Here is a 72,089-nt window from a genome sequence, read left to right on the forward strand (position 1 = left end):
CAGGACCATGTCTATATTTTTAAAATGCTCAAATAACTTTGTTTCAGTTGTATTTAATATTTTGTTTTTTAGATATTCTCTCATTCTCTCTCATAAGTCTGTATACACACACCCACATTATGCTTATCTAATCAAGAAGAGATTAACTATATTGGGAGAACAAAATAGTCAATAATTTATTAGCCTGAATTTTAAAAATCTTCACACTTTGGGAAAACTTTCTGTCAAATAACTTTTCAAGTGCTTGCTTACTTAACGGTTCTCTAGAAAGTAAAGTGACATGTTTCCAATATATTTTCTAAGAAACAAGAAATTACGGATATGAACTCAAATAATCATCCTAATTTTCTAATGTGTATAAACCATAATCTGCTTCATAAGTACATTTCTCTATAGCTTCAAAATATTTATGTGCTATAAGACAATAAAGTAAATTTTTTTATTTTCTAAATACTTATAAATAAGTACATTATGAGCATATCAAACTTTTCTACATAATTAATTTTAATTATTCAGTGCATATTTTAATGACTGGACTCATTATCACTGGAATGTTTCACAAAATGAATAAAGATAGGAAGGGCTTAGAAAATAGCTAATTCTTATATTTTCATATTTCATTTATATAAAAAAAAATGGGCATATACAGATAACATTTATGCCCAGGTTGACATAAAAACAGACAGGTTTTATATGTCTAGCCTTTACTGATTTTATTTTACCATCAACTCTTAAAAATTCAACTGTCTATAAACCCAAAAGATTATGTTATGTTTACATGCAAAATAAATTCAAGTTGCCTTTCAAAATAAGAATTTGACTATATATAAGAATTTTAAAATATTAAATTCTAAAATAGCTGTTTCTTTTTAATGACATTTATTCAGAGTCATGATCAGACTATTACCTTTAGCAATCAACAGCATGGGTGCAAAAAAAAAAAAAAACTACATTAAAACCCTTCGTTGGAATGTTTTATACTTCCACAGAACAGAAACTAAGGTAACCTATTATACAATTAGTCACAAATGCAGTGCTTGAGTTTTTTTCCCCAAGCACGCATGTGTGTTCAGTTGCTCAGTCATGTCCGACTCTGCCGCCCTTGTCTATGGCATTTTTCAGACAAGAATACTAGAGTGGGTTGCCATTTCCTTCCCCAGAGAATCTTCCTAACCCAGGGATCAAACTCATGTCTCCTGTGTCTCCTGTATTGCAGGCAGATTCTCTACCACTGGCTCCATTTGGGAAGCACATGAATAGTGTCTAAAACATTTTGTAGCTGCTAGGCCCTGCCACCACCACTCTTGGCTGAATTTACAAATTTGTTTTAATCTGTAGCTTCTCTGTCACTTTTCTGGCTCTCCTTTCCTGCTAAGCTTTGTTTCCGGGTAGTAATTTAAACTTTCTGCCACTTCCATAGCTACTGCTGCTGCTGGAACCACCCATAGCCACCCTGGTTCTATGGTTTCCAAAGTGTTGGCCTCCACCACCATAGGGGCCAGAGCTTGTGCCTCCAAAGTTTCCTCAGAAGAGCTTCAGATTTAAAAAAAAATTTAGTCCAGAGTTTTCATATACCCTTGACTCAGTTTCAACCTTTTATATTAGCAGTAGACATTTATCAAAACTGGTAAAACAATCGTGTATTATCATAAAATATCCTCCAGATTTTATTTGGATTTCACCATTTTCCACCTGTGCCAGAATCCAGTCCAGAATACTACACTGAGTTTAGTCAGCATGTCTCCTTATTTTTCATGACTTTGCTAGTTTTAAGCATTACCATTTTGTACAAGAACCTAGAATCTGTTTTCCTCTGAATTTTTAAATGACTAGACAAAGGTTATGGATTTTGGCAAATATCACAGAGTAAAGTACCCTTCTTATCACAACATTTCATTCAATCAAGTGATTTATCCCTGGTGATGTTTAAATTAATGACCTGGCTCAGGCAGTTTCACACTAAATTACTTTGGTCCTCCTTTTCACATTATTATTTGGAAATCTGTCACCAAGTGCTGCATTGTCTCTTGGAGAGAGGAGTTTAGAAGTTATGCAGTACTACCCATTTACTTGGGTAATAATTTATTATATCAGTATGGACGTATTTATATTAATTTATGTGCTGTGCAGCGCTAAATCGCTTCAGTCATGTCCAGCTCTTTGTGACCCTATGAACTGTAGCTTGCCAGGCTCCTCTGTCCATGGGGTTCTCCAGGCAAGAATACTGGAGTGGGTTGCCATGCCCTCCTCCAGGGAAATCTTCCCAACCCAGGGATCAAACCCATGGCTCCTGCAGCTCATGCATTGCAGGCAGATTACCACTGAGCCACCAGGGAAGCCCATATTAATTTATATTTTGCCTTATAATCCCAAAAGATACTTTGAACTTCTTGTCCAAACTGTTCCAATTTTGTCCATTGGGAGCTCGTTCAGGGTGGCTCTGGGTTTCTCTGATGTGCACTGATCCTTTTGCTTTTTAGTACTCCATGATTTTCTGGTGCTAAAAGATGTCCAGTGTCCTTTTCCATTTTCCCCACCCCAGCTACAGAATCAGATATTTCTCAAAAGAGCTCCAGTTCCTTTCATTAGAGAATGATAGTCAGAAACCAGTATCAGGGCTCTGGGTATGTTTTTGTTTATAAGGATGTCACTGCTTCTAGCCCTTCGAAGACTCTACACATCTGGATCTATGTTAAGCTAAATAAATGTGAGGCATCCGACTGTAATCCAGTACCACATAGTTATTTCTAGCTTCCCTGGATATTTGTAATTCCTAAAGCCTTTGACTGTGTGGATCATAATAAACTGTGGAAAATTCTGAAAAAGATGGAAATACCAGACCACCTGACTGCCTCTTGGGAAACCTATATGCAAGTCAGGAAGCAACAGTTAGAACTGGACATGGAACAACAGACTGGTTCCAAATAGGAAAAGGAGTAGGTCAAGGCTGTGTATTGCCACCCTGCTTATTTAACTTATATGCAGAGTACATCATGAGAAATGCTGGGCTGGAAGAAGCACAAGCTGGAATCAAGATTGCCAGGAGAAATATCAATAACCTCAGATATGCAGATGACACCACCCTTATGGCAGAAAGTGAAGAGGAACTAGAAAGCCTCTTGTTTAAGTAAAAGAGGAGAGTGAAAAAATTGGCTTAAAGCTCAACATTCAGAAAACAAAGATCATCGCATCCAGTCCCGTCCCTTCATGGGAAATAGATGGGAAAACAGTGGAAACAGTGTCAGACTTTATTTTGGGGCTCCAAAATCACTGCAGATGGCGACTGCAGCCATGAAATTAAAAGACGCTTACTCCTTGGAAGGAAAGTTATGACCAACCTAGATAGCATATTCAAAAGCAGAGACATTACTTTGCCAACAAAGATCCATCTAGTCAAGGCTATGGTTTTTCCAGTCGTCATGTATGGATGTCAGAGTTGGACTGTGAAGAAAGCTGAGTGCTAAAGAATTGATGCTTTTGAATTGTGGTGTTGGAGAAGACTCTTGAGAGTCCCTTGGACTGCAAGGAGGTCCAACCAGTCCATTCTAAAGGAGATCAGTCCTGGGTGTTCATTGGAAGGACTGATGCTAAAGCTGAAACTCCAATACTTTGGCCACCTCATGCGAAGAGTTGACTCATTGGAAAAGACCTTGATCCTGGGAGGGATTGGGGGCAGGAGGAGAAGGGGACGACAGAGGATAAGACCGCTGGATGCCATCACCGACTTGATGGACATGAGTTTGAGTGAACTTCGGGAGTGGTGATGGACAGGGAGGCCTGGCGTGCTGCGATTCATGTGGTCGCAAAGAGTCGGACACGACTGAGCGACTGAACTGAAAGTGTAAAAATGAAAGTGTTAGTTGTTCAGACGTGTCTAACTCTTTGCTACCCCATTGACTGTAGCCCAACAGGCTCCTCTGTCCTTGGAATTCTCCAGATAAGAATAGTGAGTGGGTAGCCATTCCCTTCTCTAGAGGATCTTCCCTTGATGATCAACACTTCTTTGTTGCCTGGGACCGGGCGTTTTCTAGTAAATAGACTTTGGTACTAATGCCGTGGCAATCCCAAGCAAATTGGATGGTTGTTGACTCCATTTAATAAACTACTATCTGCCATGTTTTTGTGTAATATTAATAAATATCCACAATGATCTGAAATGGTTAGTAAAATACTTTTTCCTTTTCTAGCTATTTTTCTTAAGCTAAATTTTCTTACATACTTCAGTCAACACAACATATCACAGCACACTAAACGCAGGTGTAAAGATTAAAACCTTATCTGTCAACTGTTAAACAGATGAAAATTAAACTGTCTATTAAAATAACTTTTAAAAATTAAAATGACATATTTTACAATAATTTTTCTTTTTTGTTTTTAAAAAGAGTTTTTATTTTTTATAACATTTATTATGATACCAGGTAGGGAATTATTAATTTAATCAAGTTATAAATAATGTTTTCAACTTTGTTTGAATTCCTAATAGGGTAAATACTGATAAATATTATCTGCATAACATAAAGCTCTTGGAATCCTTAATAACTTTTAAGAATGCAGAGAGAGTCCCAATATAAAAGTGTTTTAGTCTTAAACAAATATTTTAAAGAAGAATTTTATCTGAATACTACCAAGCAAAAGTGAGAAATTTTTCAAAATATAAAAATAGACTTGAAACTTGTGCTTCTCAGCTAACTACAACTAACTACAATAATAATAATGGTTCTGTTTAGTTTTCTTAAGCTCATTAAGCCTGTACCTTCTCATATGAGTTGCTCATTGCTCAGCATGCTCAGTCATTCATTGTTTCCGTATCTTTGTGACCCTGTGGACTGCAGCCCACCAAGCTCAGACAGTGAAAAATCTGCCTGCAGTGAGGGAGATCCTGGTTTGATCCCTGGATGGGGAAGATCCGCTGGAGAAGGGAATGGCTACCCACTCCAGTATTCTTGCCTGGGGCTGCAAAGAGTCAGACATGACTGAGCAACTAACATTTTCACTGCTTTTCACTTCCATTCTGTTATTCATTTAATATTCAATTCTAGTAAAATAATATGTTTCTTGGGGACATGAGCCTTAAATTAATGTCCCTGCCTACTTTAGTGTCTGAAGAGGAGATCATGAATAAAAGCATAATGATCCCACTCATTGTTAATTATAGGTAAGTATTTGCAAAGAGTTGGACACGACTAAGGGGCTGAGTGCACAAACATTTGCAGAATGACACGATCTGTATTTTCTTCTCCTTTATGGGGAAAAGAGGGGATGAGTGATAACAGAAAGTTAATGAAGATGCAAAAGCATTGTTGCTGTGTTGAGAAAGGAATGAGAGTCTCTCTGCCTCTTCTCCTAATTTGAATTTCTTTAAACTAATTGGTTTAATGATTAAATACATGGTCCAACATGGATAGAGTTTACAATTCACAGAAAAGAGCAATTAACTATCAAGGAAAAATTATTACAGTCATATATGGTTCTTTGATGCTTTTGAACTGCGGTGTTGGAGAAGACTCTTGAGAGTCCCTTGGACTGCAAGGAGATCCAACCAGTCCATTCTGAAGGAGATCAGCCCTGGGATTTCTTTGGAAGGAATGATGCTGAAGCTGAAACTCCAGTACTTTGGCCACCTCATGCGAAGAGTTGACTCATTGGAAAAGACTCTGATGCTGGGAGGGATTAGGGGCAGGAGGAGAAGGGGACGACAGAGGATGAGATGGCTGGATGGCATCACTGACTCGATGGACGTGAGTCTGAGTGAACTGCGGGAGCTGGTGATGGACAGGGAGGCCTGGCGTGCTGCGATTCATGGGGTCGCAAAGAGTCGGACATGACTGAGCGACTGATCTGATCTGATCTTATGGTTCTTTGGGCTTTCCTGGTGGCTCAGTGGTAAAGAACCCACCACCAGTGCAGGAGACGGGGGTTTGATTCCTGAGTGGGGAAGTTCCCTTGGAGAAGGAACTTCTGGCAACCCACTCTAGTATTCTTGCTTGGGAAATCCCATGGAAATAAGGAGCCTGGTGGGGCCTTGGGGTTTGCAAAAGAGTCAGACTTGACTTAGAAACTAAACAATAATAACAATACGGTTCCTTATTTTATAAACACCATTGTTTGTAGATGCTTGGAACCAGGGTACATGACTCATTAGCTGTCCCTTTAAACAAGATGTTCATTTACTTCAAGGCCAAGGATCCAGTCTGATTCCATTTCCTAAATTGTATTCTATTCCATTGCTCACACATCATTATAAAATTTCATAAACCTTATATGGATGATAGTTTAATGCAATGAAAAAGGTGCCTTGTATATGAAAAATATGAATGACTTCCTGTTGGTAAGTTTTCCCAAAAAGTTTTGAGTTCTAAAATAAGCAAATCCCCTCAATCACAAAACATATGCTATAATAAATTAATATTCATTTATCTTATCTCCAAAGGTGACATCAGATTATCACTAAGGATCTAAGTCCTTCGAGTCCTAAGCTGTCACCCATTTTTATGGCCACCTTGGTTATCTCAAAAATTAAATAAGCTTAATTCTAATCTCTCATGAGATTCATTTTCCAACCCTCTCAAAAGTCAGTTCATTCCAATAATGTAACCTAATATACCATGTAATTTAGGACATGATGTTGCTTCATCAGTAGTAACATTTTCTAAGCAACTAGAGTGTTTTCATATCGTAAGTATCTACTCTGAAGCAGAGCAGGCATTTACTTTGCTGTAAGTGGTAAAATGGGTCTTCCCTGGTGGCTCAGTGGTAAAGAATCCACCTGCAATGTGGGAGACACAAGTTCGATCTCTGTGTTGGGAAGATCCCCTGGAGAACAACAGCAATGAAGCTTTGCAGATATTTACTGTTGTAAATGCTAAGATAACAGGAAAGGGGGGGAAAATCTTATTTTTAGATCATTCAGTGCTCAATTTAGTCCACATTAGAGTAAAAGGAGAAATCAGTGAAAAAGGATATCTAGTGCTTAACTGAACTCAGCTGCTTATACTGAGGTATAGCAGCTTCATATAAGATAATAAGCTAACTCTTACCTAAAAATAATGGACCTTCTAGTTATATAACATGAGTGAAGAAAGCAAAAATGCAAGTGAAGAATTTTATCACACAGTGATAATCCCCACAAATAACTGTGCTTGAATTAATATCTCCTAAGAATAACAACGGAGAAGGCAATGGCACTCCACTCCAGTACTGTTGCCTGGAAAATCCCATGGACAGAGGAGCCTGGTGGGCTGCAATCCATGGGGTCGCTAAGAGTCAGACACGACTGAGCGACTTCACTTTCACTTTCCACTTTCATGCATTGGAGGAGGAAATGGCAACCCACTCCAGTATTCTTGCCTGGAGAATCCCAGGGACGGGGGAGCCTGGTGGGCTGCCGTCTCTGGGGTCACACAGAGTTGGACATGACTGAAGTGACTTAGCAGCAGCAGCAGCAGCAGCAAGAAGAACAAATGAATTAATAGTCTCTTTAAATTAGAAAACATGGAAAGAGTAGGGGAGGTCAGCAGAGGGCAGGAAATATTCTCACACAAGGCTTATTAGAGGCCTGAGAAACTTCTCACTTTCACTTACCTTAACTATTTTTTTACTTAAAGCATATAGTCAAAATGGTAGAAATAATTTTCATAAGTCTGTATAAGCAAACTAGAAAAAGAAGCCTGTAACTATATACTAATAAGGGCCAAATAGTTGGATAACAGCAGTTTTAATGCCTTAGAGGAGGAAATTTGCATAAATGGAAAAAAGAAAACAGTTTGCACACCTATTGCACACAGCATATATATTTGCTGAAATATGAAATAAAAGTTGAATAGTTATTATCGTTGTTTGCCTTTCTGTGATTGCAGAAATCCCCAGTAATTTTAATCATTAATTTTTGCTTGTTTTCAATATACTTTAAGACCCAATTCTTTATTTGCTTGCTAAGGGAAAAATAGCAAAACGATCATATACAAAAGTGTCTATGTGATACCTACTTAAGCTTTATACGTGGGGATAATTTTCCACCTAATTATTTTTAGTGAAGAACTTTTTCAGAATTGAATTGCAAATTGTACATATACATACTGAGTTTGATTTTCTCATTTAGAATACAGTCATTTTAATAGGAGACATAATTAAGGTAAAACATTCCGAGGTTTAAGAATAGATCCCAGCTCATGGATATTTGTTAGATGAATCCATTAATTTTGTGTTTTGCATCATAAAAGTTGAGCCATTAAAGTTATCTGAAGATTTACTCAAAGACATGTTCAAACCGTGATTTTTTTGTCCCATTCATCTCTAAAAAAAAAATTTTTTTTTCCAGAGATACTCTTCACATTTGTTTCTTATTGTGACACAATAATTTGCAGGTAGACACAGTCAATAGTTGTTGTTGTTTAGTCGCTAAGTTGTGTCTGACTCTTTTGCGACCCCACGGACTATATATGGCCCCCCACGCTTTTCAGTCCATGGGATTTCCCAAGCAAGAATACCGGAGTTGGTTGCCATTTCCTTCTCCAGGAGATCTTCCTGACCCAGGAATCAAACCCAAGCCTCCTGCTTGGCAGGCAGATTCTTTACCACTGAGCCACCTGTGAAGCCTTTAGTCAATAGTAGATTTGGCAAAATTGCTCCCATAATTTCAGATCTCTATTTGTTTTAGAATATTGAATCTAGTCTGGCACTGTCAGCCAGATAGAGTGATTGTTTTATTACATTTAATAAGAACTGATTCTATGGCTCTGTTATCTCACACCCATATAACATTTAACTTTGGTATGTATGCACTTTTCTCTGTGTTAACATAGCAATGTCAACTATGTAGGTATTCTGTATCTGCTCTCCATTCATCTAAAAGATAACATGAATTAAGAGTTACAAAATTTAAAATAAAAAAGAGTATAATGAATTAGAAATTATTTGATTAGAAAACTGAACTTATATGTTACACTTTAATGATAGTCAGAACTATGATAGTTTATATACATTATACCATTTAAACTTCTACCAATTCCCTTGGTAGATTGAATGTTTCATAGAGTTCAGAAAATTTGTTCAAGGTAACTAAGTCACGGTTTCAAGGAACCGAGATTGAATTTTCAACATATTACCCAATTAAATTAAATATAATACTTCTATTGAGGGGGTATCAGGCTTTGGGGCCACAGTTCCAAAAATTAAAGAAATTCTAGTTTGTAAAAATCCTCAATTTTTTTTTTTTTTTTTTTACACACTGATGCTATTTTTGTGTATGCTGTGATGTGCTGGGCTTAGTTGTTCACTCATGTGCGACTCTTTGTGATATATTTTGTACAGAAGCATAGACAGTGAGCAGTATCAAGAGTTTCTGGTGAGATTATTGCATTATTAATTCTGATTTATGTTTTTTATTGCTGATTTAATATTTTCAAACTATATATATCAGAAGAGTCAATTATTTGTTTTAATATTTTAGATAGTATTCACGTGCCATGTGCTGTGCTTAGTCACCTCTGACTCTTTGCAACCCCATGTCTTGTGCCCCACCAGGCTCCTCTGTCTATGGGGATTCTCCAGGCAAGAATACTGGAGTGGGTTGCCATGCCCTCCTCCAGGGGATATTCCCAACCCAGGGATCAAACCCAGGTCTTCTGCATCGCAGGTGGATTCTTTACCCTCTGAACCTCCATGGAAACCCAAAAATACTGGAGTGGGTAGCCTATCCTTTCTCTAGGGGACCTTCCCAACACAGGAATTGAACTGGGGTCTCTTGCATTGCAGATGGATTCTTTACCAGCTGAGCTACCTAGGAAGCCCATTTTTGTGTATCCTATCTTGCAAATCTTCTTTTAGCATTGTTAAGAGATATAGACAATTATTATCTTTGTCACTTTACTCCTGTAGTCTAATTTGATTATTTTTTTCTGATTACATTCAATACGGTGTTTCTACGTTCAATTTCCATTGGTTTTTCAGCATCACCAAAGTTTACAATGATGTGTCTAGCAACGCTTTTTCCTGTACTTATTGTATTTCTATTTCTGGGTAAATATTATATTCTATTGCACAAATTTGATTTTTATTATAGAGGCATGAGTAGCTAGCAATATTTTTAATATTACAACTGTTGTTTTAAGTGGCTAATATTATAAGTATGAATATGTTGTAAGCAATGAATATATCTTTGTGCTTAATATTTGAAATGAAGAAAAATTCATTAAATATCCACTTCTGGTTGTACTTCCCTTTATGAAGAGAATGTTGTATATTGCTGCCTGGTGACATTTGTCTTAACCAGGAATTTATTATAGAGGTGGTTAGCAGTATTAAGAGGTTTCTAGGATACCATGAGAAAGGATTGTTTCTAAGAGTAGCTTAGATCACTAAAGTAACTTCAGAGTAGGCTTCTGAATTTGATTCCCCTTGAATAGTTTTTCTTTTGATAATCTATGCATTAGAGGAGAGGCCAATTTTAAAACTGCATAAATATTATGGTTTTTTACTTTAAAATATAACAAAAGATAAGGACAGGCATTTCACAAAGCAAAAAATAAAAAATCATTAACCAACTTTTGAAGAATGTCCAATTTAATCATTTCACTAATATCCTTTTGGATATTATTTTTCAACATCAGCATATAATTAAAGGCTAATGTTGTTAAATATTGATAGTAGGGATACAGAGGGTTTTTTTTATTTTCCCCAGGTTTCTTTGAATTTTATAGTAAAAAATTGGTGTTACTTTTATGATTAAAATATGCATGTCAACTACCTTTATTGAATTTATTTTAGTGGAAATCATGGGAACAGTGCATTTAAAATGCTTATTTTTAACCCTATTATACATTATAGCAATAGACTCAGATATAAAATATCATATATGAGTGATTATAAGAAGGCAAGAAAAATAATTAAAAATCATCAAAGTGTAAAAGAGAAAATAAAATGCCCAATTTACAGATGATATAACTTTCAGCACAGAAAATTATAAGGAATCTATAAGCAAACTCCTAGAAATAATAAATGAGTTCAGAAAGATGACAGGCTACAAGATCAACACACAAAATAATCATTTTTTTGTGTTATAAAACATCTATTGCAATGGCTATTTTACAAAAAATAGTGACAACCCCAAATGATGAGGAGGATGCAGAAAAACTAGGTAACATGCATTGCTAGTGAAATATTAAATTGTATAACCACTTTGGAAATAGTTTGGTGGTTTCTTTATTTCCATAAATTAACATACGCAATTATTATAGTGCTCAACAGTTATATCCCTAGATATTTTACCTCAGAGAAAACACATTTACCCAAAAGCCTGTGTACTAATGATCATATCCTATGAATTAATGGTCATATGCATTTAAAAAATTTTAAATTAAAGACAGTAGATACACTTCAACTGGTGAATGGCTTATATTATGGTTATAATATATTGATTCAATGGAATACAATTCAGCAATAGAAAAGAAAGGGCTGTTGATAACACACCAACTATGGTGAAACTCCTGTGAATTTTGCTTAGTGAAATAAACTAATCCAATAGTTACTTATTGTAAGATTCTATTTGTACATTTTAAAATGAAAAAAATATATATTAAATGAAGAACAGAATAGTGATTGCTATGGGTTGAATATGGAGCAGGAAGTAGGGGGTCATGATGGAAGTGTTCTATATCTTATGGCAGTGGGTATACAAACTTTTACATATTATGCAATTGTTTTGAACTAAATACACATGCATGCAAATCACACGCACAGATACACCCCCCCCCAACTTTGAGTGCAGTTAAAACTGGGGATTTTGAGTAAGGTCAGTAGTTCGCACTGCTGTCAATATCCTGGCTTTGCAAGATGTTATCACTGAAGGAAACTGTACACGATCTCTTATGGTTTAAAAACCATTTTGTTTAGTCATTAAGTCGTGTCCAACTCTTTGTGACCCCACAGACTGTAGCCAGCCAGGCCCCTCTGTCCATGGGATTTCCCAGGCAAGAATACTGGAGTGGGTTGCCATTTTCTTCTCCAGGGGATCTCCTGACCCAGAGATCCAACCAGCATCTTTTGCATTGGCTAGTGGGTTCTTTATCACTGAGGCACCAAGGAAGCCCATATATGAATCTATAAATTAGCTCAATAAAAATTCAATCAAAAAATTTTAACGATGGAGTTTTTCCCATCACCCCAAAGAAACAAGGATGTCTTCTATCTTTTCCTCTAAATTTAGAGCAACATTTCATCTAAGCTAAACTTAGATTATCTAGTTAGTTTTTATTTGGGTACATATTGAAACATAATTAAGAATTTTTCTAATTCATTTTACTTTGAGATTTAGCTGATGGACTATACATGAGTCTGAGCAAACTCCAGAAAATGGTGAAGGGCAGGGAGGACTGGCGTGCTGCAGTCCATGGGGTCACAAAGAATCAGATATGACCTAGCTACTGAACAATGATGTTTTCATTTAAGTAATTATAATGAAAAATAATTTAAACCCCCATGTATTAAAGGTACTCAGTAAATTTTTAATTCTTAAATAAAATTATACACAGAAAGTCTATTTAAGTCTTATTGACTACTTTTAAAACTCTATAAAATAGGGAAAGCTTTAAATATGTATTTCTGTAGGTAACTGTTCATAATATTGTAAGTCTCATAGGTAAAAAAAAAAATGGTGGAAATTTCTGCAGGATGTATGTGAAGTAGATGGGAACCTTTGCTTTGCTGGCTTTATGCAAATCCAGATCTGTAATCTCTTTCAAATCAGTGTTGCAGCCCATTAAAATGTTGAATTTGCATTTTACTTGTGTTTTCCACTGAAAGGAAATGACTAAAACTCCTCTGTTTTCTAAGCATCATTTAATTTTGATTCTATAAATATACAAAAAGACATAGGACAATACCAGTAACATGTATTTTGTTCATCCACCCACCCATAATCATTTTGTCAATCAGAATTTTCCCCATAGACATCTGAAATTAATTGCAAGGAAGAGCACTTACAAATGATAATTTCCTTTACAGTCATCATTCTACAGTCTGTCTATTATTGCATTATACTGTCAAATAAATACATCATGTCACAAACCTATTTTCAAGTTGTTGACAAATTGCTGTTTTTGGACAACCTCAGAAATCCCATTGCCCAAAGAGATGACTATTCCAGAAACATCTGAAAAAATGACTACATTTCAGGCTGCTTTTTTTCTGGGTCCAAAAAAGCCATGACATTGTAGCTGTGACAAGTGACCTGTGAACACTGGGATTGAAGTTTAACCACTATTTTGATGTTCTGCCTATTATGTGTGTCATTTAAAACAAATACCAACTGTTACTCTTTTGTGCTTATTCAACACTCTACATTTATAAGCCAAAATCTATGCCAAAAATGCTCCCGATCCATTCAGCACAGTTGAATAATATATGGTTTTTACTAAGGTGGTAAAACAACTTTGGTACTATAAATATGTATATCAAAATATGACTTGTTTAAACTCCAGATGTTCATAGCATTTATAAAACAATCTTAAAATTTTTAAATATACTGCAAAAATAGTAGGAAAAAATAACCACAAGTCTGTAATGACAACTTTTAAGGAATATTGCTGCTGCTAAGTCACTTCAGTCGTGTCCGACTGTGCGACCCCATGGACTGCAGCCTACCAGGCTTCTCCGTCCATGGGATTCTCCAGGCAAGAACACTGGAGTGAGGTGCCATTGCCTTCTCCATTTAAGGAATATTAGGAGCTAATTTATTTAAATCAAAAGCACTCAGACCCAATGCATAGTAACTGGAGACCATTCAACCAAAAAACTGAAACTGCAAAGAACAAAGAGACAAAGTTTTCTTTGTTTTTAATCTGTTTTATGTTTCAAGAAGAGGGACAGGAAGGAAATTTCCAATTTACTGGGTTTTAGACCTTGCCTTTTGGAAAATGTATGGATCCTAGTAGTTAAGTCTTCATATATATATATAATGTTCTTCCAACAGTTTTAAATGAGCATATGTGAGTTCCCCTTGGCATTGATTGTCTTAGTCAACTGACTGGTTTGGCTGTGGTTATTTATAATTACTAATTATTTTCAAGGACAAAAGAAATTATTACAAATAAATATAAGTAGAAAAAAACTACCTGGTCCAGCAACAGATAGTTCTATTAGTAGTTTTAGTTAGTTCTATCAGTAAGAATTAAAACTTTTGTTCTACTGGGAAAGAAGTAACAATCTCAGTCTCCAGTGAGCCTAAATTCCTGTGATGATCTAAATTTCAAAGAAAATTGTAGACTTCTGGCCAATGTCATACTGTAATAGCATCAAATCAAAGTTGACTAATATTTTATGTACAATAAATCTGGTGACAGACAAAAAATCCTGATTATGTACTGCCACTTCCCCATGCTATGACTGAGCTACCAGAAAACCTGTGATTATATATAGGTACATTGTATTTAATTTCATATTAATTTTCGCTTGGGTGCCCTTGGAGACTTGAGTCTGACTGCACTCCAAACTGTTTTCATCATTTTCCTCATACATATTCTTGCTTCTACATTTCCTCTCTTTCTACTTGGGCTCTTCATTTACCAACCAGCCATGTCAGAAATCTGGAAATTATATTTGAGTCTAGTATTAAAGATCCCTTACATTTAATCTCAGACCATATCCTGTTTCTCCTAACTTCATAACATCTCTAATATTCATAATCTTCTTTCTTATCAGTTTCTACTCCTTTATTACTTGCAATAATCATCTCATTGGTCTCTGTATCAGAACTTTTGCTCTGTCTTCCCCAAAGTACCTGTGTCAATCTTCCTCAGTTGCAAATGTTTCATATTTCTCCTCAATTTAAGACACTTCACAAAGCCCAATTTTATACAGGATGAGATCCAAATTTCTTAATTTCTTCTTTACTTACCATAAGGTCTTATAACTTCTCATAGGTGTTGCATTGCTTCAGATTAGTTATTTAATTTACCACTTTATATTCAGTGTATTTACTAATACCTGACACATAGTAGATGCTTAAAAATATTTATTGGATGAAACAAAATATCTTTTACTTTGCTTTTCTCACTGCCTATGCTCAAACTAAGCTTTTTGCTAATGTAGCTTTCTCTGAAATGAATGCCCTTCTTTTGCCATGTTTGATATTTATTGATTGTCAGTTATTTGAAATCAAAGGCTAGTTTTTTTTTTAATTTCCAATGCCATTTACTAGTTCAATGCTTCATTTTTTAAAAGATTAACGTATTTTTTGATTAAAAATATAGAGTCATTCATATATTTATTTTCTTCAGCACTTTTATTCCTAAATTAAAAAAAATTAAATTAGTAAAGAAGATGTAAAAGTGACTTGTGGGGAAAAGTGTTTTATAAGACAAGCAATGGATATGGAGAACAGTGTGTTGCATTTTGTAGTTCAAACAAAGCAAGCCGTGGGAAGCAACTAAAAGGGTTTCAAACAAGGAAGCAATATGATTATGTTTTGAAAATATGGCTTTGACAGACTGGAAAATTCAGTAGAAAGATATAAAATTGGAAGCTAAGAAAACAGTTAGGAGGGTATATCTAAGGGAGTAGACCAGAGGGGATGATGATTTGTACTTGTGATTTTGCCGAGGCATGAAATTTGAAACGAGAAAGGGAATGCATGAAATAAAAATGGGAAAATTTCAAAACATCAAAAATGATTCCCAGTTTTCAGCTTGAACAACTAGACTGATTGAGGTCTAGTGCTAACAGCAAATATTATAGATAGATTAAGTCAATGGCATAGATTATAATAAGCCATGAATTTATACAGGAAACCATGACAAATTAATGGAGAGTAAAACGAGTATTCAGTATATGGTATTGGGGCAATTTGTTAATTATTTGTATTAAAGGCACCTAATATTTTTAACTTCCCATAACATATCATATTTTTAAAATCTTGTTAAACAAATGAAGATACAATTGAAAATGGGTAAAAATGAAAGAAAATTAAACTGTCAAACTTTTTGAAGAAAAATACTAAAATTCAAAGTGATAAGAAGTATCACAATTAAAGGTAGACACACTTGGTTGCAACATAGGAACTAAAATATTTAGCATGTAGTGTGCAATCCAAGTTGATTTTCAAATGAGAAATCTATTTGTAGAATGTGGCCAAGGGATAATACAGTAAAAGTGCATTAGTAGAAATTAAGAAAATAAATAAAATTAATGTTCAAATAGGCAAATAATTTGGTCATAATTCATACACACACACAAAGAAAACATAACAAATATGTTCATGCTTTCTAATAATTAAATTAATATAAATTGAGTATAGATATATGTTTGACCATAAATTACCATACCAGAAACAAAACTAGTAGCCATTCTAGTGAAAAAGCAACTTTCATATATTAACAATGACAGTTATAAATTTATCATTAATTTGATCATAGGCTATGTTTGTAACACCTGAACCTGAAACTGATAATATATATTGATGATACACCATTAAATGATCACATATATAAGACCATGGTCTTTTGATGGGCTATGATCATTGTTAAGATATTTTTAAAAGGGAAAAAGACAATGCTATACAGATGACAGAGAAGGCAATGGCACCCTACTCCAGTACACTTGCCTGGAAAATCCCATGGATGGAGGAGCCTGGTGGGTTGTAGTCCATGGGGTCGCTAAGAGTCAGACATGACCGAGCAACTTCACTTTCACTTTTCACTTTCATGCATTGGAGAAGGAAATGGCAACCCACTCCAGTGTTCTTGCCTGGAGAATCCCAGGGATGGGGGAGCCTGGTGGGCTGCCGTCTGTGGGGTCGCACAGAGTCGGACATGACTGAGGTGACTTAGCGGCATACAGATGACACAGAAGTTTATGTACAATACTAGTGAATTATACTTTAAAGTATTCTATATTCAAAAACTTTAACGTGGTAAAAAGATGCATTCCAATTCCTGAACTTAAGGAAGACTAGATATTTTTAAATGGTCTACCACTATAAAATTAATTAATTCTTTCATGGCTCATCATTTGTTTTTACTGTTTATAAAAGAATCAGCACCCCTCCTCAATTTTTTAAAAAGATTAATAAATATTTAAGGAATTTTTAAGTGGCATAAAAAATAAGCAACCAAGAAAACACATTCTGAAATGATCATTTGAAAATTAATAAAAATAAAACATGAGGAATAGAAATAAAATAACTGACATGAAAAATTCGGTGACTAAAAAAGAAAATTAGACACAGCTAAAGAAAAACTTAATAACTCAACAGGCATTTTTAAACTATTCAAAATGTAGCCTCAAAAGATAAAATTTTTAAAATATTTGTAAGTGAGGTTAAGAAATATGAATACCTACTGGGAAAGTTTACATGTCTAATGAGCATCACCAAGAAAACATAGAAAGAAGATAAGAAAAGGCAATATGAACAAATAATAAATGAATAAAAACAAAAACTGATGATGAATCTACAGAAACAAATATAATGTATATTAAGCAGGATAAACTAAAAGAAAACTATGATGTAAACCCATTGTACAGGAACTGAAGAACACTGAAGTAAAAAAATTTCCTGTAAATAAATGGCAGTTAGGTGATTAGCACACTTTAAAACAGAAAAAGAAAAAGTCAGAAATCAGCCTTATAATCTCTTCAAAAAGAAATTGACCATAAAACCTGAAATTTTTGCACTAAAAATCACCTTTCAAGAACAAAGGAAAAACAAACACATCAATCAGTTCAGTTCAGTTCAGTCACTCAGTCACGTCCAACTGTTTGCAACCCCTGGACTTGACTGGTTAGAAGGGACTCTCAAGAGTCTTCTCCAACACCACAGTTCAAAAGCATCAATTCTTTGGGGCTCAGTTTCTTTATAGTCCAACTCTCACATCCATACATAACTACTGGAAAAACCATAGCTTTGACTAGATGTACCTTTGTTGGCAATATTTTCCTTCAAACACATAAATATTTTCCATTAAAAATTGTACTTCATAGCACACATGGTGCTAGTCAGAACAAACCCGCCTGCCAATGCAGGAGACATGAGACGTAGGTTTGATCCTCAGTCAGGAAGATCCCCTGGAGGAGGAAATGGCAACCCACTCCAGTATTCTTGCCTACAAAATCCCATGGACACAGGAGCCTGGCAAGCTATAGGTCATAGGGTCACACAGAGTCAGACCCGACTGAAGGGACTTAGCAAGCACCATGAAAATTACACAAAGAAAGCATCTAATAGACAAACTTTCAAAAGAACCTAAGTGAGTCCTAAAAATTTTAAATGAGAGAAGAAATTCTGAGCATGTAGTTCAATTCAGTTCAGTTCAGTCAGTTCAGTTGCTCAGTCGTGTCCAACTCTTTGCGATCCCATGAATCGCAGCACGCCAGGCCTCCCTGTCCATCACCAACTCCCGGAGTTCACTCAGACTCACGTCCATCCAGTCAGTGATGCCATCCAGCCATCTCATCCTCTGTCGTCCCCTTCTCCTCCTGCTCCCAGCATCAGAGTCTTTTCCAATGAGTCAACTCTTCGCATGAGGTGGCCAAAGTACCGGAGTTTCAGCTTCAGCATCATTCCTTCCAAAGAAATCCCAGGGCTGATCTCCTTCAGAATGGACTGGTTGGATCTCCTTGTAGTCCAAGGGACTCTCAAGAGTCTTCTCCAACACCACAACTCAAAAGCATCAATTCTTCGGCACTCAGCCTTCTTCACAGTCCAACTCTCACAAGGCTATGAAAAACCATAGCCTTGACTAGACGAACCTTTGTTGGCAAAGTAATGTCTCTGCTTTTGAATATGCTATTTAGGTTGGTCATAACTTTCCTTCCAAGGAGTAAGCGTCTTTTAATTTCATGGCTGCAGTCACCATCTGCTGTGATTTTGGAGCCCAAAAAATAAAGTCTGACACTGTTTCCACTGTTTCCCCATCTATTTCCCATGAAGTGATGGGACCAGATGCCATGATCTTCATTTTCTGAATATTGAGCTTTAAGCCAACTTTTTCACTCTCCTCGTTCACTTTCATCAAGAGGCTTTTGAGTTCCTCTTTATTTTCTGCCATAAGCGTGGTGTCATCTGCATATCTGAGGTTATTGATATTTCTCCCAGCAAACTTGATTCCAGCTTGTGATTCATCCAGCCTGGCATTTCACATGATGAACTCTGTATATAAGTTGAATAAGTAGGATGACAGTATTTAGCCTTGATGCACTCCTTTCCCAATTTGGAACCAGTCTGTTGTTCCATGTCCGGCTCTAACTGTTGCTTCTTGACCTGCATACAGATTTCTCAGGAGGCAGGTAAGGTGGTCTGATATTCCCATCACTTAAAGAATTTTCCACAGTATGTTGTGATCCACACAGTCAAAAGATTTAGCTTAGAAAGATTTAGCTCAATGAAGCAGAAGTAGATGGTTTTCTTGAATTCTCTTGCTTTTTCTATGATTCAATGGATGTTGGCAATTGATCTCTGGTTCCTCTGCCTTTTTTAATTCCAGTTTGTATACCCGGAAGTTCTCAGTTCACATACTGTTGAAGCTTATCTTGGAGGATTTTTGAGCATGACCTTGTTAGCTTGTGGTGTTGGAGAATACCCTTGAGAGTCCCTTGGGTTGCAAGGGGATCAAACCAGTCAATCCTAAAGGAAATTAATCCTGAATATTCATTGGAAGGACTGATGCTGAAGCTCAAGCTCCAATACTTTGCCCACCTGCTGCAAAGAACTGATGCTTGGAAAAGACACTGATGCTGGGAAACCTTGAAGGTAGGAGGAGAAGGGGTCAACAGAGGATGAAATGGTTGGATTGCATCACCAACTCGATGGACATGAGTTTAAGCACGCTCTGGGAGATGGTGATGAATAGCTCCAGGAGTGGGTTTTGGACAGGGAGGCCTGGAGTGCTGCAGTCAATGTGGTCACAGAGAGTAGGACACAACTGAGGGACTGAACTGAATTTGCTAGCATGTGAAAAGAGTGCAATTGTTCAGTAGTTGGAGCATTCTTTGCACTGCCCTTTTTTGGGATTGGAATGAAAACTGGCCTTCTCCAGTCCTGTGACCACTGCTGAGTTTTCCAAATTTGCTGGCATATTGAGGTCAGCACTTTTACAGTGTCATCTTTTAAGATATGAAATGGCTCAACTGGAATTCCATCACCTCCACTAGCTTTGTTTGCGGTGATGCTTCCTAAGGCCCACTTGACTTTGCACTCCAAGATGTCCGGCTCTAGGTGAGTGATCACATCATTGTGGTTATCTGAATCATTGAGATCTTTTTTGTATAGTTCTTCTATGTATTCTTGTCACCAAGATAATTGCTAAATAATATTTTTTTAATGATTTTCATACTTTTTACAAGAGATTCATTTAAAATATAACAAAAGATTAAAAGAGAAGATATCAATAAAATACTAATAGAAATATTTCTGTATTTATGTTATTCAAAATATAATTTGGGGTTAAAAGTATTAAGAATAAAGAGGGCTCCTATATAATAAGAAAACATTAACTCCCCAGGAAGCTTTATGAAGTCAAAACTTTCATGCACTGAATAAATATCCACAAGATATAGAAAACAAATTTTGTTTAAATGACAAAAAACTTTTAAAATCTACCATTTGGGTGGGCAATATCAAAATGGCACTCTTTGTTATTGATAGGTCAAAACATATTTCAAACAATAAAGTTGTAGATGATTTAAACTACTTAACAATATGCTTGATTGGTAGTGAGGGGCACTTGAAACACACCACCATCAAATCTAATGGATCCACATTCTTCTTGTATATCCAAAGAATATTTAAAAATGAATAATTACATATTTTTCAGAAACATTGCAAAAATTTTTTAAAATAATTAGAAACCACATCTTACCATTACAGAAATAAAATTAATAATCAATAATAAAAAGGCAAAAGAAGTCATTTGGTTCAAAAAATAGAAAAAACTTAAATCATCAGTTTCTTAAAATGATGACGATTAAAAGATAGGGCTAAAGATCCGGACAGACAACTCCCAAAGAAAATATGTGTGTGTGTTAGTAGCTCTGTTGTTTCCAGCTCTTTGTGACCCCATAAATGGTAGCCCGCCAGGTTCCTCTGTCCATGGGATTCTCCAGGAAAGAGTACTGGAGTGAGTTGCCATTTCCTTCTCCAGGGGATCTTCCTGACCCAGTGATCGAACCTGAGTCTCCTGCTCTGCAAGCAGATTCTTTACCATTTGAGTCACTAGGGAAGCCCAAAGAAGATATAAGAATGGAAAATGTGTTATCTTTATGAAAGATGCTCTGTTTTTCATAGAATGAAATTAAATAAAACAACAATGGAATACCACTAATCATCTATTAAAAATGGCAACAATCCAGTACACCAAATGCTGGCCTAGGTATGGAGCTATAGGAAATCTCATTCATTGATGGTGGAATCCAAAATAGAACAGCCATTTTGGAAGACAGTTTGGCCTTCCTTTCAAAACTAAATACACTCTTACCCTAGAATCCAGAAATCATACTCCTTGGCATTGACCCAAAGGAGTTAGAAAACTTATGTCCACACAAAAATCTTCATGTGGATGTTTATAGTAGCTTTATTCATAATTGCTAGTACTTGGAAGCAACCAAGATGTCCATCAATAGGTGAATGGAAAAATAAGCTATGGTACATCCAGATAATGAAATATTATTTAATGCTAAAAATAAATGAGCTGTAAAGCCAGAAAAAGACATGGTGGAAACTTAAATACATATTACTAAGTGAGAGAAGTCAATCAGAGAAATTTCTATACTGTATGATTCTAATTTTATGATGTAAGAGCAAAGCCATGGGAACAATAATATTAGTAGATACAGAGGATATGAGGAGAGAGGCATAGGCAGGGCAAAGAGGATTTTCAGAGCAGCAAAAATACTACGTATGATAATATGATGATGAACATTTGTCAGTATGCATTTATCCAAATTCATAGAGTATATGTGCAGATACGTTACTGGATATATATTTATTTATATAAAACGTATATACGCGTGAATGCATATAATTTCAGAAACTAGATTATTAGGAGTTAGATTCACAGTTTTACACCTGAAGTCAAGAACCTTAAATGCCTAAATGTTTTCTTATTCAATGTTGTTGTTCAACTGCTAAGTCTTTGGGACCCCTTAAACTGCAGCAGGTCCGGCTACCCTGACCTTTGCTATCTCCCACAGTTGGCTCAGATTCATGTCCATTGGGTTGATGATGTTTTCTAACCATGTTATCCTCTGCTGCCTTCAGTATTTCCCATGTGGGAAAGGGTTTTTTCCAGTGAGTCAGCTCTTCGCATCAGGCAACCAAAGTATTGGAGCTTCAGCTTCAGCATCAATCCTTCCAAAAAATATTCAGGGTTGATTTCCTTTAGGATTGACTGGTTTGATCTCCTTGCAATACAAGAGACTCTCAAGAGTCTTCTCCAACACCACAGTTCAAAAGCATCAGTTCTTCAGCACTCAGCCTTCTTTATGGTCCAACTCTCACATCCATACATGACTATTGGATAAACCATAGCTTTGACTACACAGACCTTTATTGGCAAAGTAATGTCTCTGCTTTTTAGTATTCCCATTTTAGGACACAAAAATGAAAGTGAGCTATTAAAATTCACACAGCAAATGATTTAGACTAGAACTAATTAATTATTTATATAAGAACTAATTGAGTATTTTGGCCAGAAAGTCTTATCTATCTGCTATATATCTCTATCTCTCTGTTTCTCTCCTTATATTAATACCATTAATACCTATATCTACACAAATATCTAGATCATCTATTTACCATCATCAATATTATGAGGTTTTCTAGAAATGACAGCTGGTACTCTTTTCTGGATTGAATAGGGTGTTTTTCCATGTGTTGCATAAGTAATTAATTGCACAACAGACTTTACTGAACAAAAATTTTGCCTTCAAAATTAAGCACCCTTTCAAAATTATACTCTTTTAAACCTTTATGCTGCCTATAATGAGTTAAATAATTAGTAAAACATTGGTTCAATTTTAAATGATTATGAATTGGTAAAATTAATATAGGTATATGCTAACAGAAACATTTGTATTTTAAAAACACAATTGTATTTCATAGATCAAATATTAGGTCTTTTATTCCTCAGAAGAAACAGAATCTCTCTCCAAAATCCTACTGCTGCTAAGTCACTTCAGTCGTGTCCGACTCTGTGTGACCCCATAGACAGCAGCCCACCAGGCTTCCCCGTCCCTGGGATTCTCCAGGCAAGAACACTGGAGTGGGTTGCCATTTCCTTCTCCAATGGATGAAAGTGAAAAGTGAAGGTGAAGTCACTCAGTCGTGTCCGACTCTGTGCGACCCCATGGACTGCTGCCTACCAGGCTCCTCCATCCATGGGATTTTCCAGGCAAGAGTACTGGAGTTGGGTGCCATTGCCTTCTCCATCCAAAATCCTAATACATCTCAAAAGCCTAATCTTTTATATATTGTTTTATAAACTAACTAATCCAATGCATCCACCGATTTTATTTTTAAGTATTTCTTAACACATAGAGGGGAGCACTAGAAGACTATCTGATACTGACTCAACTATGCAAAAAGAAGTATAAATATGTATCTATGCACATTAACATCAAATGACTAAAAAATGGTTTCAACAATTCAAGTCACACTTCAGGAAAATAAAACAAACCAGGGCTAGTAAACTGAGCACCAATTTTCTGGCCCACTTGATTATAAAAGACTGAGACATTAAACTGTGCAAACTAGAGAAGAGCTGACACTACCTTAATTAAATTGATACAACTAGTGACACCCTGATAGTGTACTTGTCAGGGTATAAATTCTTGTAACATCAAATAAAAGTGACAAACTTCCCCAAGGACCTAATATAAGTTCTTCTAGAGGGGATTAGCTTACACAATTACTCCTGAGATATATTTCATTTAAATTACTTAGAGCTAAAGTGAACGGGGGCTAAGCTAAACCACGTGTCCCTCCTGCTGCATAGGCAGAAAACAAAAAGAGTCCTGGGAAATCTCATTGTACAACACTGACCAGATACAGAATTGTGGACCGATTTCTTTTTACAGTATTTAAATATTATAATTTAAGAAATCTTCAGGGGACTTCCCTGGCAGTCCAGTGGTTAAGACTTCAACTTCCAATGCAAGGGGTACAGGTTCAACATCTTGCGTTAGAAGCCGGAATCCCACATGCCTCACAGCTAAAAAACCAAAACATAAAACAGAAGCAGTATTGTAGCAAATTCAATAAAGACTTTTTAAAAGGTCCACATCAAAAAATATACAATATTGTAAAGTAATTATCCTCCAATTAAAATAAATAAATTTAAGTTTAAAAAAATCTTTAAAAAATAAGCTTCAGAGATACTATGGACATAGACATCGAAGGTCACTTTTATGGGAATGAATAGTTTTAGAATAGAGAAAGCTGTTGTGGTCATTTGCATCTCATTGCAAGCTCTTCATCTTGAGAAAGACTATTATGTGACTCCTACGGGAAGATCCCCTAGGAAAGGAAATGGCAACCCACTCCAGTATTCTTGCCTGGAGAATTCCACGGACACAGCCGCCTGGTGGGCTGCAGTCCATGGGGTCACATAGAGTTGGACATGACTGAACAACTGAGCACTTGTGCACCCAAGTGAAGAATTTTAGTTTTCAAGTATACTTTCAACTTTCGTTTCCAAGTCTCTGTGAAATGAAGTCTCACCTTGACAAAGCAGAACATGTGTCAACCGAAATCATGAAGGTTCCTGAGCTACCTGGATGGTGATTCTTATGAAACCAAGTGTTACTGTAACACTTGTCCCTCACCACTGAGATGCGATGGCCTTGCTGGTAGCGTGAAGACAGTGATCACCAGTACACAGTGAGAGGACGAAACACTGCCAGGCAGAGAGGCTTTCAGACTTCAGAAATTTACACTGAACAAAGCTGACAGCTTTGAAGAAGCATGCTAAAATTTGGCTGCTTTCCTCTGAGCTAGCATGCTCATACCTTTCAAAGATCAGGGCAATGCTGAGAGTTTACCTAGAAAAACATACTTCGGTGGCCAATTCAAAGAGCTGTAAGGTATAAAACATTAAATATTTATATGATAAACCGGGACTATGTGACATTATTTAAGAAGATGCACTAGGCTCCATCTGCTCTTAGAGTGTGAGGTCCCTTAACTTTTCAAGTTGCTTGTAATATACGACTATTTGGTGTGATTTCTATGTAGCTAATGTTTCCCTAAGACTTCTTTACTATGCACACTGATAGATGGAACCATAGCAGGCACCTATCATTAATATTATTTTCTAGGATTGACTAGTTAGACCTCATCCAGACACCAGGTTGTATAATAGAGAAGAGAAAAAAAGTGAAATAGACATGGACACTTTACAAAACATCTAGAATACTATTGGGTCTAGTCAGTACGGCCCCTCTTTGTACAGGATCCCCTACCATAGAAAAGTCTCTGTTTTACTATGTGTATCTACGCTTTTGTCCATCAATGTTTCTACTAAAGATGAAAAGGTCAAGAGGATATTGTTGAAGAGTTTCCCAAGACTCTATGGAAATAAGCTTGCTCTTAAACCACAGAAAGAACTTTAGCCTCTACCTCCCTCATAAAATGCATGACAGTTAGATCTGGAAAGAATTGAAGAACTCCTTGAGGTGGGCAAGTGGAAGAGAATGTTGGTTAAGTGCCATGGAACAAGTATAAGGTTATGGATTATTTTTTAAACAAATATCTGTACTTTAAATTTTTTCTTTATTTATTTTTATATTTTTGGCTGTGCTGGGCCCTCCTTGTTGCATGGGCTTTTCTCTAGTTGCAGCAAGTGGGGCTACTGTAGAGTTGCAAGGCAGAGAATTCTCATTGCAGTGGCTTCTCTTGTTGCAGAGCATGGGCTCTCGGGCCTGCGGGCTTCAGTAGTTGCAGCACAAGGGCTCAAAAGTTGCGGCTCTTGGGCTCCAGAGCACAGGCTCAATAGTTGTGGCACACGGGCTTTGTTGCTCCATGGCATGTGGGATCTTCCAGGACCAGGGATTGAACCCATGTCTCCTGCATTGGCAGGCTGATTCTGTACCACTGAGCCACGAGGGAAGCTGGTTTCTGGATTATTGATTCAATATGGTGTAACATCAGGACTCCTCACCTTGAACAGGGCCTTTCTGAGAGCATCTGTACTATTCCAGTGGCATAGAATCCCTCTGGTTATTCACGCTTTCCAAAGTTCATACTGAAATTTTACTGAAAGGTATATAGAAATGTGAGAAATAAACCCTTCTCTCAGTGGGCTCTTGTTTTATTTTATTTATTTCTCAAGAAGTCTAGACTCAGTGTCTCCTTTTTGATTGCATGGTGTTTTTAAAGCCGAAGAAAACAAATAGATCTATGTTGTATCGAGTAAAGTAAAACATACATCACACCTATGCCACTACCCTGTTTTCTCTGAATTAAGAGATGATTGAAGTCATCTAGTATGGACATCTCTTCATTTTCCTCCTATCTTCCTTTTAAGCTCTCTGTATCTTCATTGTTTAAGGATGTATCCTTTTTAAGAAAGTATGCATGTGTGCATGCTAAACTGCTTCAGTTGTGTCCAACTCTTTGCAACCCTACTGACTGTAGCCCGCCAGGCAACTCTGTCCATGGTATGCTCCAGGTAGGACTACGGGTATGGGTTGCCATGCCCTCCTCCAGGAGATCTTCCTGACCCAGGGATCGACCCCACAGCTGCTGCAGCTCCTGCATGGCAGGCAGATTCTTTACTACTGAGGTACCAGGAAAGCCCCTTAAGAAAATGTCCCTTCCTTTAAAGTTAGCTTTTCCACTTAAACTTTCCTTTCTTTCTCCAAACTCATAGTTGTAAAATAATATCGTACCGATTATTTCCTTATATTTCATTTTCAAGATTTCTCTGTCCAGTGTGTCCTTCCTTCTCAGTCTTTACTTATGGTTGGGTCTCCATCTTCTAGAAAAAGTAATCTAACCAACAAAAAAAAAAGACTTATTTTTCCCTCATGTATTCTTTCCCACTAGCATGTTTAAAACAATCTCTCTCCCCTCTCACTCACATACAACTCCATTACTAAATCCTACCACAATCTATAGCTTTGTTGACTATTTCTTGGTACCTCCATGACTACCACCCCAACCCAAGTCAAGTCTTCCTCCTGGTGGATTAAGAGTTGCTCACTGGTCTCCCTGCTGTTGCCTTTTCTTTCCAAAGCAGCCTTAGGAGACAAGAAGACATATGCTGAATGTCTCTATTCAGCAGATAGTTATTCTTTTAAAACAAAAGTAATTCATGTACTTTTACTCTTAAGGAATGCTTAAAAAGTAGCTCTTTCACTAACCTTTGCCCTTAATATTAACCAATGTGAGTGGGCATCATTCGATCTCCTGGGGGCCCAAATGGAACTAAATAAGAACAAAGAAAGGGAGAGCTCTCTGACTATTCCCTTGAATGGGGATATCTACTCCTGTCCTTGGACATCAGAGCTACTAGTTCTGGGGGCCTTGAATTCCATCTGTGGGATAAACCACTGATTCCTCTTTTTCTTAGGCCTTTGTACTGAGACTGAATTATACTGTGGCTTTCCTGGTTCTCCACTTGTGGATAATAGATTGTAGGACTTCTTGGCTTCCATTTTCCAATTCCAGTTCCTTGGCTTCCAATTCCAAAATATACGAAATCTTTATATATATATATATACACACACACACACACACACACACACACATATATATATATATATATATATATATTTAAACCCCTTTTGTTCTTTTTTATTTTTTTTTTTCCTGGAGAACACTGCTGTATTTACCCCTGCTGCTGCTGCTGCTGCTACTAAGCCACTTCAGTCGTGTCCAACTTTGTGCTATCCCATAGACAGCAGCCCACCAGGCTCCTCTGTCCCTGGGATTCTCCAGGCAAGAATACTGGAGTGGGTTGCCATTTCTTTCTCCAAATTTTCCCCTACAATTGCTTAACTTTTCTTCATAACCTATACCACCTCTGGATAATACCTACCTGTTTATAGTCTTTCATGAGATTTGAGTCAATGTTAACAGGCTTTATTTACTGCTGTATCAAAAACAATGAGTAATGCCTGGCACATGGTAGGATCTCAAATATATTTGTAGCAAAAATTAATCACTCTTTTGAGGTTTGCTTTAGCATTATCTATATTCTTAACGACAAATGATAAAATCACTTTCTGCCAGGAAAACTGAATTATCTGGGGGGAGAAAAACAATCACTTTAGGTGAATTCATTTAAAATGTGAAACAATTTTCAAAGTATAAATAATGAGAAATGAGTTGTATTGGGAGGCTATCTTGAGAAATTAAACACATAAAATAGTTTGTTTTGTATTATATTATATTTGGGATTATAATAGCAGCTATACTCCAGATTCTAGAACCACATAATTCAATCATTAATATTCACAGAGGATATATTTTGTCACTGTATATTATGTGCAGTATTTCATACACACTTTACCATTCACTTAGCATTTTGAGGGTGACTTTTTGGGCAGACAAAGGTAAAGAAAAATGTGAAGGTCCATTGGTTTTCAAAAGATCCTATCAATAATCTTGTACTTAATTCACTCACAGTGGAAACTTCTCTTTTTTTTTTTTTTTTTGAGTATTAACAGGTCAAACTGTCAGATTCTAAGTAGTCAATGAGCTTGAGTGCAATTTTAAAGCTATTCCAAAATCACCAAATAAAATAATGAATATTTTTAAATGATTTGTTTGTTCACTTTGCTAAATACAGTATAGTATTGTATTTATAATACAAATATACATGAAATCAACAAATATTTTGACACCATTAGAAAGAATATGCCCTAAGCTAGTAGTAAGTGGCAAAAAATTTTTGAGAGGTCACTTTATTATTAAATGCTTATATGTTATAATGACTTTTGTTGGAAATTGGGGTGACTTTTTTTCCCACACACTTCAGGTTGTAAGATTCAAAGAAGTACACCATAATGCTCAGTAATTGTTTTGCAAATATTGATCATTTTCACTTGGAAAATATGGTTGGACATTTAGGTCTGAGTTCCATCTATGTTCTTCACTGCTTATAATATTTGTAGATAGTGACTTAATATACAAAGTTATCACCTGAGCACCTAATTAAGCTTGGCAAAATATATATCTCTGAGCTGTTTTTATGCCCTGAATGAATCATTTTATATCAATGTGACTAAAATTATACCAGTGAGGTACTGACTATGGAATTTAGCATGGAATTAGTATATGGTAATGTGTTATTTGGTTCAGAAGACCTAAGTAATAGATGTCCTTTGAGTTGAATGGGGAGATCATAGTTTAGAAAAAAGACAATGAGAAAAACAAGAAGAGTGTCAGCAGTTGTTATATCTAACTGACGAGTGTGAGACAAACATCAAACTATGAAAAGCACACTTATTCCTGAAATAGGTATTCAGATAAAGACAAAGGAATAATGAAGAAATAAAATTCAAAGTACATGAACATGAGTCTTAAAGACTTATTAATCTAGTTTCTTGGATCTGAGTGTACTAATAAATGGGCACAATATTTTATTATCTATATCTTGCTCTCTTGTGGTAGATTATTTCTATAGAGGTGATTGTATCTGATGAATCTCTGTAAGACAGAACTTCCCAAAAATCAAAGTGTTTTCAGGACATTAATAGATTTTGCCTAAAAAGTCCATGATCCTTTAAATATAAGAAACCATGAATTGAACAAAAGCAAAAGAGTATTTGTTTTGCTTGCTTTGTTTTGTCATTGTTGATAGTGATTTTGGTGATGGTGAAGATGGAGTCAGGCATGAAAAAAATTGGTTTGATTTCTCTTTGCACAAACAAATGTATGTTTAAATTTCTTAATGGGGAAAATGAAATGTGGACTTACTAAAATTTATTTATCTATATAATACTTTAAAAGTTAAAATTATACTTTATGAAGAACTGCATTAAGGTTATTAAACTCCTGTTGTTGTGCCTATGTAGTTACCAAGTAGTGGTCTGAAAATAAACTGGTTTCTTGCACTTCCATAAAAATAGAACATGTTAGCCAATCACAGTGTATTATGGTCTAATCTCCCTCAGTTCAGTTTAGTTCAGTCATGTCCTACTCTTTGCGACCCCATGAATCGCAGCACACCAGGCCTCCCTGCCCATCACCAACTCCCGGAGTTCACTCAGACTCACGTCCATCAAGTCAGTGATGCCATCCAGTCATCTCATCCTCTGTCGTCCCCTTCTCCTCCTGCCCCAAATCCCTACCAGCATCAGGGTCTTTTCCAATGAATCAACTCTTCGCATGAGGTGGCCAAAGTATTGGAGTTTCAGCTTTAGCATCGTTCCTTCCAAAGAAATCCCAGGGCTGATCTCCTTCAGAATGGACTGGTTGGATCTCCTTGCAGTCCAAGGGACTCTCAGGAGTCTTCTCCAACACCACAGTTCAAAAACATCAATTCTTCAGCGCTCAGCTTTCTTCACAGTCCAACTCTCACATCCATACATGACCACAGGAAAACCATAGCCTTGACTAGACAGACCTTTGTTGGCAAAGTAATGTCTCTGCTTTTCAATATGCTATCTAGGTTGGTCATAACTTTCCTTTCAAGGAGTAAGCGTCTTTTAATTTCATGGCTGCAGTCACCATCTGCAGTAATTTTGGAGCCCCAGAAAATAAAGTCTGACACTGTTTCCACTGTTTCCCCATCTATTTGCCATGAAGTGAGGGGACTAGATGCCATGATCTTCATTTTCTGAATGTTAAGCTTTAAGCCAACTTTTTCACTCTCCTCTTTCATCAAGAGGCTTTTGAGTTCCTCTTCACTTTCTGCCACAAGGGTGGTGTCATCTGCATATCTGAGGTTATTGATATTTCTCCCTGCAATCTTGATTCCAGCTTGTGTTTCTTCCACTCCAGCATTTCTCATGATGTACTCTGCATAGAAGTTAAATAAGCAGGGTGACAATACACAGCCTTGACGTACTCCTTTTCCAATTTGGAACCAGTCTGTTGTTCCATGTCCAGTTCTAACTGTTGCTTCCTGACCTGCATATAGATTTCTCAAGAGGCAGATCAGGTGGTCTGGTATTCCCATCTCTTTCAGAATTTCCCACAGTTTATTGTGATCCACACAGTCAAAGGCTTTGGCATAGTCAATAAAGCAGAAATAGATGTTTTTCTGGAACTCTCTTGCTTTTTCCATGATCCAGTGGATGTTGGCAATTTGATCTCTGGTTCCTCTGCCTTTTCTAAAACCAGCTTTAACATCAGGAAGTTCACAGTTCACATATTGCTGAAGCCTGGCTTGGAGAATTTTGAGCATTACTTTACTAGCGTGTGAGATGAGTGCTAATCTCCCTAGAAAATCTTTTTTTTTTTTCCCTAGGTTGTTAGTCCATCATTAGCAAACACTGAGTGCTCAGTAAATATGAGTGTGTTTTTAGACACAGAAAACTGAAGTCCCAATAACATGAACTTCTGCGTTGTGTCTAGCCATCCCCTCTTTAGAGCTTATGCTCATTAGTAACACAGACATTCCAAATGAGCTCTACTAAAGGATGTGAACTGGAGAAGAGAATGGCTACCCATTCCAGTATTCTTCCCTGAAGAATTCCATGGACAGAGGAGTCTGGTGGGCTACAGTTCATGGGGTCGCAAAGAATCAGGACTGAGAAGTGAACACTTTTCACTTTCAATGATGTGGATGAGGTAGTGTAGCCTAGCTCTAATTTAAAAAGGAAAATACACATGTATACCTATGGCGGATTCATTTTGATATATGGCAAAACCAATACAATATTGTAAAGTTTAAAAATAAAATAATAAAAAAAGTAAAAAAAAATAAAAATAAAATAAAAAGGAAAATACAGCCATCTCTCTTGGAAAATTGTGTTAATGTAAAGATTACTGTGGTAACCATCTTCCTTGCAACTATCAAAAGCTATTAGGTACAAATCAAGAAAATCTATCGACTCCCACTGGCTGGCGAGCTAATTCAGGGGGAAGTTTTATGACCTCACTTTGAACTTAACTATTGTTTCTTTTATGTGTAATGATTAAGCCAGAATTGCCAAAAATTATCCAACCTTCGTAAATGAATGTCCTTGAAGTACTCAAAATTACTTCAACACTGGGAATAAAAAATATATAGATCATAGAATAACTCCCTACTTAACAGAAAATTGCTTCCAAGTAATGAGCAGTAAAGTTGAATTTAGTGTATTCTTATCTCAAATCCAGCGATTCAGAAAAAAAAAATGAAAATGTGTCTTATATTGAAAATAGCCACTTTGGGAATCTTCAGTTCCTTAAATGCATAGCATATTCCATTCCTTACTGAGAGAAAAAGAGAGACAGAGAATTCTTTGATGTGAATTATTCAGCAATTTGCTAACCTGTTTCTTTAAAGATGCATGTGAACAACTTTATAAAATGCACATATTCACTGACCTAAGCATGAAGCTGCTAGACTATTTTAGTTTCTAGTGTCTTCCTGTAATGGCTCTTATTTTACATCATTAGTATTAAGAAACTATGAAAAGAAAACACTAAAATTAGTGAACAAGTTGACAGAAGTTCTAGTCTATGAATCACAAACCTGCCAAGAAATGTATTCTTATCACATACGACATAAAAATAGTATGTATGTGTCAGACTCTTTTGGACTTTGACAAAAATGGATTAATATAGATATATACTAATAATATAGAGTCCTAGCACTATAGTTTCTCCAGCTTGCTCCCAAGTGTCTTATCTAATTTAAATCTTTCCTCTGGCCATCCATAAGGTCTAGGACAAACATAATCCAGTAAGAAGAGGCAGAAGGGGCACAGTGCCAGCAAAACTAGTGTTGAAACCAGAACATGGAAATAAGCAGTGGAAAGAGCCCAGGTTTTGGAGACTCCGTTGGTCTGACTGAGTTTGAGAATCATGCCTTAGAGTGACATTCACCATCACATTATATTTCTTAATACTGAGTGAACAATAAGCTACTCTGATCCAGAGATGACTTGAGCAAGTCAGGCTTAAAAGTATTATAATAGTCATCCCTGGAAATCTGAAGGACTTGCATCCCCATAGCAGAGCTCTCAGGAGGGATCATTCAAGCCACTAGTCCTGGATCGAATATGGGACAAAAATCTAATAAGATGTTTATGCTGATCCAGGGCAAATCCCTAGTTTAAAAGAAAAAAAAACAAAAACAAAAAAAACAGAGATGACAAGGGCATCAGAAGCTTTAAAATTCAAGGGAAATATTTTGCAGAATTAGCAATATTCAGAAGGAAATGAAGAGCTATAAATGCTCATATTAAAAAAATAAACATTTTAAATCAATAGCTGAGGTCAACTTTAAAAAAAAAGGAAAGCAAATGAAACACAAAGAAAGTAGAAAAAAAGAAATAATAAAGGCATATACAAAACATAAATGAAATAAGAAATAGAAAATTAATAGAGAATTTTTTTCAAATAATAATTCTTTAAAAATTATAAAAAATTGAAAAACTTTAATTGGGATAACCAAGAAAAAATAAAAACAAACACAAATTTCTAAAATAGAATGAAAGAGCGTCATCGATAAGACTTTACAGAAATAAGAGAGAATACCATGTACAACTATATACTGATAAATTAGACAACTTGGATTAAATTGAAAAAATTCCTTCAAAAAAACGTAAATTACTGAAACCTAATTAGGAAGAAGTAGAAAGTCAGAATAGACCTATAACAAAAGCAGAGATTCAATTTAATTTCAAAATTCCTACAAAGAAAACCCAGATTCAGACAGCATCACTGGTAACCTCCACCAAATTAAAAAAGTAATAATCTATTCTTATCTCCCTCAAATTCTTGCCAAAAATACAAGCAGAGTGTATTGCTCAGCTTAGGCTACCATAATAATATACCATAGACTAGGTAATTTAAACACCAGAAAGACTATTCTCAAGTTCTGGAAACTGGGACTTCCATGAACAAGGCTGCAGAAATGTAGGCTATTCTAACGCCTCTTTACTTGGCTTGGAGGCAGCTGTCGTGGCACTGTTTGCTCACGTGACCTTTCTTGGCACATGCAAGGAGGGAGACATTGAAGTTTCTGGTGCACCTTCTTATATCTCTACACCACTCCCATCAGGCCAAGGCCCTGTGTTTATTTTACCTTGATTCTCCATCAGAGGCGTATCTCTATATACAGTCACACTAGAGGTTAGGGTTTAAACAAACTGATTAGGGAAACAGAAACACTTTATGGAAAGAATAAATTTCAACTCACTCTTAAACCAGTGAAAGCCTGGTTTTAATATGAGACAAAGACAGCTCAGGTGGAGATATCTGCAGATCAATATTTCAAATGTAAATAGATACAGTTCCCTCAGTAAAATACTAACAGTCAAAATCCAACCATCTATAAAAAGAATTACAAGCTAAGATGAAGAAGTTTGTTACAGAAATACAGATGCTTAAGCATCTCAAAATCAATTGATATAATGTACCATATTAATGCAATGGATAAGAAAAACATATGAGCATCTCAATAGATGCATATATAATTTTGACAGACTCCTACACACATTCATGATACAAATTTTCAACAAACTAGAATTGGAAGGGAAATTCCACAAACTGTTAAAGGGCATCTATGAAAAACCCACAACTAACATTATAATAAAAGGTGAAAAATGAGATCTTCCCCTCCAAGATTGGAAGATCAAGAAGTCTTCTCTTGACATTTCCATTTAACATTGTACTGAAGGTTCTAGCATAGATAATTAAGTAAGAAAAATAAATGTGTTGAGATTAGAAAGCAAAAAGCAAAACTATTTCTATTAACACAACATGATCTTGTCATAGAAAATCCTAAATAATCCATGAAAAATATTAGAAGTAAAAAAACAAGTTCAGCAAATTTGTACTACATACTACTGATACACAAACATTAATCTCACTTCTATATAGTAGCACTGAATCATCTAAAAACAAAATTAAGGAAACAATTCCATTTATAATAGCACCAGAAAAGCGCCAAATACTTAACAATAAATTTAACCAGAGAGGTGTAAGTCTTATACACTCAAACCACCAAGCATTATTGAAAGATATTAAATAATACCTAAATAAATTCATGTTCATGTATCAATATTTTTAACACAATACTCCCAAAATTGATCCACAAATTCAATAAAAAACATATAGATTTAAAAAATGAGTATACAAATAATTAGACAAACTTTATTCATAATAATCAAAATTGGTAAACAAACCAAATGTTAATCAACTGATGAATAGATAAATGAAATATATTTTAGCTGTATACTATTATTCAGCATTAAAAGATAAGTACTGATACATGCCTCAACTTGAATGTATTATACTAAAATATACAGTATTTATTGTGAAAGAAGACTTTTAAAGAAGATTGCATATTGCATGATTATATTTACTTAAAATGTCCAGAATAGGCAATTCTATAAAGATAAACAGGTGCTTAAGATTAGATGTGTTCAGTTTACGGTAAAATGAGAAGTGACAGCTAATGGGTAAGATTTTCCTTGTGGAAAATAAAGGAAAATATTCTGAAACTGGATTGTGTTCATAGTTGTACCGTTTAATGAATATACTAAGATACATACAATTGGATACTTTGAATGGATGAATTGTATGTTATGTGAACTTTTTAAAATAAAGTCGATTAATAAGTATACAGTGAAAAGAAGGAAGAAAGGAAGGATTTTGAAATATACTCAGATTTTTCTCATATGTGCTTAAAATACCATTGAGAGAGGAATGTTGAGGAGAAAAAAAAAGAAAAATGGGAAGAAACAAAATATTTGACTTAAGTTACGTGTGATATCAACCTTGAAAGATAAGATAGGCCTTTGCTTTGTTCTAGTTAGAAAGCTTTATGATATTTTGCAATCCCTCAGGCTCAAATTATTTTTTGTAGAGGACAAACAAAAATGAGGTATAAAGGATTTTCTCTTTTCATGTAATGGAAGTCTAGTATTATTTCCATTCAGATATGAAATAAAAATAAGCTTATTGACCATTTATTATTTTATTAAAACAACTATTTTGTTCTGTATTTGCAGAATTTCTTATTAACCACTATGTGGAATTAAGATGGAGAAGGCAATGGCAACCCACTCTAGTACTCTTGCCTGGCAAATCCCATGGTCAGAGGAGCCTGGAAGGCTGCAGTCCATGGGGTTGTGAAGAGTTGGACACAACTGAATGATTTCACTTTCACTTTTCACTTTCATGCATTGGAGAAGGAAATGGCAGCCCACTCCAGTGTTCTTGCCTGGAGAATCCCAGGGACGGGGGAGCCTGGTGGGCTGCGTCTATGGGGTCGCACAGTCGGACACTACTGAAGCGACTTAGCAGCAGCAGCAGCATGGAGTTCAGATATTTAGCACTATTCACTGCATAAAACTCATTTGTCTTGTCCAAGAATGGACAGTATACTATCTCAGCCGCTATGTTAATTTTTGCACCTGAGTTCTATTTCCCATCATTGTTACATCAAATGTAAGAAAACATTTTTCAGGATTTTTTGGATTTAAAACTACCTGCTTCTCAATTATTTTCAGTTTTGGAAAGCTGCTGTTTCCTACAACTTCACTTGCTTTATTCCCAAGAAAGATTTTCCCACTTGTAAATACCCAGCATAAGTGCCAATTATCTTCAACCGCTAAGTTTCAGTCACGCCCTGCACTCATTTCTAAATCAAAACTACATGTGCAAACATTTTATGCAAACCACTAACCAAAATTATGACTTTCATCATGGAAGTGTGAGTGCCCAATTAAGATCAAAGGTCAAGATTCCCATAATGATGTAGCCAGATAAAATGTGTGCCAAGATGCCTTTGGGAATCTGGCGACTTTGTCACAGATTAATGCTTATTAGATGAAAATAAGTTTCACTGTCCAAATTAGCTGTTGAAAGCTATTTCTCCTCACTTTCAAGCTGATTTCTATCAAAGACTAGCTTGCTTCAATAGTATTTATTCAATAAATCTGATAGTTATATTTTATTAATTAACTCCAATCAATTTAAATGTAAATATTATTAATGAATGCATGTGTGCTCACTCAGCCATGTATGATTCTTTTGCAACCCAATGGACTGTAGCCCGCCAGGCTCCTCCATCCAGGGGATTTCCCAAGCAAGAATACTGGAGTGGGTAGCCATTTCCTTCTCCAGGGGATCTTCCTGACCCAAGAATCAAACCTGTTCTATTGTCTATGGCATTGGCAGGCAGATTCTTTACCACTGAGCCACCTGGCAAACCCAAATATTATTAATATTATACTACAGAAATAGATGAAGAAAGTCCTTAAAGCAAATTGGTTATGATTTTTTAAAAATGCATTATGATAAATGTTAATTTCTTGATAATTGCATTAGGAAATTGCATGTATATATTACAAGTGTCGGAGAAGGCAATGGCACCCCACTCCAGTACTCTTGCCTGGAAAATCCCATGGACGGAGGAGCCGGGTAGACTGCTGTCCATGGGGTCGCTAGGAGTTGGACATGACTGAGCGACTTCACTTTCACTTTTCAGTTTCATGTGTAGGAGAAGGAAATGGCAGCCCACTCCAGTGTTCTTGCCTGGAGAATCCCAGGGACGGGGGAGCCTGGTGGGCTGCCGTCTATGGGGTTGCACAGAGTTGGACACCACTGAAGCGACTTAGCAGCAGCAGCAGCAGCATTACAAGTGTAAATTTGTGTATGTACATGTATGTGTTTACATGCTAAGCCTCTTCAATTGTGTTCAACTCTGTGCACCCTATGGACTGTAGCCCACCAGGCTGCTCTGTCCACAGGATCCTTCAGGCAAGAATCTGGAGTGGATTGCCGTGCCCTCCTCCAGGGATATTCCCAACCCAGTGATCGAACCAAGTCTCTTTTGTCTACCTGCATTAGCAGATGGGTTCTCTACCACCATCGCCACCTTGGAGGGGGGCCAGGAATTATCCTATTATCCAGCAATTCCACTTCTGGGAAAATATCTAGAGGAAATAAAATTTGTATCTTGAAGAGATATCGGTACTCTCATATTCACTGCAGCATTATTCACAATAGTCAAGATATGGAAGCTAGTTAAGTGTCCACTGTTGGATATACACATAAGGAAAATGTGAGACTGACCACACAATGGAGTATTATTTAGTCTCAAAAGAAAGACATCCTGCCATTCACAACAATGTAGTGATAACTGAATCTGGAGGATATTATGGTAAGTGAAATAAACTAGACACAAAGATAAATCCTGCAGAATCTCAAGTATAAATGGAGTCTTAAAAAGCTAGACTCATAGAATCAGAGAGTAGAATGGTGATTGCCAGGGGCTGAAGGAGGTGAAGAAAATGAGGGAGATGTTGGCTAAATGGTACACAGTTTCCAGTTAAACAGGACGAATAAGTTATGGAGACTCTAATGTACAGCATAGTGACTATCGTTAACGTTATCTGCTTGAAATTTGCTGTAGGTGTTCTCACTACATGCACATGTAGAAGGTAGCTATGTGAGTGATGGATATATGAATTAGCTTGAATGTGGTAATCATTTGATAATATACACAAATATCAAATATACACTTCAGATACTGTCATTTTATTCCCCTATTATATCTCAATAAAACTGAAAAAGTATAAGTAAAACAAAGGCATCAATGCAATTAAATTAATGCCATTATCTCTAATACAGTTTTTTTTAATTTGAGTTTATTATCTTATATTCAAAGATTATTTTATCAAGTGGCAACTGTAACAATGATCACCTAGCAATAAGAAAAAAGATGCTAACCAGTTTAACTTGATTGATATAGGCCAAATCTATATTTGTTTAGAGAAAATTGTATCAAAACTAGCTTTTTTAACAGTTAGATGTACTTCATGGCAATCTAAAATATTTTTCTTCACTTTGTGCCATGAGTGAAATGTATTTACAGAAATATTCGCCTATTCTTATGAGTCCTAATGGAAATGAGTAAACTATTTCAGCCCACATATCACCTCAATCTTCCCTGTTGGTTCAGGTGGTAAAGAATCCACCAGCAATGCAGAAGACCTGGGTTTGACCCCTAAGTTAAGAAGATCGCCCAGAGAAGGGAATGGCTACCTACTCCAGTATTCTTGCCTGGATAATTCCAAGAACAGAGGAGTTGATGGGCTGTAGTCCACAGGGTTGCAAATAGCTGAGTACGACTGAGTGACTAACACTTTCACTTTAGAGCTTTAAAATCACCTCAATCAAGTGAGATCAATTGTGTTGTATATGGTAGCACAACACTCTGCCCTTCCACCCAAGCTAATACATGATGTGCTACATTAGTTTTTATTCAAAAATTAACATGATTTTAATGTCTTTTCAGTGTTTCTAGAATGAAAAAAATTATATATTTTTAAGTTTGAAAGAAAGAAATGTGTCAGGTAGTTCATTGTGGTCAAAGACATTCAACTCTAATAAGGATAAGCATAAGCCATTTCATTTAAAAAATAAAAAATGATTTTAATTGTAAATTACTGATATGTTTTATTTGCATACATTCCCAATAAATACCAATGTGTAGTCAATTTCCTATCAGTATGTTTTATAATAGAAATTGCATTTTTTTTCACTGAAACAAAATCCTCCTGATAAAAAGCATGCTCTGATGTTTGCATGCCTGGCAGAGCATGAGTGGGATCATGCTGCTTTGCATTTGTTGCGGAGTTTGCCAAGGGTGACTCTGTCATTGGCAGCAATCTTAATACAATGTTTACTAATAGCCCTGTAGAGGAGCAGTATTTCCATAGCAACAAATGAACAATACAGGAGAGATTAATCGCTTCTACATTAATGGTGTACAGTTTGCTGTAAAGCAATGTTTTGTAGTCTGATAATTGCAAGTCTAGAATGATTGTACATTATGAGTTGATTAGCATAAACACTTAAGATGAAGAATGTCTCTTTTGAAAAGGGGAGAGCATTGCAAAATAGGCAGGACTATATAATAAATATGGCCACGGTTCAAAGACTGTGTGTAGAGCTATTAAATTGTAGCATCAGTCATATAAATGGACATTGGTCATTTGATATGGGCCACTCATGGAGAGCTCTTTACCGGCAACACATATATACACACGGACACACACGTGCGCTCTGTCACCTGAAAGGGAAACGTTAGAGTTTTTAGTCGAGAATCCCTCATGAAATTATCTCCACAGAGCAGCATTAGAAGATCTCTAGAAACTGCAACCTTGACTCTAAGTAGAAGCTATATGAGCCCTGCATCCAGGCTTTCTTTTTATGAACACCTGTGTTTCATTTAAAAGTTACGAGTATAGTATAGATTGGACTATCATGGACTACCTTAGATTATTACACTATCTAGGTAATGTCCTTAATTTTACAAAAGAATGTATTCTAGTCAAAAACCTTGTGTCCCCTTAGAAGCACAATGACTATTTCATATGTACACAGGCAGAAAGTGTTGCATTTTCTTATTTTTTACTACTAATACAAAAAAAAAAAAAACTGAATTACCTTTTGTTTTTTTTGAATTGAGTCCCTTTGATAGTTCTATTATTTCATTTGTTAAAAACAAACAGTTCCATAAGGATGAATGCTATAAAGTCAGAAGGCAAAATAATTTAGTTTAAATCTACTAAAATTGGAACTGATGTGTGGGTTTCCTTATATTAGTACTATGTTTTTTGACAAATAGTGGCAACATAATTAGTGGAAAGGATTAAAATGATGAGCTTCCCTGGTGGATCTGTGGTAGAGAATCCACCTGCCAATTCAGGAGACACAGGTTCCATCTCTGGGTCAGGAAGATCCCCTGGGGAAGGAAATGCCAACCCAGTCCAGTATTCTTGCCTGGAAAACCCCATAGACAGAGGAACCTGGTGGGCTACTTCAGTTCATGGAGTCACCAAGAGTTAGACACAACCCAGTGACTGAACAACAAGAATAGCAAATTAAGATGATACCTATAACTTGTCATTGAGTAGTATAATAAAAAGCTTACCATAAGCAACAATCTCAGCATTTTTGGATACCATAACATTGCTAGTGTTTATTTTAATTATATATATATAAGGGCTATTTATTTTAAAAGGAATAAGAGGACATAATATATAACAAGTGGAAAACATTCACTGCAGCTGTTCTGTAATCAGAATATCATTGACTGAACAATACTTGAAGATTTCATTCATGTCAAATATAATTAGCATATAGGGAGTACTGCCCAATTTAGGCAGTAAATATTGTCCATATGATTCCATTAAATCACAGTTCAGAATGATTGTAAAGGAAGCCACCACCGCCAGTGCACCTGGGACCTATGTAGTTAGCATCTTTGGAACGAACCCCGTAAATAAGTTTTTGTTTTTGTTTTTGTTTTTCTCCCAGTGAGCAGACCAGCTGTTCTCTCCATGGTTTCTCCAATAGCTACTTCCCCATGCACTATGGATTAACTAGCAAATTGATCAGTTCCTTCATTAGCCCATGGTTATTCTCACAGATTGTATTGAGGAGGCTCAATTGAATTTGAAGCACAAAATTTTAAACAATTCTTATGTGAGGAATAGCAAAATTAGAATCAAATGACTATACCTTATTGATTTATTCTATGTATAGATTCTATATTGTTATTTTCATTTAAGATTTTACTCTATACAATAAGTGCATTCCTAAAAATTTATGCCAATTGTTTTATAATAAAAGTGTTTTGCAAATTAACTCTAGATATTAAATTTTATAGCTTATTGCATTGATATATGATTAATTCCCAATAAAGAGTACACAAAAAGCTCTATAACTGTCTCTGACAGTGTTTACTAGTCTACAAATAAACAGATAAAACTAGTAAAATTTCCACCAAAAATCTTTTTTGAAAATCTTTACAAAAATCTTTGTAGTTTTTACATTCAGATTTTATATACCTGACTTTATTAAGGCAAAATAGAAAAATGGTGAAATATGTAAACAGTACAAGATTCTTTTCAGTTCATTTCAGTTCAGTTCAGTTCAGTTGCTCAGTCATGTCCAACTCTTTGCAACCCCATGAATCACAGCACGCCAGCCCTCCCTGTCTATCACCAACTCCCGGAGTTCATTCAGACTCACGTCCATCGAGTCGGTGATGCCATCCAGTCATCTCATCCTCTGTCGTCCCCTTCTCCTCCTGCCCCCAATCCCTCCCAGCATCAGAGTCTTTTCCAATGAGTCAACTCTTCGCATGAGGTGGCCAAAGTATTGGAGTTTCAGCTTCAGCATCATTCCTTCCAAAGAAATCCCAGGGCTGATCTCCTTCAGAATGGACTGGTTGGATCTCTTTGCAGTCCAAGGGACTCTCAAGAGTCTTCTCCAACACCACAGTTCAAAAACATCAATTCTTCGGTGCTCAGCTTTCTTCACAGTCCAACTCTCACATCCACACATGACCACAGGAAAAACCATAGCCTTGACTAGACGGACCTTTGTTGGCAAAGTAATGTCTCCGCTTTTGAATATGCTATCTAAGATTCTTTTAGTTATTTAATAATAGTCTACTTGAATAACAAGTTTTCCTTTTCTTTTTATAATAAATATTATCCACATATTACATATATATGCTCTGCTGTAGTAGAACATAAAATGCATGAATTTAGATCAAAACCCAAACTAAGACACTAAATACAAGTGCAAATCACAAGCTACTAATATTCAAATTAGTTTTTCCTAAAAGTGCTCTCCACCTCATCTTGGCAGAAGCTAGTTGTGATTAATTGTGTATGTGTGTGTGTGTGTTAGGAGTAGGAGGAGATGGTGATTGCTGCAGCCTGTGATGGATGGCACCTTTTCCTTCTCCACTTACTGTTTTGAAGACTGGAGATACATACAGTAGGACTTTGAATAAGTAGAAGAGTATTAAGAAAATATAATACATATATTCTAGATATAACATACTGCTTTAAATTGGGAGAAATATATTTACAAAATATCTTTTTCTTTGGAATTCCTTAAAATTACAGCATTCTTAATACATAATAAAATTATAAAAGTATCATATATGTGGTGTGGGCTTCCCTGATGGCTCAGTGGTAAAGAATCCACCTCCAGTGCAAGAGACACAGGTTTGATCCCTGACTCCAGAAGATCTTCTGGAGAAGGGAATGCCAACCTAATCCAGTATTTTTACCTGGAGAATTCCAAGGACAGAGAAGCTTGGTGGGCTACAGTCCATGGGGTTGCAAAGAGTTGGACATGACTGAGTGACTAACACACACATATGCGGTATAGAAACATCTGAAAACTTACACAAGTACATGTAAAAAGGTCTGACTATGTAAAGTTTGGTGTTTAGTTTTTTTTAATAAATTTTTCAAATGAGAATTTTGTCAAGTTCTCAAAAAATTAAAGCATGAGTTTTAGTACTTGCAAAGTAACATGACTTATCAATATGTCTTATTATTCTATAGCATTAATATTTAGATTTTTTCTCCTTTTGATGTTACAAAAGTAAGAAAATATTCCCTTAATGCACATAAATTACTTCTACATACATCTTTGATTAATTGCTTAAGATTGTGTATTAGGTATAAGGTTAATATTTTTAAACATGTATAGCACATTTTTATTATATTTAAATTCAGACTTTTTATTTTTTTAAAGCACTTTAAGGTCTAAGGAAAAATTGAAGGGAGGATACAGTGATTTCTTATATCCCCCATACATACAATTCCCCTTAACAGTGTCTCTCACCAGAGTGGTCCATTCATTACAGTTGATATACGTTAACACACCACAAAGTCTATAATTTACATTACAGTACATTCTTGGTGTTGTACATTCAACAGGTTTGAACAAATGTATCATGACATATATCCATCATTATGGTATCCTACAGAGTATTTTCACTGCCCTAAAAATCCTCTTTCCTCTGCCTCTCCAATTCCCCACCCATCCAAACCTTGGTAACCATTCATCATTTTACTGTCTCCATTTTACTGTCTTTTGCCTTTTCCATAACGTCATATAGTTGGAGTTATAGGTGGCACTAGTGGTAAAGTACCTGCTTGCCAATGCAGAAGACATAAGAGATGTGGGTTCAATCCCTGGGTCAGGAAGATCCCCTGGAGAAGGGAATGGTAACCCACTCTAGTATTATTAGCTGGAAAATCCCATGGACAGAGGAACCTGGTGGGCTACAGTCCATATGGTCACAAAAAGTCAAAACAGCTTAGCATTATAGTATGGAGCCTTTTCAGATTGACTTTTTTCACTTATTAATACACATCTAAGTTTCCATCATGTCTTTTTATGACTTTAGAGCCCTCTTTCAGTTCAGTTCAGTCCTCAGTCATGTCCGACTCTTTGCAACCCCATGAATCGCAGCACGCTAGGCCTCCCTGTCCATCACCAACTCCCAGAGTTCACTCAGACTCATGTCCATCGAGTCAGTGATGCCATCCAGCCATCTCATCCTCTGTTGTCCCCTTCTCCTCCTGCCCCCAATCCTTCCCAGCATCAGAGTCTTTTCCAATGAGTCAACTCTTTGCATGAGGTGGCCAAAGTACTGGAGTTTCAGCTTTAGCATCATTCCTTCCAAAGAAATCCCAGGGCTGATCTCCTTCAGAATGGACTGGTTGGATCTCCTTGCAGTCCAAGGGACTCTCAAGAGTCTTCTCCAACACCACAATTCAAAAGCATCAATTCTTTGGCACTCAGCCTTCTTCATGGTCCAACTCTCACATCCATACATGACCATAGGAAAAACCATAGCCTTGACTAGCCGGACCTTTGTTGGCAAAGTAATGTCTCTGCTTTTGAATATGCTGTCTAGGTTGGTCATAACTTCCCTTCCAAGGAGTAAGCGTCTTTTATTTATTTTTTTTTTAAGCTTTTTTTTTTTAATTTTATTTTATTTTTAAACTTTACATACTTGTATTAGTTTTGCCAAATATCAAAATGAATCCACCACAGGTATACATGTGTTCCCCATCCTGAACCCTCCTCCCTCCTCCCTCCCCATACCATCCCTCTGGGTCGTCCCAGTGCACTAGCCCCAAGCATCCAGTATCGTGCATCGAACCTGGACTGGCATCTCGTTTCATACATGATATTTTACATGTTTCAATGCTATTCTCCCAAATCTTCCCACCCTCTCCCTCTCCCTCAGAGTCCAAGCGTCTTTTAATTTCATGGCTGCAGTCACCATCTGCCCTCTTAGTGCTGAATAATATTCCACTGTCTGGATGTACCACAGTTTATTTATTCATCTGCTGTAGGACATCTTAATTGCTTGGCAATTATGAATAAAGCTGCTGTAAACAGTCATGTGCAGGTTCCTGTGTGAACAAAAGTGCTCAGGTTCTTTGGGTCAACACTAAGGAGCTCAATTACTAGATCATGTGGTACACATATCTTTGGTTTGGCAAGAAATTTCCAAATTATCTTTCAAAGTGTCTGTACCATTTAGCATTTCCACCCACAATGAACAAGAGTTCCTCTTGTTCCATGGTCTCAACAGCATTTGATATTATCAGTATTCCAAAACTGGGGCATTTTAATAGGTCGGTAGTGTTACCTCATTGTTGTTTTAACTGAATTTCCCCCAAAACATATGATATGGACCACCTTTACATATGCTTATTTTCTCGGGCATACATTAAGGTTTCTGGTTTTTTTTTTCCTTCTTCTTCTTCTGCACCTTGCAGCTTGCAGGTCTTATTTGTCCAATCAGGAATGAACCCAGGCCCTCAGCAGTAAAAACACAGAGTCCTAAACTATGGACCACCAGGAAATTCCCTCATTCTTAAAAGGAGATTGTTTGTTTTCTTATTGCTGAGTTTTAAGAGTTCTTTTTATATTTTGGATAAAATTAGAGTTATGCTTTACATCCCTCTCTAATGAATTGGTCTTCAGTTCAGTTCAGTTCAGGGGCTCAGTCGTGTCTGACTCTTTGCGACCCCCATGGACTATAGCCCATCAGGCTCCCCCAGCCATGGAATTTTCTAGGCAAGAGTACTGGAGTAGGTTGCCATTAACCATTATTAAAAGTTAGACTAATTGAAGGAATCCTGGTAATATAATTTTATTTTCCAATTCTACAGCTATAGAAACCATTTTTAAAATTTATGTTGAAATAATCTCAACAATGTAATTTTGTTTTTCAATATGACAACTATGGAAATGATGAATCTTTTAAATTACTTGTATTAAATATTTTGAAGTCAGAAATATTGAATTCATAGATGATATTTTAAAAATCTGCATGTATAATCTCCACATATTTAATTGTGAACTCAGTGAAAATTATCCATGAGCTGAAACTAACTTTTAATAGAGTTTTTCCTTGATTATTAGTCAGCTATTAAGGAAAATCATTTTAAAAATATTTTTGTGGATTTCCATCCTTGAATATATTTCAGTGCATAGCAATTCAATGTTAAGAATCTCTATCAATTTATATTTAGTTTACAGATTTAGCTTCTCTAAGTTTACATGGGAAACTAGAAACACAGTCTTATCTGCAAACTACAATTGTAAGAATGTATTCATTCTGAGCATATGGGGTGTAAAAGCTTCAACCAAGTAACTACTTTAGTCATTTAGCACACAGAAAGCATTTTGGCTGTTAGGCATTTTCAGGACTGGTATCTGGAATCATTTTTCTAGAGAGGCTAATGCAATAAAGAAGTAAGGAACGGATCAGGAAAAAGGAGAAGAATGTATTGAAAAGCTAATTCAGGGTAGGGCAGAATTGAGAGCTCTAAAAGGAAGGAAGAAAGGGGGAAAACATCACTGGCAGTGCTGTTGTAGCTTAGCTTTTTCCTGAAACCAAGTTAACCTGAGAAGAAGAGATTATGCTTCTTGTTTATAAGTTATTTTGGTATTTAACAAAATGCAAGATCTTACTACATTTAAAAAATTGTTCTTGATGAGCTTGGATATTAGATATTTTGATTGAAAAATGAAGACTGTTTCCAGCAGGCCATCCTGTGTTGGTCACAGATCCAAGAAAACATGTTTTAGTTATTGTGTGTTTGTGCTCAGTAGCTCAGTCGTGTCCACCTCTCTGCAGATCCCTGGACTATAGCCTGACAGGTTCCCCTGCCCATGGAATCTTCCAGGCCAGGATAATGGAGCATGTTGCCATTTCCTACTCCAGGAAACTTTTTGATGCAGGGATCGAACCTGTGTCTCTTGCTTTAGTAAATTTCCTGACATACAATGTCAGTTAAATAATTCTCAATAGCTTATTCTTTACTTCTATCATATTAAGGCTGATTTGCTTCAGAATGTGAGTGAAAACTACTGAGTGAGATAGTATTAATATGTGATCTGAAATGAATTAATCAAGGAATTTGTTCATTGTTTACCTGTCAATTTTAGACACATAATTTAGCAGCTGTTGAATTTATTTTTCAAGAGGTAAACAATTTCTCATCAGATTAATATTACTATTGCTTTAAATTAATGTACAGTTAAATAAATAGGATATTTAAAGTAAAATATATTCCACTGTTCATCAAATTTATTTCACTCTCACTTCTATTGCTAGAGTAATAATTTTTGTATGTAATTATTTGACCATAAAATAATGTAATGAAAAGAACGTAATAGAACCTCTTGAGAATTTTAGGGTAAATTATTCAGCTTGAAGATACTTTGGAGATTTGCTTGCTGATATGTGTGATCCAGGGTTAATCTTCTAGATCTCTGTCATATGATTCCATCATATAGAGAATACATTAAGCAAGGCTGAACACACTTTACAATCTAATGTCTGATATAATTTGTAAATTCCTATTGCAGTAAACTTTTCCACTTAACCGGATCATCTTTAGTGATGAGTATTTTATTCATTTTTAGAAAATGTCCCTGACAAACATATTAATCACATATGAAATATCCAAGCTTTTTAAAGGAAATATCAATATGTATAGAATAATCTTTTTTAGGGTGATGAATCTTGGCAAATGTTATTATTAATAACAAAAATTTACTAGTCTAATAGTTCTAATGTGATTTAAAATATTAAAATAAAGAATGTTTAACAAATTTAGAAAATATTAAATAAAATTTGGAAACAAGGGTAATATCAGTCAGCATATCAGATTGAGACCCATTCCTTTCTTTTATCATTTCTGGCATCCAAAATTATCTGTTTTGTTTAATTTTATATTTTTCATGATGAATTTATAGTTAAGGAAATAATAAAAGGAGTATCCATGAAAACTACATCTCATTTAAGAAAGAAAATATTACTAAGTACTAATTCAAAGACCTCTGTATACTCCTGGTAGATGTCATAGCACTTCTTCCCCTGATGGAAACTTGTATCTTATTATTTTCTGTAATCATTTTATAGTCATTTCAAAAATAGATTTACATACTTGCTGCTACTGCTGCTAAGGTGCTTCAGTCGTGTCTGACTCTGTGCGACTCCATAGACAGCAGCCCACCAGGCTCCTCCGTCCGTGGGATTTTCCAGGCAAGAGTACTGGAGTGGGTTGCCATTGCCTTCTCCATTACATACTTGACTGTATACTAAAGATATATATATTAGTCTTGATTTTTGGAGATTAAAGAAGTAAAATTATTTGTGACTTGCTTTGTTTGTTCAATATTCTGTTTTTCAGTTTCACCCATATTGTGTGTATGTATATATATATTTCCTTTGTTGACTTTCACTGCCATATAATATTATATGTGTACATAAAAATAATTTATTTTTCTATTCAACTGTTGATTGAATTTTTTTCCTATGTTTTGTGTTATTAGTTGCTATTGTGATAGTACTTTAAACCGTCACTACATAAGGATCTACTAGTGCATATTTTTAACTATTCCTTTAGAGCATGTTTATAAGAGAAGGTTATTTTTTCCCCACAGATTCAAAGAAGTTATGTATTTTGGTGTAACTCCTTCATAAACTGTGTATATTGCACACATCTTCTCCCAATTTGTTAATTATACTTTCATTTTCTTTATGATGTCTTCTGAATAAGAGAAATCCTTAATTTCAATGCATTCAAATGTATCAGTCTTTTCACTTGTGGTAAATGCCATCTGGTCTTAAGAACACATCCTTAATCCAAGTTATAAATATATGCATCTATGTTTGTTTACTTTTGATTTTGAAGTTATTTTTTAAAATTTGAGTTCTTAATCCATTTGGAATTGATTTGCATGTAAGTTGTCAGATAAGAATCCATTACTATATATATAATATTTTAATTTACATGTTTTTTCAACACCGTTTTCTGACTAGGTTGTTTTCTCCATTGATTCTCGGTGCCATCTCTGTCACAGCGCAGGTTCTTGTACCTGTGTGAGTTTGTTCTGAACTCTCTGCTGTTCCACTGGTCTGTCTATTCTCTGCCCCCAAACTCACAGGTTTATTACCATACCTTCCTAAAACATCTTCATCATTATAAAGACTCCACAATATTATTCTTCAGGAGTTTCTTGGCTATTTACTCTTGAACTTTTTATTCTTCTGTCAACTTATTTTCAAAGTTCTAATGGGATTTTTATTGCAATTAGGTTAAATATATAGATCAATTTGGGGGCATTACTGGACAGTATTAAGTTACTTAATGTATATTTTGTGAAAGTATATTTAGATATTTTTGATGTCCTACATAATGAATTTGGCTTCCCTTGTGTTTCGGCTGGTAAAGAATCCACCTGCAATGCGGGAGACCTGGGTTCAATTCCTGGGTTGGGAAGATAACCTGGAGATGGAAAAGGTTACCCACTCTAGCATTCTGGCCTGGAGAATTCCAAGGACTGTAGAGTCTATGCGGTTGCAAAGAGTCAGACACAACTGAGCGACCTTCACTTCACTTCACTTCATATAATGAATTCTTACACAAGGATGTTAAAATCTTGTCACATTTTATTGCATATATTATTTATTGCTAGTAAAAATGGTCACAGTTAAATTTCTCTTTTACAAAATTATAATTGATATTTGAATATCCTACAATGTTTCTATACTACTTGTTATAGTTGCTTATTTTGAACAAATAAATTCTTACTAGATTTTTCAATATTTTATGAATATTTTCTCTAACAGCTGGGAAAGATTGAGGGCAGGAGGAGAAGGGGACAACAGAGAGTGAGATGGTTGGATGGCATCACTGACTCGATGGACATGGGTTTGGGTGGACTCCAGGAGTTGGTGATGGACAGGGAGGCCTGGATGGAGTGCTGTGGTTCATCGGGTCACAAAGAGTTGGACATGACTGAGTGACTGAACTAAACAGCTTTTTGATGGATTCTATATATCTGTAATGACTTAGTGACTAAACCACCACCACCATATGGCTATGAACAGAAACTATGTTACTTCTTTTATTCCAGTTTAAATGACTTTTTATTTCATCTTCTTGCTTAATTGTTCTGGTTAGAACTTCCTGGGTGCCTAGGTTAAGAGTGGCCATCCTTATCTCGTTCCTTAATCTTAAAGGGCAAGTTTTCTACCTTTTTAGTCAATCATACCTTGATTGTTGTGAATAATGCTGCAATGAACATAGAGGGGCTAATATCTCTTCAAGATAGTGATTTCATTTCCTTTGGATACAAACCTGGAAGTGGGGTTGCTAGATCTTATGGTCAGTTCAATTCAGTCCCACAGTCTTGTCTGACTCTCTGTGACCCCATGGACTGCAGCATGCCAGGCTTCCCTGTCCATCACCAACTCCCAGAGCTTGTTCAAACTCATGTCACTGGACACGGAACAACAGGCTGATTCCAAATCAGGGAAGGAGTACGTCAAGGCTGTATTTTGTCACCCTGCTTATTTAACTTAAAGGCAGAGTACATCATGCAAAATGCCAGGCTGGATGAAGCGCAAGCTGGAATCAAGGTTGCCAGGAGAAATATCAATAACCTCAGATACGCAGATGACACCACCCTTATGGCAGAATGTGAAGAACTAAAAAGTCTCTTGATGAAAGTGAAAGAAGAAAGTGAAAAAGTTGGCTTGAAACTCAACGTTCAGAAAACTAAGATCATGGTATCTGGTTCCATCACTTCATGGCAAATAGATAGGGAAACAATGGAAACAGTGAGAGACTTTATTTCTGGGGGCTCAAGATCACTGCAGATGGTGACTGCAGCCATGAAATTAAAAGACACTTGCTCCTTGGAAGAAAAGCTATGACCAATGTAGACAGCATATTAAAAAGCAGATCTTATGGTAGTTCTATTTTTAATTTCCTGAAGAACCTACATACTGTTTTTCATAGTGGCTGTACCAAATCACATTTCACCAACAGGACATTTGTTCCCTTTTCTCCACACCCTCCCAAGCCCTAACCAAATTTACACGCTGCCTAAAATCCCATTGTTGATAAGTCCTGTACTTAGAGGTAATTTCCTTCTAGTTAATCAGAGTAAAGTTTATTGCACCAAAGAAAAAATTTAATAGTATCTTAAGGAATGTGGTCAAGTTAATGAGGTTTGAACTTGCTTAATTTAAAGCCAATGTAGAATTTGATCATAGACAATTTACATTGTGGCATCTTTCATAAGCAATATAATAAATTTGGATTAAAATTGCAATGTTTTAAGTTTATTAAACTCAGAGTTTATCTACCTCTATAAACTTTGTCATAGTGAAATGCATAGTCAACTTAATATAGAATTAAAGACATCTTGTCAAATTCATATGCCATCACTAATGATGTAAAGCAAAACTATGTCATGGCACTTGCTTTATTCAATCCACTTTGCACGGCAATGTTGAATTATATAACTGATAATGTGATGTTAAACACAAAGAGGTATTTGTAATCATCTAGGATGTTCATTTACCTTCATCAACTGACAATGTCCCAACATTTAATGCAGCATTTCATGCTCCAATATTATCTGACAGCTATAGCTGTCTGTGTTGAATTAAATTATTTTAAAAAACAAATTTAACTTTATAGGCCATAATGTTGTGCTTCCCAGCAAAAATGGAAGGTTCCCATCATATTAAAGAAGTTCAACAGGCAAGTTCATAAAATACGTTATTTCAAATCTCTATCCTTCCCTTTCTGGATTAGGCAATATGTTTGTTAACTGACCCCAAAAAGAGAAGAAGAAGAAAACAAAAGGAAGAAGGTATCCAAGACTTGAAATTCAGATTGAAACAACTGTTCTTCATAGAGCAACATATTGATTTAAATACATGTACTACTTGAGATTCGTGAGTTAAATTTTATCTGGGCTAAATGAGGACCATAGCTTGGGAGACAGCATCTAAGATAGTTCTGAAGAACTGCTCCAAAGAAGTAGAGGAGAAGTTCAGTTTATATGTGATTTTGTGAAGGGGAAGTACATGCAATTAAGCACATTTTTTTTTTTCTAAAATGTGTCTTTTGCAAAAAAAAAAAAAAAAAACACGTGTCATGAAGGTTCCTGCTAGTCATGAGGAGCAGATGTGAGCATGAAGTATTATAGTGCTTTTCTAGATACGAGGAGATACAAGAATTGGGTTTGTAAAATCATCTCCTGAAAATATCAAACTATCTGGAGATCTATTCTTCCAGTTTTTCTCAGTGAACAGAGTGTCTCATTTCTGCTTTCTACCCTGAATGCCTTTCAGGTAGTGTTGAAAGGCAGCCGCTACCGCAGTTCATGGTTTAATCTATGCAGAGGTAGATGGCAACTGCTAATGGCAAGTGACAGTTTGTAGTTGATAAACATGTGATTAACTTCCCTCAAGCCATCCCTATACTGCTCCTCAGAGTTAGGAAAACTTGCAAAATATTCAATGTCATATAGTTCAGTTGAAAGTACCTGAATTTGAACCCAAGATATATAGGTCCAAATTTTTATTTTTTAAATATTATTCTATATGATGATAGCTATCAAAGCAAACATTATAAATTCATGAAGCCCATAGTATGTGTGTTATGTTTTGCAAATATTGAACTGAAGCTTGGTATAGTGGAGAAAATGCTCCCTTTGCCATATGACGACTACTGACTACTTTCCCATGCTTCATGTTACTGACCTGTCATCTTGGAAAAAAATAATTTAAATGTAAACATTCAAGCCCAAGCTTCATCTTGGACATTTGTCACTATCTGTTCAAATTCACTCATTTTCTATTGTGGTATCTACTCTGATGTTAAATTTGAGTAAATTTTCCCTTTCAGAAATAATATATTTCTCTCTATAATTTCAGTGTGATCCATTTCCTTATATCATCAATTTATCTCATGGTCATTTTATTGTTTTAAAAAAATATATTTGTTAATTTATTTGGCTGTGCCAAGTCTTAATTGCAGCATGTGAGATCTAGTGCCCTGACGAGGGTTGAACCTGGGCCCCCTGCATTGGGAGTGTAATGTTTAAGCCACTGGACCACCAGGGAAGTCCCTAATGTTTTTCTTAAAATTGCCTATCATGTTTATAGCTTTAATAACTACTTATATATCCCCATTTGTCAGTAAATGTAATAGAAATCAAATAATTTCTGGAATTACACCTAAAGAGTGATTTTCTTTCTGATTATGTGTTTCAGTTTTTCACATGATGTAATAGTCAAGAATGCTACCACTAGCCCCAATTCATATCCTGTCTGGAATCTGTAACTATGTTACATTAAATAGTAAAGGAGACTTTGTCATTAAGGTTATAGACCTTGAGATAAGGAAATTATTCTGGATTATCTGGGTGGACCCAGTCTAATTACAAGAGTCTTTGAAAATGGAAAAATTTTCCCAATTGAGGTCAGAGAGATACCACCTTAGAAAGAATCTACTTCTAAGTTCTGACTTTTAAGATGGAAAAGGGAGATGGGGAGGTGGTATGTGCCAAGGAATGCTATAGCTTCTTGAAACTGGGAATTACCCTGAATTTACAGCCAATAAGACTGTAAACAGGGTTTATGGGGTCCTCAGTCCTAAAACTAATGAAAACTGAATTCTGCCAACCACTTAAATAAGCAGGGAACAATTTCTCCCACAGAGCCTCCAGCAAGGAATATATACTGTTAATATTTTGATTTCAGCCTAATGGCACCCCACTCTAGTACTCTTGCCTGGAAAATCCCATGGACGAGGAGCCTGGTAGGCTGCAGTCCATGGGGTCGCTAAGAGTCAGATAAGACTGAGCGACTTCACTTTCACTTTTCACTTTCATGCATTGGAGAAGGAAATGGCAACCCACTCCAGTGTTCTTGCCTGGAGAATCCCAGGGATGGTGGAGACTTGGTGGGCTGCTGTTTATGGGGTCGCACAGAGTTGGACACGACTAAAGTGACTTAGCAGCAGCAGCAGTGAGCCTCTTGCCATACTTTTGACCGATAGCACTGTAGATAATAAATTTGTGTACTGCAAATCACTAAATTTGTACAAATTTGTTATGGAAGCAATAAAAAAACTGCTATATATTTCTGTAAAAGTTCATCCATTGCCATACATTGTGAATATTATATCTTTGAATATTTGGACTTAGTTTTCTCTTTGTTAAAGAGTGCTGGATTTATTTGGCAGGTAGTTATGTTACTTGCAGAGGAGGTTGATCTTTTCAAAGCATGTTTTAAAATTCCTTTAATTGTTATCAAACCTAGTCTAATTACTAAGACATGGCCCTTTTGTTGCCTCTATTGGTTGTGCAAGGTATTCAAGTAAATATCTGCACTCTGGCCTGATGGAATTCAAATTTGTGTTGCTCTGGGAATTGTTCATTTTGCAGCTTCCCAACAATTGTTACTTTCCTCTATCTCATGATTTCTCAGTCTCTGCAAGTGCACATTAATATTTAGCTAAAGTTTCAGGGATACCTCTGAAACAGGAGGGAAGGGAGCAGGGCACAATTTTTTAAAGAATGACATACTCTAAACATGACATAAACTGATTAGAACCAAATGGGCCCAATATGGCAGATGAGTCAACTTCCACTAAACCTTGAGCCTTCATATACATTCATTGCAACACATCAGCAAGCTAAATGACACACTCACAGGCACCTCGACAGTCCATAAAGGTCAAAAAGTGGGTGGTGGCCCAGTTCCCGGAAATCCCCACCCCATCCCCTCTTCCCCAAGATGGCTGTAATACTCTTCCCACTCAAGAGCCTCTGAAATTACCCATCCCTATAAAAACTGACAACCCCATACCCTAGTGCCTTTGTCGCCTTCTGAGATGGCCCACACTCTGTGGAGTGTATTTCTCTCGAAATAAATGCACTTCTTACCTATCATTTTGTTTCCCTCTCAATTCTTCCTGCAATGAGACATCAAGAACGTGAACTTCATTAAGTCCTGAGACCTTGTGTGTGATCTCAGTTAATAGATCATGGTTCAAGTGCCAATCTGAGCTGCTTAGTTTCACATCTAAGCAAATTTCTGAAGCTGTTTTTCAAAGTTGTTCCTATCTCTCCTGTATCAACCCCATCTACCCAAAGCCTGATGTCTACTTCCTTACATTGGCAGAGTGCAATGTCTTACATTTTCCTTTCTGGGAAGTGCCTCCAGACAGAAAGCCAGAGCTGCTGTAGGAATCATCTCATTTGTCTCCTTTTCTAAATGATCAGAGTTCAGCTCTGAGTGATATACGTTATAGGAAAACAGTTTTACAAATTATCATACTTTCTGTCCAGTATTCCCTTTGTTTACAGCTTTGATTTGGTGATAGGATAAGTTACACTCTCCTGGCTATAAACACAGTTTGGGTCTGCTTTTTTTTTTTTTTTTTTTTTAGCTTTTTTGTCTAAGACAAATTCAGTTCCGTGATAATGGTTTGAAAAGGCACACACACACACACACACACACACACTCACATGTGCACATGTGCATAATATTGACAGTTAGCTCAAATAGATTTTAGTGTAATCATGCATCTTCCAGGGATTATTCCCTAAGCTGCATTATACAATATTTAACTATTTTTAGACACTATAATTCCAACAAGAAATTGTCAAGTGGGAGAAACAAAAGAATTTTTGGTTTTTTTTGTTTGTTTGTTTTCACATCATCAGGATTTTTTTTTTCTCCTGGAATCAAGAGTTAACAGTACCTGAGGGGCGAAGACCTAGAGCAGGAGGAAGCCGGCCCCCAGGCGGCTAGTGGTGGGGGCTTGGGGGTCGAGAAGGGCTGGCTCAAAAGTCCTTCCTGCACCTGAGGCCGTGGCTCTGCTGCTGCTAAGTCACTCAGTCGTGTCTGACTCTTCTCAACCCCATGGACTGCAGCCCACCAGGCTCCTCCGTCCATGGGATTTTCCAGGCAAGAGTACTGGAGTGGGGTGCCATTGCCTTCTCCGACAAAAGAATTTTTTAAAAAAATAATTATTTGATGAAATGATCATTTGGGGACATTAACGATACATAGTGAAAGTGCACTCAGTAAGTGCAGTAGAAGCAAGAAGGTGATCAGGGAGAACTGATTTAATAAGATTAACCACACTGAAGAGTGTACCTTGTAAGGGGAGACAGGGGAATCCAGAGCTAAAGATACCAATTAGGAAACTACTGTCTTAATCTTGAGGTAAACTTGATAAGGACTTGAAGTATGGTAGCAGTAATTAACTGCATAGATAAAGGTCCCTAATTACAAAAAAAAAAAAAAAAATTACATTAAAAAAATGTACGGATATCTGTCAGTACTATCACCAAAAACTTTATCATCTCAAAGAAGGTATTCAAATTAATGGATTTGTAGAGCAGTTAACTAGTTTACACTTCAAAGGGAAGAGAAATGAGCTAAGATCATGAATTTTCCTCCCGGAATGTCTTGTAGCAAATCCATTAGAAAACCATTTGTATCTAATTGTCTAATCACAGCAGAAGACTAAGAGTGACATAACTCTAAATGGGATGAAAGTAGATTATGGTTCACTATCCTGTGCTCTGATACAGTCTGCATATAGCAATAACCTTGGAGGCCATTTCATTTAATTTACTCAGAATTTAAGAAGAAGGAGGGAAATTTTTATTAAATGGACTCATAATAATTAAATAGACTCATGTTAAGTGGAATTTTATTACACAGGACTCACGATGGTTTGATTGTACCTTTAAAATATAAAGTTAAATTTGGGTTTAGTTATAGCATTGCCCTTCAACCACAAAGAAGAAATTCAATTTGAAACTCTAAAAAGAAGTCAGCTGAAACTCCTTGAGTAAACAAGGAGCTAAGTGAAAACTAAGTAGATTCTATGTTAGATAAGAAAATAATATCATTGCACATGGTAACTATGTTGCCAAACCTCTATAGTCCCTCTTTGTTCTGTCACAATTTTTTTTTTTTATCCTTTCCTGAAAGAAACAATATTAAGTTAAATGGAAGACAATTCTATTTTAACTCTGAAATTGATGACTCATTTTATTTCATATTTTAGGATACACTTTCCTTCAATTTTTCTATGTAGTTTATAAATTAGGTTTTCAGCCCACTACCCCATAAAAAAGTGTTTTGTTCCAAACTAGTAATAACTGCAGTGACTATTAAATTGCCAATTCAATAGTCTGTTTTCAGTTTTTGTTGTTATTTGTTTGTTTTCATTGTGCTGTATGGCATTGGATCTTAGTCCCCCAACCAGGGATCAAAGTGCAGAATCCTAACCACCTTATTGCCCATGAAGTCCTCCAAGAGTCTGTTTTCAGTTTTAAAACTGAAAACTTCCTTCCCATCAGTCCTCTGCACCCCACTACTTCTTTGGCCTCATCTTGTGCCGTCCCTTCTGTTTACTTCACTCAGGAGCACAGACTCCTTTCCTGGTGGTTTCTGCCTTGCTAAGCCCCTCACTGCTGTAAGTATTTGCTCAAAAGGCACCTTCTCAGTGACAACTATCCTAACCATTCATTTTGTGTCTGTGTGAAAAACTACACATAGCATAAAATTTAGCATTTTAACCATTCTTATATAAACAGTTCATTGGAGTTAAGTACACTCACATTTTTGTGCAACCATCACCACCATCCATTTCTAGAACTATTTCATCTTTCCCAGCTGAAAGTCTGTGCCCATTAGATACTAATTCCCTTCCCTCCTCCTGTAGGCCCTGCTAGGCTTCCCTGATGGTTCAGTGGTAAGGAATCTACCTGCCAATGTACGAGATGCAGATTCAATGCCTGGGTTGGAAAGATTCCCTGGAGAAGAAAATGGTAACCCACTCCAGTATTCTTGTCTGGGAGATTCCATGGATAGAGGAGCCTGTTGGGCTGCAGTCCCTGGGGTCGCAAAGACTCAGACGCTACTGAGAGACTCAACAACAACAATAAGCAGGCCCTGCCAACCAACATTCTACTTTTTGTCTCTATAATTTTGCTATGCAAGGAACCTCGTATAGGTGGAAACACAAAATATCTCTCCTTTTGTGACTCATTTATTTCACTTAGCATAATGTCCTTAAGGTTCATCCATATTCTAGACTGTGTCAGAATTTTCTTCCTTTTTAAAACTGCATGATATTATCTTGTGTGTATATATCATCTTTTATTGCTTCATTCATTCATCAGAGGACACTCAACTATTGTGAAATGCCGCTATGAACATGAATATACAAATATCACTTCAGGCTCCTGATTTACTTTCTTTGGGGAACATCCATGGAAATGAAATTTCTGGATTATAGAGTAATTCTGTGTTTAATTTTTTGAGGAATTTCCATACTATTTTCCACAGCAGCTGCATCCTTTATATTCTAATAACGCACAAGTGTTCCAATTTCTCCACATCCTCCAGAACACTTATTTTCTGGGAGATTTTGTTCTTTAGTACATTTTTTTTTTCTCATCCTCCTCCCCTCCTCCTTTTCCTCCTTCTCCTCCTCATACTTCTTCTTTTCACATTCCATCTAATTGTAAAATGTGAGCTCCATGTGAAAGGAAATCCCTTGTGCTTTTTTTTGATTGTATATTTAACATGCCTAAAATACTACTTGTCATATTATAGGCATTCGATAAAACAGTTGTTGAATTTATAGTAATGTAAGGAGGGGGGGATAAGATGGGTTTGCTTATATATATATATGCTTTTTATATATAATACTTATAAAGCATAATGAGATTTCAGAAGAGAACCCAAAAGAGGCATACAGATTTAGATAAACATGATGGATTGTATATAAATTTTTTATCACTGCTTCAACTGCAACCTCCATAAAATGAGAGTAAATGAATAAAAATAATAATAATAAGTCAGCCAGGACAAAGAAAAAAGAGAAGAAAGGACAATTTGTTGCTTGATGGAATAATGGACAGCAGCTATGGAACTAAACAGATGGAGAATGTTTAACCTATGCTGAGTAAGAAAAGCACAAGAATCAGTGATGTTCACTGAAGATCCTGAAGATCAGCACAAAACACCAAGAAGGGGGACTTCAGGTATCTCATAAAATGGGGTATGAAATGTGGCTGAAAACAGTAGAAATTTTTATAGACTTAACTCCTGCAGATCTCTTCACAGAAGCACTTTTGTCCTGGAGAACATAGGCTTAGCACATGGTGGGGTACCATCCTCCAAACAGCGGAATGAATGAAAGGTATTGTTTTCAGTCGCTAGGTCTTTTCCTTCTCTTTGCCACCCCTTCTACCGCAGCGTGCCAGCCTTCTCTGTCCATCACTGTCTCCTGGAGTTTCCTCAAACTCATGTCCATTGAGTCAGTGATGCAATGAGATAATAAAATGCTATCAGATATATGAAAAGATACTGCATTTACAATCCAAGAATAAAAGTTTATAAGGAAAAGAACATTCAGAGACAAAACAGGTCTCATAAAATAAAAACATGACATCAAAGCTGAGAACAAAATCACAACGATTGAATGTCAAACTTAAGAGTGCTCCCAAAAAGTGGAACAAAAATATAAAGATTAAAAGTAGGAAAAAAAAAAGAAAAGTAGGGCTTCCCTGGTGGCTCAAGGGCAAAGAATCTGCCTGCCAATGCAGGAGACACAAGTTTGATCCCTGGTCTGGGAAAATCCCCCATGCTACGGAGTATGCACCACCACTATGGAGCCAGTGTTCTGGAGCCCAGGAGCCACAACTCTGAGCTCATGTGCCATGGCTACTGAAGCCCACGCACCCTAGAGACTGTGCTCCAAAAAAGAGGGGAAGCTGATGCAATGAGAAGTCCAAAATCACAACTGAAAAGTTGCCCCTGCTTGCCACAGCTAGAGAAAAGCCTGCACAGCAACAAAGACCCAGCACAGCCAAAAATACATAAATAAAAGTATGGGTAAAAATGATGAAAAGTAAAAGGTAAGAAAATTAATGGAGGAAGTTACAAAGTGAATGCAAAGTCAAATTTCTTAGAAGTGAGGATTCTGAATTTCTTGACCAAGAGGACCCAACACAATTCATAAAAGCAAAACAATTCCAATGTAAATAATCAAGAAATTTCTAAAACATCAGGTAAGAAAAATTTCCAAACGTACCTTGGGAGAAAATCAAAATAGATCTCAGGCAAAAAACTAAAAGTAAGAAAAACTTAAGACTTCTTAATAGTCTAAATGGATTCTAGAAGATAATGGGAAAGTGCTTTCAAACTCCTGAGTTAAATACATTTCCAATATTGAATTCTATATTCATCCAACTGAAAATGAAGGCAGAGACAGAGTAAAAATCTGTCCAGAAATACAAGACTTCAAAAATACTTATGTTCTCTTTCATTGTTTAGTTGCTCAGTCATGTCCAACTATTTGCAACCCGTGGACTGTAGCCCACCAGGCTCCTCTATCCATGGGATTTGCCAGCAAGAATGCTGGAGTGGGTTGTCATTTCCTTCTCCAGGGAATCTTCCCAACCCAGGGATTGAACCCATGTCTCCTACATTGGCAGGCAGATTCTTTACCACTGAGCCACCTTCAGGAATTTACTAAATAAAACACTCTGCATATGCAAGGAAGTAAACTAAGAAAGAGAAATGCAAGAGTTTCACCCAGAAGTGATGTAAAGGGCATGCCCAGGATGGTGGTAATGGGGAGTCAGGGGCCCCACCATGCTCTTGTTTAACAAACAAGCAATCCATTTGGAAGCACAAGAAGAAAGGTATCCAGCTATCTCTCCAAGGAAAGAAAAGAGGAAATTGATAAATTTCCTAAAGCTTTAAATGTTTGGGGATGATATAGACACTTCTGGGAGAGAATTTGGGGATAAACAAAGAGATTATCCACAGAGAACCACTCAATAAGCAACAACAGAGAGTTCATGCCACAGAAAACAAAAAAAATTGAACAAGAGAGTAATTTGCTCTGTTGTGTGGCAGTCAAAATATTTACATAGTCACTCAAACTATTGAATATTTACACAATTAAATAAGATATAGGAAGGATAAAAGTATATAGGGAGAGTAAATATACCTGACAATGGTAGATAAATAGAAATATTGACATAGAAAAATTAAGAAAAAAATGAGGTTAAGTAGAAAACTTAAGAAATGACTACATAAACATATTAGAAAGATTTTAAGGTATTTACCTAAAAAGAGTAAGAGTTTAACATGAGGAGATAGGGTTCAGGAAATTGCTAGGTTGTCTGTTCATTTGTTTGTTTATAGGCCCTATAAGTAAATAAAATAAAAGTTGATCAAAGCACAGAGACAGGAAAGTCATTTCCTCCATTGATTTTCTTACCTTTTACTTTTCATCCTTACATTTTTGTTCCACTTTTGGGGAGACCTACTAAATTTGACATGTCAGAGAAGGCTTGGATCTCCTTCAAATCAGACACCAAGATGGAATTACAGATGTAGGAGATTTATTTGGTAAATATCTATGAGGAATAAAGAGTAGAAGTGGGGAAGGACATGGAGCACCTTCTGAAATTAATGCAGATCTGAGACCTGTGAAAAGACAGGTGAAAAATGGAAGAGATGTACTTAGAGCCTTAAACTGCAGAAGAGCTCTGAGTAAGGCTCAGGCAGAACAACCCGTCACCCCAGAATATAACCCATGAGAAGAGTCCCACATTGTGCAGAAATGGCCAAACTAACACTTCCATCGTGTTCTGTCCTCGGTTAGAGCAGCCAGAGAAGAGAGTGGTCTCGGACCAAAAATGCAGCTGGTGGAGGATGTCAGCCTATCTTATAACGAGGTAAGCTCTTGAAGGGTGAGATGAGTTATGTGTTTCCACGGCTGCCTCTACACTAAAAATGAAGGATGTGGAAAAGTTTAATTTACTTCTCAATTAAATGCTCCAGTTCTCCTCTTAGAGAACAGAGATTCAAAGTACAGTCTCATTTTAGAAGCTATAGGTTCTTTGGGTTATAAAAAAGATTCTTTATTTTATACACACACAAAAATGTTATGGTACTTTAAAATGGTATCTTTAACCATTTAAAGACCCTGCATTCTATGAGTTCAGTAGATGCTGGCAGGAAGAACAGAGTGCTTAACTCTGATTCACATGCCTGGGAATTAACTTCAGCAAAAAGTAGCTGGGGGCGGGATAAGAAATGCTGACATCTAGTGCCTGTCAAGAAGAAAGTCCTCTGACTAGGACCTGGGGAAAGAGGAAACCTTATGTTCTTGGTTGTAGCAATCTGAAATGCAATGTTCACTTAACTGAGCTGAGAGGGAAAAAAAAGGAGTTATTTTTGTTGTTGTTCACATACCATACACTCTTGCCTTTCTTGCTGAATTTTCATAGATTTTCTCAAACAGATGTTTCTTATTTTCTGTTTGCCCTTAAAACCATTTCCAAAGGCTTTAAATGGTGGTTTTGTTTTGATGGGTTTTTTGTCAATTGATTTTTTTTATTGGAGAATAATTGCTTTACAATATTGTGGTTTTGTTTTTTAAAATGGTTTTCACCAGTCTCCTTGGAGAGGAGGTCTGAAAAGTTTCTCCCACTGTTATTTTGGAAGTCATTCCCACTGACTGGCTTTTAAATTGAAGAGAAATGTAATTTATATATATACACACAAATATTTATTATAAATATGCACACATACATTAGAAAGACCATTTTAAGAGAGTTTACCAAAGTCAAGAAGTATCTAATTAATTTGTACTATGTGCCAAGTTTCATTATTTTACACAATTAAATAAGATATAGGAAAGATAAGAGTATATAGGGAGAGTAGACATACCTGACAATGGTAGATAAATAGAAATACTGTTTCATTATTAAGGTAGAGGTGCAGTAGTGGAAAAAAACAGATAATTGTTCTTGTTATTTTGAAATACATATTCTAGTGATAGAAAAATTGTTATAAAATAAATATCAGTTGGAGACAAGTACTATGGCTACAAGTGAAATAGGGTAAGGAGATAGAAAATGAGAGAAGAGTGAGTCTAGTTTTAGGAAGATAGTCAGGGAAGACCTTTTTAATGAATCTTCCTCATTATTCCTTTGATGATGATATTTGAGCCTAGACCAAAATGATGTGAAGAGACAAGTCAAGTGTTTGTCTGAGGGAAGTGTGCTCCATGCTGGTGCAAAGACTGAGGCAGGAATATGCCTGGAATGTACAAAGAGTGGTCAAGCGGCCAACGCGGCTGGAATGAAGTGAGCAGGGACATCGTATTAGATGAGGTTAGAAAAAAGGCTGGTAGAAAAATTTTCTAGGTTCTTATACAGTTCATTTAGGATCAAATGACAGGGGAAATCGCTGAAGATCTAGAAGAGTGATATTTTCTGAGTTATGTTTCTAGATACAGTATGGAGAATAGACTGCAGAGGGACAAGCCTGGAAGCAGGCAGAAGATTTAGAGGGCTTTCCAACAAACCACACACTAGATAATGGTGGTTGGACAAAGATATTAGCTCTCAGTGGACCAAGGTGGTAGGAAATATTTGGTTATAGGTACTTTATGACCAACCTAGATAGCATATTCAAAAGCAGAGACATTACTTTGCCAAAAAAAGTTCATTTAGTCAAGGCTATGGTTTTTCCAGTGGTCATGTATGGATGTGAGAGTTGGACTGTGAAGAAGGCTGAGCGCCGAAGAATTGATGCTTTTGAACTGTGGTGTTGGAGAAGACTCTTGAGAGTCCCTTGGACTGCAAGGAGATCCAACCAGTCCATTCTGAAAGAGATCAGCCCTGGGATTTCTTTGGAAGGAATGATGCTAAAGCTGAAACTCCAGTACTTTGGCCACCTCATGCGAAGAATTGACTCATTGGAAAAGACTCTGATGCTGGGAGGGATTGGGGGCAGGAGGAGAAGGGGATACCAGAGGATGAGATGGCTGGATGGCATCACCGACTCGATGGATGTGAGTCTGGGTGAACTCCGGGAGTTGGTGATGGACAGGGAGGCCTGGCGTGCTGCGATTCATGGGGTCGCGAAGAGTCGGACACGACTGGGCGACTGAACTGAACTGAACTTTAAAGAAATTGAGCATTGGACCAGTGTGAGAGTTTTTTTCTTTTTTTTTTTTGAACTAAGAAATTGGACTGTAACTAATAGGATAAAAATGTTTAAGGGAGGAACATTTAGAGTATGTAAAAATAAAGAGTTTTTTTTTTAACTAAAATTTTTGGAAAAATGCAGTAACAAGATAAAAATTTTAAGGGAGGAATATCTGGAGTATGTGCAAATAAAGGTTGTTTTGTTTATTTTTTAAAATGAGAAATTGTTAAAATGGTGTTATCATTTAATAAGAAAAAAGTTTATGGGGGGGACATTTGGAGTATATGAAAGCAGAGTTTTTATTTGTTTGTTTGTTTTTTGACCATTGAGACTGAGATTAGGCCTGAAAGCCACAATCAGAAAATAGATTTTCAGAGAAGGAGAATGAATGAATATTGGAAAACAATTCAGAAATTTAGTAAAATGACTGTAAAAATGTAGAGGCATTGAGTATAGAGAATAGGCAGCTAGGAAGTAGAAAAAAATTGGACTTGGTAATTAATAAGTGAACGAAAAGGAGGAATCCAAGGTGACTTTGTTGTCTAGCTTGGTTGACTCTTTCAAAATAATGCCATTTATCAACAATAGGAATTTCAAGAGGAAGTATACCCTTATAAATCTATTGTAAATGATTTTTATAAGAACTCATTTTAACTGAATAGTACCTTTGTAATTTCAAAAGTTAGTGCCTTTGGGAGATGAAATATTACTGAGTTAAGCAGGTCCAGCCACACTGAATTTCAGCTTCCTAGAAAGGAGAATGCTTCCAGACTGAATATGGATATGACCAAAGCATCTAAAATGAGGTCAAACAGCAAAGTTAGGCCAATGATTGATCCTCCAAGTATTCTCCTGTGAATATAAATGTCTACATCAGGCAAAGATATTCATAGATCCAATCAATCCATCTGTTGTTTGGACAGCTTAACAGTACCCCCAAAGCAGATGCACATATTTTAAAAATTACTCTTGTGACACAAATTGGGGTCAAAATAAAAGTAAAAATCTTAACATCATTCCCCAACACAAGGAGTAACTACGTTGAGAAAAGTGTATTGATTTCTGAAAAATACTTCACAATTTACTGAAAAAAATCCCGGTGGCTTAGTTGTAAAAGAATCCACTTGCAATGCAGAAGATGCAGGTTCGATCCCTGAGGCGGGAAGATCCCCTGGAGGAGAGCATGGTTACCTACTCCAGTATTCATGCCTGGAGAATCCCGGGGACATTTGGGCCTGGCGAGCTACAGCCCATGGGGGTCTCACACAGTCAAAAACAACTTAAGCGACTTAACACACAGGCACGCAGATGTATAATTAAATCCTGGAAAAACACCATTAATTTTCTATATCAAAATATTTTCGGTAAATTCATGGACTGATTTCTATAAATTCTCTTAGTGCCTCCCTTCTGTCAAAGAATCTACATGAATCCTGCATTAATCTGTGCACTGTGTTTCCTCATGCTTTGCTCACAAGATGTCATTTGATCAAACTTGCTTTCAGAAGTAATGTATTTGGTCAGACCCTTACACTGAAACTAAATTGCTTTTTATTACTCTTAGATAAATAAGATACATTTTACTAATTATCAAGCCTTAGATGAAATAGTGAACCCATTCCTGATTTCTAGCAGAGGAACATTTACATGTTTCATAGATCATCTCTTAAGAAGCAGTCATCTGTGATTAGTACTGGTTATACTCTTCATTTGTAAAAACTGTCTCCTGTGCCAGAGTTTCATTCTTTTGTGAGAACAATTTTATACTTCCTACTTTTTCCCTTCCCTTTTCTGCACTTTTGCTTTCACCTAGCATTTATTTTGTCTGCTACACATGGATATCTGCAAAGTACTGTGCCAGATTAAAAAAAAAAAAAAAAGGTGAATAAAATGCAATCTTTTCCATCAAAGATTATACACATATATGCATGCCAAGTTGTTTCAGTCATGTCTGACTCTTTGAGACCTTATGGACTGTAGCCCTCCAGGCTCCTCTGTCCATGCGCTTCTCCAGGCAAGAATACTGGAGTGGGTTGCCATGCCCTCCTCTCCTCCAGGGGATCTTCCCGACCCAGGGATCAAACCTTCATCTCTTGCATTGACAGGTGGGTTCTTTACCACAACCGCCACCTGGGAAACCCCTATACATATACATATAGTAACAATCAATAATTAATCAGAAGTGAAGTGTCCAAAAGTGCAGTAGAAACAGAGTGAAGGGAACAACTTACTCCACATGGGAAAAGCAGCTTCCTAACGGAATGGCAATAATGAACTGGATATTGAAAGATGAGTAGAAGTTTACTTGTTAGAGAGATGAGTGAGACATATCTGATACTGAAGTCATCATGTATACACCATACGCTGTGAAAGAAATCCACCTAAGGAATCATGTCTGGAGTATAGGCAGTGTTAGGAAGAGTGATCGCAGATAAATCTGGGGAGTGTAAATGGAACTAGACCACAAAGTCCTCAAATGTCTCAAGAAGAAATTTATACTACACCCAAATTATAAAGGAGTTTCACTGACTTAGATAGCAAGAACTTAGACTTCAGGATCTGGATTAAAAGTGTTTGAATATTGTTCATGGACCTCATTTCTTTCTGTCTTTGCTCTTACTTCCATGGTATCAGTAGGCTCCCCACTGTGGCTGCAGGATGTTTGTCAACAACACCTTAAGTTTCCTTCTTCATTGTGCAACTGTAACGACCACCACAGCACCTGTGTGTGTTAGTCAGCTGTGTCCGACTCTTTGTGACCCTGTGCACTGTAGCCTGCCAGGCTCCTCTGTCCACGGAATTCTCCAGGCAAGAATACTGGAGTAGTTTGCCATTTCTTTCTCCAGGGGACCTTCCCAACCCAGGGATAGAACCCGGGTCTCCTGCATTGCAGACAGATTCTCTATCATCTAAGCTAGCAGGGGAGCTCAGATGGTAGAGAATCTGCCTGCAATTTTAATTTTTGGATGAAGCCCAGCAAATGTTGTCTCTGACCATTGCCTTCATTTACCTTAAAAGGACAGCTGTGTTTTGAATCCAGAAAGGACGTATCTAATTTAAAATAGAAAACCAGTTAGCAGCTGGAAATATATGGTTTTTAATACAACACTCTGGTTTATACGAGATTATAAAGTTCTAGGGGTAATGGATTCTGGCCTTATTATCTGACTTTAAAGCTAGGCTTGAGTTCTAATAGTAAACTTAAGGGAAAATAAAAACATGAAATAATTAAAATGCATTGACTGAACACAGTCAGTAGGGTAAAAGTTGTATGATGGGAAGATAAGGGTTGATAATTCAATGCACAGGATATGCCCTTTAGGTCCTATTTGGCATATATATAGTACTTACTGCTATTGGAAACTCCAGACCCATTTAATGTATGTGCTGAAAAATAAGGTAAATAGAATTTCTGCTGGGAATTTGATATATTTATGCTGCTTTCAGATTGAAGATTAAATATTCAGTAGTGTAATTATAATATTTAATTTACACTACATATTTAAAATGATACATTACATAAAATAATAATGAAACTATTTTATTTGGTTTTTAATTTTAAATATCAGAAACTCTTACTTTGTCAGAGTGATACTTTTGGATTTACACAGATTTCTATAAAATATCATCATCTTTATCATCTACATTGTCTGAGAGATGGCCAAGGTTGAACTCATGTTTTATGCTATCATGGTGAATTTTATCCAAAGTCATAAGTAACATTTGTAAAAGAGAACATTTTGAAGTTTCTCTTCCTCTTGGAATATCTTTGTTATCTCTGCTACATAACCATTTTCTCTATATTTTCTTTAAAGTATTTAATGAGCTTGTTTGTAATGACATGTGGCCTTTAAATCTATGAGGTCACAGTCTCAGGAATGATGACTAATTGGTGTTAAATTTCTTTGTTTCCTTTTTCACTTTTCTATTGGTGACCTCTATAAGTTTTCAAAATTATCATTGATTGAAGTCATTTCAGGCTAATGTGTCCTCTCTCAACATTACTTTAATGCTCCAATTTTAGTAATTGGAAAAAAAAAAAAGAAACCCCTCATAACATGAGAGATGTGGTAGGGATTCAAATACAACCTAGGTCTTTTCTTAGAGATGTTTTTGGAAAGAGTGTGAAGGGGAAAAGACATTATATTTAGAAATATAACGTGTTCAAATGCTTCAAAGTCTCCTTCTGAACATTTGAAATACACCTCAAGTCTAATACAGCCAAAATAAACTCAGCAACTTTTCTTCAAAAATTGGCTTTTCTTCCTATATTCAAATTCTCAAAAAATAGCAACAATATTGGTTAATTTATCTTCCTTATGTTCTTTAACTTGCGTATATGCTTGCTAAGTTGCTTCAGTTGTCTATGACTCTTTGTGACCCTATAGCCTGGGTCTTGCCACGTTCCTCTGTCCATGGCATTTCCCAGACAAGAATACTGGAATGGGTTGCCATTTCCTTCTCCAGGGAATCTTCCCAATCCAGAGAAGGAACCCGCATCTCTTGTTTCCTGCATTGGCAGGTGGATTCTTTACCACAAGCGCTACCTGGGAAGCCCTTCTTAAGCTACATACGCCTTCTAACACTTGTAAAATTTTCACATGCTAGGAATCTTTGCTAGGGCTATCCTTTCCAATATGTGTGCAAACAGGTAGCCTTCCCTTGTAGAATTGTGTTGTGTTTAGTGTCTGCAGAGTCTAGGCTACATAGCTCCTTACGGCACTTACCATGACACCCATACTACTGCTTCCCTAAGCCCTTGAAGGCTTAATGAAGGAAGGACATATTTTTTTCTTGTTTTTCCAATGTAAAGTATTGATGTTTTGCAGAGGACAGAGTACATCCTTATGTTGAACAAATAAATAAGTGAAAATAGGAAATTAACCCAAAACATACTATTTTTTTTGCTGCTGTTGTTAAACAAGAAAAAAAAAAAAAGAGAGAGCATTTGCTAGAAGTAAAAGGTAGAGGATGGTGCTAGGAAAGTTGCCAAGACGGTTAAGTATAAAATCTATTGCAAAGACTCCATCTGGGATCAAGTATAATAGTGAAGATTCTAAGCTGGAGTGTAACTCTATATTTTAATATGCTAGGCAGGAGAATCTTACATTTTAGCCTGTAGGAACATCAGAATGGGAAAGAAGAAAGATGACTTAAGAAATTAAAAGACAATATGTTATTTGAAATGTCACCATGGTTTTCAGAATGAGAAACACTATGAGAAGTAGAGAAGTTCAAAAGAGAAACTATGGTTTTTCAAAAAAATGGTTTTGAGTGATTTTTCATTTGTTTATAGCAAATGAAAGCATGAGAGAGGTAGAAAAAGAGAAGACTCCGACAGATCTTATGAGTTATGTTCAAGGAAGTTTGTAATTTTTTTCCCAAAAAGTCTTAGTTAAATGTCCTCATGCCTTTATCATGATTTTGAGACATCTATCTATCTTGTGTGTGTGTGTATATATATATGTATGTATATATATATAAATATACACATATATGTATGTATATATATGTATGTGTATATATGTATATGTATATATATATACACACACACACCAAGAATAGGTAGTGAGAGATTTTTTTTGATTTATTAAAATCTATCATGAAAAATAGCCTGCACATACTTGGTAAAGAAAATTCATATCAATAAATATATCTACATTGAAAAATGTGAGTCTTTCTTCCATCACAAATTTCCAAGCTAACTCAAAAGTAAGGACCTATCATACAGAGTGAAGTAAGCCAGAAAGAAAAACACCAGTACAGTATAATAACGCATGTATACGGAATTTAGAAAGATGGTAACGATAACCCTGTATGCGAGACAGCAAAAGAGACACAGATGTATAGAACAGTCTTTTATTCTGTTTATTAGCAGTCCCGGGCTAATAAACTAGAAGGAAGATTGTGAAGTGGAACCTGCCAGTATCGGTGTCCTCATGGTAGAACAAGCTTCCCAGAATGGCTGCCACCAGCGTGTGTGCCCCAGCCGTGAGCTCCAGGTGCCTCCTCCCTCTCTGGGAGGTTCTCCAAGATCAGCAGGTAAGTCTCGACACAGAATCCTTTTAAATTACTTCTATCTTAGGTCCTAGAGCCTGTGAGATTGAGTTTGTACCTTGTAAGAGTGGAGTTCTGTTTCCCATAGCTCTCTGACTCTCCAGAAAGTAAGGCTTGGTTGCCTGGTTTACTGACTTTTCCCCCTAATAAATTTTCCTCCAAGGAAGTGTCCCACACAGTTGTGTTGATTTCAAAGTAATCCCCATTATGTTTGTCCTCTTTATTGTTTAGAAGTGTCTGTTTCCTTTGTCTGTCTGGTTTTATTATTTTTGTTTATTGATTGCTTGGTCAAGCAGTTAAAATTTTCTAAATGAAGAATGTATTTTGGTGTCCCCTTCCATTTTTTGTTTCCAATTTATCACATACCAATCAGATGATATTTTGTATGCTTTTCATTTTTTTTACAAATGTTTGAGGCACTTCTAAAAACTTCTATGGACCCTGTCAATGAGATTTCTCTTGCTGTAGCATTATTTCACTTGATACCTCATCACTAGCCATCTTATTGACTTTCATCTTACTTTTTCCCTGTTTTCTTTGTTTGCCATATTTTAAAATGAGTTAAAATAGAGGTCAAAAAAAAAAAAAAAGGGAGGAATGGCCATGTTAAATTTATTTGCCTCAAGGATATTATGGAAAAATTCTTTGGGACAGCTTTCCTCTGAGATCTTCAATCAGTTTGTGAAGAGAAAAAAAAAAGGATGTAATTTTTTCTATGTGGCAGAGATCTTGATGATAAGAGATGTTGATGCAAAGGAAATTTTCAAAATTCCAGATTTCATAATATAGTCATTTCAAAAATAGAACACACGTTCACAGGCAAATTCTGACTATATTAAAGCCTTTACTTGTGGGAATTTCTTCTTTTCAGAGAAAGAGAAAGAGACATATTTCCAAGTGTTTCATGAACTGATATTAAAAACAATGTATAATAAATTGGGTCATTCAAATGATATATTCTTTTCACTTTCAGTTTTATAGGTCCAAACCTGAATGTAAAACTTAGAGAGCTATAAGATGAAATATTTTGATTAATCAGTTTTTTTTCTAAAGTCAAAAATTATTTCCATAATAACTTCTGAAGAATCTGCTTTTTCAGTCTTCCAGAACAAATATCCTATTTGCTTTGTGGAACTCAGTGATTAACTAAACTAGTACAAACTTCCTGTTGACTCTACATATAGCAACAATATATTAAATAAACTACCTAGCACCGAGATACATACACTTATAAAGTTTATCCTTTCTTTTTGATACTTTGCTGATGAGAAAAAAGTAAGAAAACAGCTTAAAGTCTTAAAGATAGAAAGTGGCTTAAGATGTATGTATATGGCTCTAAATGACCTTTGAATTGAGTCTTTCTCAATTAAGAGTCACTCATATATTGTTTGAGAATAAAACAAGGACAAATTATGGGGTTTATTTTTAAACTAAATATGTTGAATTTAAAGGACCTTATTAATTTTTTAATTTAACTCTCTTCTCATTTTTCTATGTAGACATTTATTTTGCTTTTACAGTGCACTAGGGTTTTGTGTGTGTGTGTGTGTGTGTGTGTTTTTTAATGCACTCACTTGTTAAAATAACAATTGAGACAGAGTAAAAGGGCATTTCTCTGTATTTATTCCGTGTAGAATTATGAACTTTCCATAAGTTAAAGTTCTATTCTAAGTTTTGTGAACTGGTAGATCTATCATGCTTTTCTTTTTGGAGTCATCCTTGTTAAAACATATG

This window comes from Bos javanicus, chromosome 24 (assembly GCF_032452875.1).
Source record: "Bos javanicus breed banteng chromosome 24, ARS-OSU_banteng_1.0, whole genome shotgun sequence".
NCBI classification, from domain to species: domain Eukaryota; kingdom Metazoa; phylum Chordata; class Mammalia; order Artiodactyla; family Bovidae; genus Bos; species Bos javanicus.